The 71861-nt window shown below is 41.0% G+C and overlaps 2 protein-coding genes across 8 annotated transcripts; one reads left to right on the top strand and one right to left on the bottom strand.

Moving 5' to 3' along the window:
* Positions 1-13956: 13956 nt before the first annotated feature.
* On the top strand, positions 13957-21615 carry Gprin2 (G protein regulated inducer of neurite outgrowth 2). Of its 5 annotated transcripts, none has more exons than XM_040272665.2 (2): positions 13957-14003; positions 19936-21615. In XM_040272665.2, the coding sequence occupies exon 2, from the start codon at positions 19942-19944 to the stop codon at positions 21307-21309; it is 1368 nt and encodes a 455-aa protein (XP_040128599.2). In that variant the 5' UTR covers positions 13957-14003; positions 19936-19941; the 3' UTR covers positions 21310-21615. The 5 variants fall into 5 exon arrangements, with proteins under 5 accessions (XP_040128599.2, XP_040128600.2, XP_005333808.3 ...); XM_040272666.2 differs by lacking the exon at positions 13957-14003 and adding an exon at positions 14010-14238; XM_005333751.4 differs by lacking the exon at positions 13957-14003 and adding an exon at positions 14102-15765.
* Positions 21616-36113: 14498 nt separating this feature from the next.
* LOC120885517 (ankyrin repeat domain-containing protein 26-like) lies at positions 36114-64514 on the bottom strand. Of its 3 annotated transcripts, none has more exons than XM_040272986.2 (10): positions 63690-64514; positions 55532-55630; positions 52583-52656; positions 49145-50104; positions 47021-47173; positions 43907-44161; positions 43113-43321; positions 41543-41780; positions 38343-38388; positions 36114-37126 (listed from the first exon to the last, which is right to left on the bottom strand). In XM_040272986.2, exons 2-10 carry the CDS (start codon positions 55617-55619, stop codon positions 36999-37001), a joined length of 2151 nt encoding a protein of 716 aa, XP_040128920.2. In that variant the 5' UTR covers positions 55620-55630; positions 63690-64514; the 3' UTR covers positions 36114-36998. The 3 variants fall into 3 exon arrangements, with proteins under 3 accessions (XP_040128920.2, XP_040128926.2, XP_077894760.1); XM_040272992.2 differs by having other exon boundaries at positions 52583-52653; XM_078038634.1 differs by lacking the exon at positions 36114-37126 and adding an exon at positions 37140-37383.
* Positions 64515-71861: the final 7347 nt, after the last annotated feature.

The raw sequence follows: 71861 nt of genomic DNA, 5'->3' as shown, positions 1-71861 counted from the left end.
GTGACCCCCAACAGTCTGGTTGGGATCAACCCTAGAATTCTTGTGGGATTTATGGGCAAGAGGCTCTAGTTTTGGGTGAGAGTTGTTGAGCTTGAAGAGATGTCTGGGGCTGTTTGGAGAACAGTGTGAAGGAACCTGTGTGTGTGAGACAGTTGGTACAGAAGCACAGAACAGAAGTGGAGGCCCAGAGAGACCTGATGTGCTGTCTAAGCCCTGTGTCTTATTGTGCTCCAGTTTTCTACCCCTGGACTGTTTAAAAAGTTGTCTCTTGTGTTATCTTTAGCTAGAAAGATGTGATTTTTGCCTCTTGCAGCTTAAGAGTCTTATTGCAATAGTCCCTTTTATACATAGTTTCACTTTCTGAGGTTTCAGTTACCTAAAGTTACAGGTGATCTGAAAATATTAAATGGAAAATTCCAGAATAAGAAACATGAATTTTCACTTATGTGATGTTTTAAGTATTGTGATGAAATCTCATACCATTTGTTCATTCCCACCTGGGAGGTGAGTTATTCACTTGTTCGGTGTATCCATGCAGTATATGTTACCTTACAGTTAGTCATAGTAGCCCTTTATCAGACTGTTGGGATATTGCAGTATTTGTGTTCAAGTAACCCTTACACAGTGGCCTAATACTACAGCCTAATGCTTATGTCAGTCACCTCCCTTCATCTCATCACAAAGGCATTGCATCTTCTCACATTATCATAAGAAGAAAGGTGAGTAAAGTTAAAAAAAAAAAAGGTATTTTGAGAGAGAACATTTACATAACTTTATTATAGCATACTGTTATAATTTGTTCTATTATTAGTTATTGTTGTTTATCTCTTACTGTGCTTAATTTATAAGTTAAAATTTATAATAGGCATGTATGTGTAGGAAAAAAACAACATTTTTAGGGTTTGATATTATCTGTGGTTTTAGGTATCCAATGTGGGTCTTGGATAAGGGGGGCCTTGTATGAGGGTTAGCAAAGGCAGAGATGATGGGGATTGGGATGGAGGTGGCAAACTCTGTGATGCTCTTATCCCAATTTACTCAGGTGGAAAGTGAGAATGGCTGGGGTGAGGGGCTGCCTGATGCAGGACTGAGTGGGTTTGGCATCAGCTATGCCAGCTCCAGTCTCTCGGCTGCCAAAGCTGCCCCTGAGCATAGAGCAGAAGTTAGGGACTGAAGCAAGGCTTGTCCTTCCTGAATCATCACCTTAGATCTCACAGCTGTCTCAAGGACGTTGACCCCTGGGGGAGGTGTCTCATCAATCAGCGTTTTTTGTTTCTTAGGTGATTTATTTCTGTGTCCTCTACCAACCCTGCCTCTTCATGGCTGCTCTGTTGCTAGCACCAGACCCAGATTTTTATAGGGGCAGCAATGTGCTTATCTTCCAGGGATAGGTCCAGATGGGCCAAGCATTAAGGGACTCATTGCCATCCCCTTTTACAGAGAGGATGATCTGGCCTATGAAACATGTGAATGAATCTTCCAGGGGGCTGTCTCTGGAAAATCTAGAGAGATGGGTGGGGCAGACAGTGGAGGCTGAGAAATAAATAACTCTTGTTGGACACATACAGCTCTGGATGATAAGACCTCACATCAAGGAAACAATAATCCTTGGGACAGCTGTGTGACCAGGATTGATAATTCAGGAAATACTTTTTTTTTTGACATATTGAGATGTTAAATTGACATTTTGCCTGAGTCACTAAGAAATTAGCTTTATCGTACTTCAAAGAGTGATGAAAGACGGAGATATAGATTTTCAAAGGTGGCTGGGAGCCAGCTGGACAACTGGCCCACTGTGAGATAGGAAAGGCCAAGAGTTGGAGGAGGGAAAGGATTTGTCAGGTTCTTTTGGTGAGGGCTGGAGCTGTGATGTAGACTCCTTCCAAGGGGGCAGATGGAGTAGCTACACCCTTCCCTTTAGCTCAGAGAACACTGGCTTTAACTGAACTTCTCTGAGTACTTGCTTTCTATTTCCTGGAGTTTGGGAAGCAGGTAGACTGAACATAGGCAACTGTGGCTTCTGATGGGATGGTAGAGAGAGAACAGGGAGAGAGCAAGCTGGTGCTGCATAGAGAAGTACTGTACTTCCTTTAATAGTGGGTCAAAAGCCTGTAGATATTGGGAATCAGATAAACCATTTGGACTGGGAATGCCACTGGCCTTCATCTGGGAGATTTGTCAGGATGTGCATATTCTTCATGACCAGATATGGGCCACATGAATGAAAGAACTGGTGTGTGATTGTCTTAGTCTGTTTCATGTTGCTATAACAAAATACCTGAGATTGGGAACTTTGTCAAGAAAAGAGACTTATTTGGCTTGCAATTCTGGTTGCTAGAAGGTCTAAACAGCATGACATCCATGTTCTGGCAAGAGCTCCCTAGCTATATCACATCATGGCAGGGAAAAGGAAAGGAAACCAACTGAGGGCAGAAGGGTCAAGCCATGGGATGATCTTGCTTATAACAACCTGTTCTCTTAAGAACTAACCTAGTTACAAGAGACCTGACCCAATACCAAAAGGCAACATGAATCCATTCATGAGAGTGGGGCTCCTATGCCTAATTCTCTTCCACTAGGCTCCTCCTCTTAAAGGTCCCCCAACATCAATACTGCCTCACTGGGGACCAAGCTTCCAGTATGTGAACCTCAGCACTACAGAGCTCTTCCAAACCATAGAAATGATCATCTCACATCCTAATCAAAACATCTGGTCAGACAGTGATGGGAAGGAAGTAGAAGGTGAACTCTCTAGGGGCTGAGGAGGGAACAAGTGGCTTCTGAGTCTTTCCATTAGCTCAAGGGAACTCCCTAAGGAAATTCTGATTCTTTCCATTAGATCAAGGGAACTCCCTAAATAAACTCTAAGGGAGTTTTTTTTTTTTTTTCCTCCCTTGCATGTGTGCAGTTTGGCTGGGCTCAGCTGGTTTGAAGGAAGGTCTCTAAGAAATCTTTCAAAGTATCCATAAGAAATTTAAACGTTTCCAAGATTTAGAGAGCATAAGGTCATCTTATGAGACCACCAGGAAAGAACTTTCTATATTCCCTTCCTTCCTCTGCTCAGGCTTTGACCTCAGAAGTCTGCTATAGACACGCTGAGGAGGAGAGAGGATGCTGATCATAGCACATGCTCGGAGGACAGGGGTTGTCTGTGGCTGGCCCTAGCTGTGGAAGGTGAGATTTCATTCAAGCTCAAGTACACAGATTTGATTGTTACCTGGGTCAGGCTTTCTGACAATTGCATTGAGACTGTGAGGGTAGAACATACAAGGGGGAAAAAACCTTTGATAAACACCTCTCCCTCTCATATTTTTCTTCGTTCTTCCAAATAGATACCGAGATTAGAGACAAGACCACTTTATTAGAGTTTAGTGCTCAGACTGACTTTTTATTATAATGAGCAAATTGATTGAAAGTGATGAATCTATGGGGAAGGTTGTTATTTGGTTACTATCTGTGGCAGATTAAATTATTGGTCTCGAGTCCTCTCTTCATAGTACTGGTATTGTACATCCATACCCTGAAATTGGACTTTGTGCTTGGTCATGTGACTTGTTGGGGCTAACAGAATGTTAGCAGAGATGACTGTGACAGAGAGTGGACATGCATTGTGCTTCACTTTGCTCTCTTGTACCTTGTTCATCATCATAAGAAAAGCATGGCGGAGGAAGTGGTTGTTCCAGGCTAATGGGAGATCTGTGGAGCAGGTCCAAATCTAACCAGCAGCCTGGAGTCAATGAGTCTAGTCTATGCCAGCTGAGCCAGCCAAACTACACACATGGGAGGGAGAAATAAACTCATATGGAAGAATGCTACAGAGAGTTTATAAGCAGTGAAAGACTGCTTATAAACACTATCACTCTCTCACTGATTGCCTTAGTGAGCATGCAGCAGTGAGCTAAGCAGGGGCACAAGCCCTGGTCCCCCCACTTCCAAGTTGTGGTCCAGGGTGGATGAGCCACTTCTCCTTACTGGCTGGCTTTAGTCTTCCCTGGACCAGCCTTCATGGTTGTGTGGGTGATATCATGCTGAGACCTGAGTACTAGTAGAGGCTCTAGGACAGAGAGAGAAGACTCAGAGCGGACATCTGGGGTTGTCCCACGGTGTCCTTTATCCTTCTGCTACAGAGGAATCTCATGTCTGGGAATGTCTCTTTCTCTTCCTCCTGGGTGTGGTTGACTCCATTCTCTGTTCCTTTCAGTCTTCAATTCCTCCATCGCTCTCCGTTTGCAGTGATTGGTTCAGGGAGATGTAGGCACAGGAATGGACCAGGGCCAATGAGCTGCAATGCCACTTTTCCTGACAGAGCTGGGTCAGAGGTACATACTCTTCCTGAAGGGTGTGGATCTAATGAGGGATTCTAGAATGGCGAGAAAAGAGCCAATCAGAGGAAAGGACCAATTCATAGTAAGGGAGTGCCCAGAAGGAGAGAGACACTGGCCTGGTGACAGCTGAATCATACCATACCTGAAACTGGGACACCACTTGACTGTTAGGTAAGCAAACAATTCCCATTTGTACTTAAAGTCAGTTTGAGTATGTATCTGCCTTTTGCACTCAAAAGCTCACATGATACAATATTGCCCTGCTTTGAATCTCAATCTGCTTTGAACCTCAATAGTCCAGATGTATAACTTACTGTTCCTTCACTTGGCCTTATTTTCTGGATATATGGTTCTCTTTGGCTCATATGTGTATGTGTTGTGTGTGTGTATATATTGTTTATTTTTGGACATGGTAGAAAAAAATATATATATACATATATATTATATATACATATAAATTATATATATAATATATGAACTCCATCTGTGCCAAATGCTCCACTTACATTATTATATCCATTAATTCTTTGCATTATTTACTTAAATTGTATCCATTCATTCTTTTAAAAAATTATTAAATTATTTTTAAATTATTGAAAATTATTTTTAAAAAGATTTGAGGTATTGGGATTTGAATTCAGAACCTTGAACCTGCTAGGTAAGTGCTCAACCACTGAGCTACAACTCTGGACTCTAAAACTTATTATTCATTCTTTATCACCCATAACAAGGGAGGGTGGGGAGAAGAAGACCTCTATAGTGATATTTTTATCAGTTAGGAATTCTTTTGGATGTAACTTACAGCAATTTTACTAAATGTGGCTTAAACCACAAGGAAAATTGTTACCATACTTCATTGGCTTTCAGATGCTGTTGATTATGAAATGTACCACTATTTTGTATCATCTTTTATTCTTTTTTGTTGTTGTTGTTGTTGTTGCTGGGGATTGAACCCATGGCCTTGTGCATGTGAGGCAGGCACTCTAACAATGAGCTAAATCCCCATCCCTGCATCACCTTTTTTACATAAGAAAATAATACTGTGTAAAGGAACTGAACAGGCACTTCACAGAAAAAGAAATACAATCAGTCAACAAATATATGAAAAAATATTCAACATCTTTATCAATTAAAGAAATGCAAATTAAAACTACACTGAGATTCTATCTCACTCCAGTTAAAATGGCAATTATCAAGAATACAAGGAACAATACATGTTGGTGAGGATGTAGGGAAAAAGGTACACTCATATGTTGCAGGTGGGACTGCAAAGTGGTGCAACCACTCTGGAAAGCAGTATGGTTGCACCATACTGCTTTATAAAATTTGGAATGGAGCCACCATTTGACTCATTTATCCCACTCCTCGGTTTATACCCAAAGGACTTAAAATCAGCATACTACAATGACACAGCCACATCAGTGTTTATAGCAGTTCAATTCACAATAGCCAAGCTATGGAACCAACCTAGGTGCCCTTCAACAGATGAGTGGATAATAAAATGTGATACACACACACACACACACACACACACAGGAATATTACTCAGCCATAAAGAAGAATGAAATTATAGCATTTGCTGGTAAATAGATTAAACTGGAAATTATCATGCTAAGTGAAATAAGCCAGTTCCCAAAAAACCAAAGGCTAAATATTCTTTCTGATATGCAGATGCTAACCCACAACAAGGGAGGGTGAGGAGAGGATGACTAGCAGTACCTTGTATTAGACAAAGAGTAAAGAAGGGAAGGGAGTAGGATGGGAATAGGAAAGACAGTAGAATGAATCAGACATAACTTTCCTATCCTTATATATGAATATATAACCAGGGTAACTCCACATCATGTACAACCACAAGAATATGATTCTAATTAGAATTTATAAAGAAGAAATTGAAAAGTGATTGTATGCTGACAAACACTAACATGCTGTGGATATTATATATAGTTGTAACAAGAAAAAAAAAGAAGCTTCCAGTTGAATTTTGTTAGTGAAAAATCTACTTTAAGTACATAGAATAAATTCCATCACAAAAAGAACACTAACTATGAAGCACTTTTTTTTTTTTACTATTAAATTAGTTTTGAGAGGTACTTGATCTCTCAGATGTCAAAATGTGAAAATGAACACATTTTTAGATTTGAGGGAAATGTAATGTTACTTAAAAAATCTATTATTGGGTGACTTCATATTTGGTTTGGAAGCTCAAGAGTATCATCCAAGACAGCCTCCTTGAAAAAGTTGAAAATATGAATCTATTCAGCTAGGCAATACTAGCTAAATAGTATATACAAACAGAGATATGAAAAATCGTGGTATATATATGTGTAGCCTGGTCTAAACTGGGGTGTTGTTAAGGGGAGAGGCAAATTGAGAGAGGTTGTCATTAGTGTGCGTTTAGTCAGTACATTTGCTTTCTTCCTTTCAAGCAGTTGGTACGAAACACTCCTTGGGGTTAGGCATGGACATGTGATTTATTTGGATATGGTGAAATGGGACCATGTATCACTTTCTGATAGAAAATTTAAGAGTCAGTGCATAATTCCCCACATTATTTTTCATCAATCTGATGATCATAAAAGATACCAAGAGGCCTCATGGAAGAACAGAATCTTTTTTTCAACCTATGAGGGACATAAGGCAAAGAAGAGAGACTTTTATTTTGTTAATCTACGGATACCTTTCCGGTGTTTGCTGTTGCAGTGTAACCTTGCCTGTGCTGACATAGGTAGGCAGTTAGCAGTGTTTGCATCTGGGCTTCAAGAAAGATCATAACCAGACTAGTGAGGAAGCAAGACCTCGCCAAGACAGAATAGTCACTGACAGTGTCCAGTTCTCTCAGAGTGAAGAAAATGTCAGGAGAGGAAGCTGGGCTAGTGGCAATTCCTGGTTTCAAAGCAATGGGAATTCTGTGTCCGTAGAGGGCACTGGTTGGTTGAAAGGGCAGGTCAGAGCAAAGACAGGAGTGACCCTGTCCAGAAAGCTTCCATGGAGCCATGGATTATTTCTGAAGCTGATCTATCCTCACACATCCTACAACAAAGTCATTCTCCCCCCTACACAAGCTTCAGGTGGTCTCTGATATACTTTTCAAGACAGAACTCTGGCATCCCCCTTCCACCATGTTTAGGCAATTCCTCTCAGGGTCTTCGGATAACTGTGTTATTGAAGCCACTTCTGATAGAAATCTAACCCAAACTAGTTTGAACCAAAAGGAAATGAAATTTATCATTATCCTGAATTGAAATAAGGGACAAGACTGGCCTTGGTCTTTACTGAATTCAAGTCTTCAGTGATGGACCCTGAACATTCGCATTTTGTCATTCTCTGGGCCAACTGCAGCATTAGGCTTCATGTCAGATGGTGGCAGCAGCTCCAGTCCCCATGTCCACTTGAGGAAAAGAGTACATGTCTTTCTCAGGACCCCCAGAGCATTTCTTTGTTGTGGGTCATTCCTTGGCTCTAAGTGGGACACATGCTTATCCAGATAAATCTCCATGGCCAGGGAAATGTGATGCAGTGATTGGCTCAGGCCTCGTCACACATCCCTACGCTGAGACCCACCCAAAGCACATGGGTGGAGAGGAGAGGGAAGGATGAGTAATCTTTGGAATATAAATTGACCCGCTGGAAGAGAGACGTCAAATGCAATTGACTTAAACAAGATAGAAGTTTCTTTCTCTCTCATTTGTCTGCAGGTAAGTGGCCTGGGAGCCCAGGTTTTACCCTATTTTGTTACAGTTTCTAGGTATTGTTTTTCTGTGTAGTATGTTTCACCAACATCTCCACTGCCCAGCCAGTGGGAATGAAAAAGGGCAAAGAGGGAAGCTCACCACGTCTGGTTAAATGCATCAGCTTTTCCTGCCTCAGCCCTGCTGGTTACTGACTTGGCCAAATGTAGCTTCTGAGAGATAAGAACATTTAGTTTTTTTTTTTTTTTTTTATTTTTCGATTTGTTTTGATTTCCACATCCCTAGATGAAAAAGAAGGACTATAAACATAGGAGGAGATGAAGGCAATTCAGGGGCAATTAGAAATCTCAGTCCTATTCTGTCCTTTGGGCCAAACATTTGTGTTCTTTCTGAAGTACAGAATGTTCTCTTCTTGGAGGAGATAACCCCAAAGTTCAATCCAAGGCTTGCATCCTGCTCGATGCAAGGATATAGGATCTGAGGAGTGATAACTTTTACCATCAGGCCTGCATGTGGTTCTTCATGGTGAGCACCCTCAAACTTGCACACAGGTTATCTGCCTCATCACACCTATATAAAATTGTTAGTAAGAATAGGATAACCACATTCTTCTGGCTTGTGCAGGACTTTGTAGAGAGGGGCAAGAAGCATGCAGCAAAGACCACATTTTAAAATTTCCCCTCTTTTCCCTTAGAGCTAAAGCTGACTTTCCAATGTGTTGCAGGAATTTGTTTATCATCTATGGTAGCAAGGCATAACAGGGGTCTCCAGGTTTCCAGCCTGCCATATGTATATAATAGAATCTATTTTTAGTATTGTTACCTATGGCAATTTTTATACCTCTTCCAGGTATATAATTCTGTATTAATTAGCATATAGGCTTTCCTTCTGTGAGAGAGCCCCTCACCCCAATTAGTGTCATAAATAGGGTAGAGGTTAATTTATCTTTTATGTAAAACGTGGTTGTAAATAGTCCAGGACTGATAGAGTCCCACACTGTGTTGGGACATAGGCTCCTTCTATCTCATGCTCTTAGGGTCCTGCCCTTGGCTGAATGGTACACACTGTTTTAATATCATGACTTCATTCCAACCAGAGGAGAGGAATAGGAGCAAGGCACATTTCTTTTGAAGGCACAATCAAGAAACTGCATACATCGCTCTTGCTAACCACTCACTGGTCAGAACCTAGCCCTATGGAACTGTGGCTGAGGAGTGTGGTCAGTATTCTGGACAGTCATGTTCTTAGCTAGAGAAGTTATAATACTATAGATGGGGAAGTATATATTGAGGAACAACTAGCAGTCTCCATTTGGGGGTGATCTCTAAAGGAAATGAGGGAATGGATTGTACAGAGCTGAAACGCACTGAATGTCTACTATAAGGCCTGTCCTTTGTGTGTCCAGTCCTTTCCTTCTATTGCTGTGACCTAACTGTCCATTTACGTGTCTGTCATCATCTTTCCTGAATCCCCATCATGCTGGGATCAAGGCACCTCTGGTTCAGTCTGTTGCCAGCTCATAGTCTAGAACTGGAACTCATTAGAGACTCAGGGAATGTCTATGGAATTGAACTGAGGTGGTAATAGGTATTCCTTGATAAACTACCATTAATTCATAATCAGATCCTCTATCCAGCATCTATTATATGCCAGGGCCTGGGGAGTTAGTGTCTTTTCATCAGATAAAAAGGCATAGGCCTTTCATTCAGCGAACTCATGGCTAGAAGGATCTCCTGTGCTCCAGGGATATCTTTGTCTGAAAAACCAGTGCTGTTCAGCTCAGCCAAAACTCTCTTCCTTAGGCACTGACAACATACCGACACATTCTAGCTCTTAGTGTCTCTTCTAAGACTACCATAGATGCGGTCCCCTGCATTTGTGCTTTGGGCCAGCTCAGTGTCACTGTCCCTTAGTCTGGCAACAGCATGTTGCCATCCATTTGAGGAACATTCGTCTCCTACTCTCTAAGACCCTATTGGGACTGTTGGTAACAGTGCAGTGCCTCTAACCTCCTGGAAAGAGGGGATGTGACAGGCTGGCCATTTGAAGAGCTCTCTCCCTCTGGACCAGAATCTTCAAGGCAAGGCTAATAAGATTTAATTTGCAGAATTTTAGATCCCAAGAGGTAAAGGTGCAGATTTAGATTAGGGCTGACAATAACTTTATTTACCAAAAGGGAGAAACTGTATTCCCTTGGTACTACTCCCATCATATCTTCTTGACCCCTATTAAAAAAAGAAGCCACCTGCCTCCCCTCCTATGTAACTCATTCTGGTGGACCTTAATGCCAGCTGTGATTCCATTCCTCTATTTCCATCTACTTCTCCTCATGAGTCTCCTCAGCTGTCAAATGTACTCAATATGGCACAATGCATAGTGGATATCTGTCTTTTTCTGGATAGAAACAAAGTCTCTATCCTGAGCTATAGAGGCTTTGTAGCTGCCTGCTTCTTGGGAAGGAGGAACAATTGAGTAAGGTCTTGGTGGGTCAGTAGGTGCTCCTGGAGAGGCATTTGGGCAAAGAACTGGAATCCTCCCTTCCGTGGTGGTGATGGGATGAGACTGTGGAGTCACTTGTTCCTGTCTTGCAGAGCTGAGACTGGCTTTCCAGCATCAGCTTCCATTCTGAGTTCTCTGCAGTCTTCCAATACAGTACCTTTTGCTTAACTTATTCAAAGTTATTTTCTGCTGCTGGAAGCAAGGCAATATGCAGCTTCTTAAAAAGCAAACAAAGAGACAACAACAACAAAAACAACTAAAAACAAAATACCTCTCTTGACCCTGACCTCTTCCCAAATGACACTTTTTTTTTTCTTTTCCCCTTTATGGCCATACTTAGGAGTTGTCTAGGCATGCACCATCTCTGAGTCTTTTCTCCAATGCATCCCTCAACCCACTCCGGGGGCTTCTGCCTCCTTCAACTTACTGAAGCTGCATGTTCTAGGTGTCCTGGGTCACCACAATGCCTGGCTCATCACATTTTCTTCTGCCCTTTCTCACTGCTCTTTTTCAGTTCTTGCCACTTGGTTTCTCACAGCTGAGTTTTAAACCGTCCTCTCACTCTATTCTTCCCCTTAAGATCTCACTTACACTTGGGGCTGGGTACCCACGTGCCCATGATACTCAGACCTCCTGGGAAACTCCGGTCCTATGACTGCAATCTGCTTCTCCAAGTGGTGTCTCCAACATCCCAGTGTGCCCCCACTGAGCTCTTGAGTTCTGAGCGCGACCCATGTTTGCTTCTGTTCTGTCATGGTCAGCAAATGGATCTTGGCCCATGTGATCCTCAAGCCAGGGCCGTCTCTCTCTACTAAAGCAATCTACAAAGCCCTGTCTCTCTCAACCCCCATTCCATAATCCTAGCTTGTACCTCTAGAACCTGACAAGGAGGGGTTTGGTAAATATTTGATGAAATGTCTGATAGCAGTGAGCACACTCCACAGAACATTTCACAACCACCATTTTCACCCTGTGAGATAGGTGGGTAGGTATAATCACTATAGATGAAGAAACCAATGACCAGAGAGATGAACAATTATACTTGGGCGTGGGATAGCAAGGCCAGTAAATACATGGAGAAGTTAGCATTGAAATTCACATCTGAGTCTCCATCCTGAGCTCTCCCTGGGCTACTGCTTCAGCCAGGGGAGCTCTTTGCCAAGCCACAATGTAAGAAGGGGACCAGTGGGCCAAGGTCCAAGGCCAAGGCAATACCTGGAGACCCCAGTGGAACAGTTCACCCAACATGTCTATGATTATCCAACTAGGCTTCTTGAAGCATATTCAGTGAAGTTCTTGGAGGGCTCTGAGCTGTGAGTTCCATGTTTGATATATGGGTCTGGCACCAACTTTCAATGTAGTTACACATATCCTATCTGTTCTTGGAGCTCAGTGGACTTCTTCAAAAAGGGAATATAGAATATTACGCAGCACTAAAAAACGACAAATCATGGAATTTGCAGGGAAATGGATGGCACTAGAGCAGATTATGCTTAGTGAAGCTAGCCAATCCCTAAAAAACAAATACCAAATGTCTTCTTTGATAGAATGAGAGCTACTATGAACAGAGCAGGGAGGAAGAGCAGGAAGAAAAGATTAACATTAAACAGAGACATGAGATGGGAGGGAAAGGGAGAGAAAAGGGAAATTGCATGGAAATGAAGGGAAACCCTCATTGCTATACAAAATTACATATAAGAGGTTGTGAGGGGAATGGGAAAATAAACAAGGAGAGAAATGAATTACAGTAGATGGGGTAGAGAGAGAAGATGTGAGGGAAGGGGAGGGGGGATAGTAGGGGATAGGAACGGTAGCAGAATACAACAATTACTAATAGGGCATTATGTAAAATTGTGGATGTGTAACCGACGTGATTCTGCAATCTGCATTTGGGGTAAGATTGGGAATTCATAACCCACTTCAATCTAATGTATGAAATATGATAGGTCAAGAGCTTTGTAATGTTGTGAACAACCAATAAAAAAAAAAAAGAAAAAGGGAATATAACCATTCCTAAGTAATTTTCCCAAGATATGGAAAAAGGGGTCCTATTCCTAGGCAGGAGCAGAAGCAGGTAGTGATCCTGAAAACAAATCCCCCATTGGCCCCTTGGATAGGCTCCCCGAGGCAGGTTGTATGGGATAGGGACATGACAGCCTGGGGCTTCCACTTTGACACCCTATTGGTCAATATGCTCAAATCCCCAAGGTGGCTTTCTTCCAGAATCTGAAAGTGCTCTGAGACCCATTGGAAAGGGCTAAATGGTGCAGTCTGAGTTTGCCTGAATAGACTGAGTTTACCCTCACTGGGGGAAAGAAAAGCAGAGATGGTACGGGCTGCCATAACTTCATGGGGTGCAGACGCTCAGACAAGGGCTAGGCAAGCAAGAAGGGCTGGTGTCAACAAAGAAGACATGGTACTAGGACCCAGTTCTCTGAAACTGGGGCTCTGGATTTAGGCCACTGGAACTTCTTGAGGATGGGAAGGACTCAGGCAGGCCTAGGGTGTATAGCTCTGCCTGGGGACTATCTAGGGAAAGGCATGAGGCTCCCAGGTCACCAAGGAGACCAGGAGATCTCAGGGACTGGATCAGTGGGATGGAGAGGGAGTAAAGGAGGGTGTTTAGTTCAACGAAGAGTTTGTGGGAAAAGAATGTGGAATTGGGTGGAATCTGATCTTTTTTTCAGTCATTGTTGGGATCTGTGAGGCAGGCTGGGAGACTGAAGGCCTCAAATTGGGTTGGGCTGGTTTCAAAGGTAGGGAAAGGGATGTGGGCATGAGAATGGGTGATAGACTACTAGCCCCAAGGATGTGGCTGAGGACATAACCTTTCAGAAGGAGTCTATAAAGTTGGCGAGTCTATGAAGATGGGGGAGGGAGGCGGGCAGGGCGACTCGGGAGTAGGCTGGGATTACAGAGCTCCAATAACCAGGGTTAGATGTGGGGTCCACAAGGGCAAAGATCAGAGGATGGGACGTGGTATTTAGGGGTTGGTGAGTCCCCAATCCGTGGGTGCAGGGCCAGGAGGGCAAGAGTTAGTGGCGATAGGGTCGGGTATGGGGTAGTGCAGACCCTAGAGGAAGGGGGTCTCAAGAGCGTGTTGGGACTAGAGAATTGTGAGGGGTGGGGTCGGGATGACAAAGGATATGGGGGCGGGGCCAAGAGAAAGGGGGTCGCCACCCGGGATGTGAACCTCGGTGCCCGCGGAGGCGCGAAGGGAACCAGACTGGAGCATGCCGAGAGGGGCTGGAGGATTGTGGGGACGGTGGGGTCGGGTCAGGAAGGTGGGTGGGCAAGCCTGGAACGCAGGGGCTCGTCTTGGGGGCGGGGCTAAAAAGACAGCAGAGAGGGAACCGGGTGGGGAACAGGGGTCGGGAGGGAGGACCCGGGCTCGCGGGGGCGGTGCCAGGGGCAGTGGGGGCGGTGCCGCGGCAGGGGGCGGGGCTGAGACGCCGACGCGGGCGGCGGAGCGCGGGGGCGGGTCCAGGTGAGCCGGGCCTCCGCCCCCTGCGCCCTCTCCGGGGTCCCTGGTGCGGGGTCGCCTGGGTGGGTCCCTTCCCAGCGCTGGCCCAGCTGTCGGCTGGACCCAGGCGGACCGTGTCTGGGCCCGGGCCGATTCTGGGTCTGGTCCTGGCTCCATCTTGGGCCGCTGCGCCGGGCACCTGTGGCAGTCGCAGGAGCAGCGCTTCCGCCGGCCTGCGGGGCCCCGGGCGGGCGAGAGGGTGAGAGGCCGGTTCATCGCGTGCCCATGGGGGTTAGTTGGGGAGGGGGCGCGGATAGGCGGCGCCTCTCACTTCCTGCGCCCCAGAACCCGCTCCTCACCTCTGCGTACACTCAGACCCTCGGCATCCTGGTCCCCCCCGAGTGCTCAGCGTCCCCCAGAGCCGCAACCCTCCCCGCATCTCGCCCATCCCATTTCCTTTTCTTCGATGTCTTCTTTCCATTTTTCCTTACTCTGACCAGGACCTGGCTCCCGTCGTTTCTTCCCTCATCCATTCCTTTTCTCGTCTATCCCCATCCCCCACCCTGCCCTTTTCCACTGCTAGCAGCCGTTCCCCCTCCTTTCTTGCCCCTTCTCTTCTCCTGCCTTGCATCCCCGCCCGTTAGCCCAAGGGCCCATTTCCCTTCAGTCTCTGCCTTTGTTCTGGGAAGGTCTGTAGTCTAGTTTCGGGCTGTGTGAGGTCCTTTTCGTTAAGAACCTCTGAGAGGTTTGCTTGTGAGGGTCGGGAAAGGGAGCCCCTGCTGGGTGAGGTTGTGTGTGTGTGTGGTGTGTTCAGGCCTTTGGCCTCCAGCAGGGTAGGCTGGGCTTGGCGAGCAGAGTGCAGCAGTATGGATGCTATTTCCTGTAGGCTTGCACTGCAAATGGGCCTGTGCCTTAGTCTCTGGTGTGTCAACGGTGGGGTGTGGGCCCATGCTGGGTCACAAGTGCAGTTGAATGTGCAAGTAGGAACACGCTGGCTATGTGGCTGTTTCTAGGCTGGTGTGACTTGTCCATGAGGCTCATCCTCTGGACCCCAGTGCCTCCCCGAGGATGGACAAATCCTCCACAGGGGAGGAAGCTCTAGGGCTACTGGGGTCCTGAATCTTTCTGGTGAGCAGTATGGCCCCCCTCTCTGTGATGGGCAGGTTTTGTTCCCTGCAAACACTCCTTTTCTGGAGTGCTTACTGCTGCCTTGCCCAGTTTTGGCCCAGTGTGTTCCTTCCTGTCAGACTCTTTTCCTTGGAGGAGGTTGCCACCCCCCCCCCCCCACCTAAACAATGAGGGATTTGTGGAGTGTGTATCCTTACCTGGTGTCTTAGGGTAAGTTCCGTATTTTAACATGTTACCAGTTTTTTTCTTCTGACCTTGTGGGATTGTTTTTCCCATGTGGTCTTGCTGGACCCAGAAATCATCACCCAAATGCCTGCTATTTAACAAGAGGGGACTTTATAAGTATATTACAGTATGGCCTTGGCAGTACTCCTGGGCAAACCCCAAAGGCTTGAACTCTTCTTGTGGGATGAGAATTGGAACCTTTGACCAAGTTGACCCATCAGTCTCTTTGGCTGGACTACTCTGGAAGTTCCTGCAGAACTGGGGGCATTTACTCTAAATGATGTTGACTGTTGCCTGCATGCGAGACTGGTTGATTCTCTAGTTGCTGACAAGCAGAACCTGAGGCAGCAGCAAAGTCCATCATTGGCCACAGGATATGGGCAACAGCTATCACAACTTTGGCATCAAATGGAGCAGGAAGAAGAACATTAAGGTATTATTCAAAGAACACTAGTGTTCTTGGATACCTTTATGTGCCTGTCCTTTATCTTGTGTTAAAACATCTTCCTATGTGGTCTCTTGGGTGAAATTAGAATTTTTTTCATAGTTTTAAAGGCAGGGTATTCATGCTATTCAGGGCATGTGGCTTGCAGATACCAGACGTGTGTGTGTGTGTGTGTGTGTGTGTGTGTGTGTGTGTGTGTGTGTATTCTCTATGATTAAGATTTGAAACAACCTTGGGAAATTTAGTATAGTGATGGAGACACTGGTGATGGCCAGATTCTAGAACAGAATGAAGGTATCAAGGATGAAGCAAGCCAAAGCTGACCTCTGGGATGTCTTGATGGCTTCCTTTCCGCCTCTCAGTACTAGTGCCTGCAATACCTTGAGCTCAAGCTGCTCATGATGGAGAATAAAGAAGATTATTATTATAGTCCATATGTTACTATATTTACTTTTCACAACAATCACACAGAATAGGAGTTTACTTCCATTTTGCAGATTTGAGAAACTGAGGCTCAAGGTTAAGTATCCACCTGAGGGCACACATGCAGGAGAGGAAAGTGTGTGGAAACAGAATCTTGCACCTTTTCCACCCTTGGCTCCCTGGTCCATTGGTCCAGCCCAAAGTGCCAGCATCAGAGAGCTTGGGAACCCTCCTCTCCTTGAGGGCAACCTGAAATAACTTCCTTGGAGCCTTCCCTCCCCCAAGGCTGAAAAGGCCAGGTTGTAGAAGGATATGCCTTGGCATTCTGAATTTGCCATTTTCATTTGTAGATTATTTGACATTTTTTAACTGTTCTACGGCTCAATTTTGTTACCTGCTACTTGTAGGGTGGTGGGATAGGGAAGGGTACCAATAGATGTATATATCCCCCCGCACACACATATACTGGGGTCTCTGTAGTCACTGACCTCTCTGTGAGATGACTAGCCTGAGCACTGGACAGCTGTCTGGTAAGGCAGGTACAGTAAGATTCTTATTCCTGATGACTTTTCACTTGGTCTTGGAGCCTAAGGGTGTCTCCAGTCTTGTCCCACCCATTTTAGGGGCTCTGGCTCATTCTGGACCTATTCCCTAGGAAAGTCCAAAGCAATGGGACTCAGCTGAGGCTGTGAAGGCTGGCCTGATAGGGCCTCCTTGGGGTTCTTAAACCTGTTACTGGGTGGTTATCTTTGCCAGGGCTTTTGGTGACCAGATAGCAGGTATGCACCCCCCCTCCCCCATCCTCCTCACTCTGGGCAGCCTAAGAAGATGCTAAGAAGTGATGGGGTGGGTGGGGAGTCAGGCTTTTCTCCCACTCATTAACATTTCCCACTGGAATGTCACAAACACCACTGTGGGTGTCGGATGCTAAACTGTGTGCTGAGGCTCCAGATGATGACAGGCAGGACAGAGGTCTGGGCAGTGCTCAGAGGGGCAGAGGACCTCATGCACTCATGGGCTTAAGTCTGGCTCAACCACTCTCCAGCAGTGTGCCCTTGGGCAAATCACTGAACTTCTTTGTTGAATGAGGAAGATGACTTACCTCCTGAGGTTGCTTTGATAAATTAGACAGTGTTTATAAATGAGGTGGCACATGTCTGGTATATGACGGTGTTTGGGTAATGGGAGCTGTTACTATTTACTTGTTGTTGGCTTTATTGGTCTTGCACCTGTCCAATTTTAGAGCTCCTTGAGAGCAGCATCTGATGCAGACTTCTCTCTTGACTATTCATCCTTTTCCGGACCCTCCCAGGGACCAGTCTGGCTGGGACAGACACGGTTCACCGGGGTAGGCTATGTTCAGAGCTGCATGATCCAGTATGTTTGCAAGTTAGCCACATGTGGCCAGTTTATTATTATTATTATTTTGGTGGTGCTGGGGGCTGAACCCAGGGCCTTGTGCATTCGAGGCAAGCACTCTACCAACTGAGCTATATCCCAGCCCTCTGGGCAGTCAAATTTAAATTACTTAAGATCCAATAAAACAAGAACTTGGGCTGGGGATGTGGCTCAAGTGGTAGTGCGCTCGCCTGGCATGCGTGCGACCCGGGTTCGATCCTCGGCACCACATACAAACAAAGATGTTGTGTCCACCAAGAACTAAGAAAATAAATAAATATTAAAATTTTCTCTCTCTCTCTCTCACACACACTCTCTCTCTGTCCCCCTCTCTCTCAAAAACAAACAAACAAACAAACAAGAACTTGGTCATAGAAACTGCCTGTTAGGTGCTTAGGGGCTACATGTGCCTAGCACCTACCCTACTGAACAGCATATGGAATTGTGCAGAACTGGACTGTAAATACTATGGCTCCAGAACCATCCTTGCTGTTGCTTTCAATAGCTGCCAGCTGTCTCTTGATTATAGTTCAGCAGAATGGTTGCAATGACACAGAAACTAAGTTCTGGAGCCCTTCCTGCACTCCCTTTCAGGTAGTCTTGCTCACCTGGAGGTGAGGGTGGCTGGTTTCCTAGTAGTCCTTATCAGTCCAGGGTTGGGAGGGTAGGGCCAGGATTGCCCAAACTGCAGCTATTGCCTTCTACCCTCCCTGTTTCTCCAGCCCATCCTGCCTGGTAAGGAGTTTTTGGAGTGATCTTCCTCATTCATAACTATGGCCCAGGCTGGCTTGGTCCAGGCACCTTGACACTCTGGGCCCTGCCCAACTCTGAACCCACTGCTTTCCTCATAAACTCAGAATATAAGCCTCTCTCCTTCTGCTGTTCCTTCCATCTAGGCACCTCTCCCTTTCTCTGTGGCCCCAGCTTCCATAAGTCCTCCAGAAAGCCCTTTCTGATCATCTCCAGCTTGCCTTGGCCTAGTCCTCTCTCCGGCCCTGTCTGGGCACTCAGAGTTTTTCTCTGCAGCGTGTCCTTGTATTTGCTTATCTCTTAGTCAAGCATGCAGCAAACATCCTCTGAGTGCCAACTACATGTCAGGTCAGTGCAGGGTGCTGGTCAGATGGCAAGGAACACGTTACAGGCTTGCTCTGCCAAGTCCTGGTTGTTGAGGAGGCTGACAGTCTGCCAGACTGTACCATCGGACCTGATGATGCTCATCCAGGAGTGGAGGCAGCCCAGCTCAGTATCAGGAAAGATTCAGAAAAGGAGACAGTGAGGTGGCAGGGGGCTAGAGTGGACTCTAGGCTGCAGCTGGGTCAGTGAGTGGCTCCAGAGGGCTCTGTGTGGCTGGAGGAAGGGATGGCAGTGGTAGGAAGGGAGAGGTACAAGGAGGATAGAGGCACACGGGAAAGAGGGAGTTGAAATTTTATGGAAGACGTGTCTTATTTTTGGTGTTGGATACACAGCTTTTCTCACTGCTAGACCAAGGTCCCCAGGGCACAGCTAGAACTAAATGAATCCTGTGTTCCCTGGTTCAGATCCTGCCCAGCATGCAGCTGGGAGATGGCTTTGAAATGAATGAGCAAATACCAAGTGAGTCCCATGTGTACAGGGTTGTTAGGCAAAGCTTCTCCTTGCCACTAGCACTAGAGGGGGATACAGGGAATCATATCCCATTTACTACTGCCATGACTGAATCTCAGAGACATGATGGCTCAGCCAAGCCAGAAAGGATGGGGATGGTGTGGGGGGTGCAAGGAGAACCCAGGGTAATTCCCAGTTTGGGTTCTCTTCATTACTCTCTCATCCCACAAATCTCCTCTGAGCCCCACTCTACCAAGGAGGCCCCATACCACAGTGAGATAGATTCTGTCAGTTCCAGCAGCAGGCAGACTAGTATTCTAGTCCAGCTCTCCTGGCTGCTAAAATTCAGCCATAATTTTGTGCTGATTGACCAAGAGCTATTGTCCCAAATTCCCTGCCCCCAATGCCTTTGTCCCATACCAGGGTCCCCACAGACTTGGCCTCTTCCCCGTGTTCCTTCCACTTCCCTTTCCTCCATAATCTATCCAGTAAAAGTCACCAGATGGCAAAATAGGTGAGTGATCTCCTGAGCCCTTCTCCAGAGGTACAGATTATTATATATTTATAGTGTCATTCCTATGGGATGGACTTGATTTGAAGTGTCTGGTGTGATGTCACTGACTTGCTTATGATTCTGACCATTTAATCAGGCTGAGATTAAAGCTGTCTCCCCAGTGTGTGAGCTCAGAGCAGAGTCCAGCTAAGGTGCTGATACCCAGCTCAACTCCTTCCTTCCCCTTTTGTCTCCTGCAGGCAGCCATGAGTTCCAGCCACCCTGAGCCTGAATCCCAGGCGCTTCGGAGTCCCCGCACACAGCCACTGTCCCAGAGCTCTTCCAGCCTGCTTTGTGAAGGCCGGGGGCAGAGACCAGAGCTCCGCAAGAGTGCTAGCAGTACTGTGTGGCAGGCCCAACCTGGCAAGGCAAGCACTAGTCCCCAGGCCTTGGTGGAAGAGAGGTGCCAGACTGAGAGCACAGAGCAGGCACAGACCTCAAGCCCCCATCTACGGTCTGGTGCTGTGGGGCACTGGCGAAGCAGCACTGTGGGAAATGTGTCTACAATGGACAGTGGTGACTTGTGTCGCCTGCGGGCCCCCAGTGTGGCTGCCATGCAGAGGAGCCATTCTGATCTGGTCCGTAGCACCCAGACCCGGGGTCACAGCAGTGCTCGGAAGGCTAGCCTCAGCTGCTCAGCCCTCGGTGGCTCACCTGTCCGCAGGGCTCAGCTGCAGCCTGGCAGTATTTCTGACCAGGTTGGCCAGCCACCTACAGGCCTGGAAAGAGAACTGGCTCCAGCAGATGGAACTTCTAACTCAGCCTGGATGCTGGAGGAGAGTCAGGTGTGGGTACCACCACCAGCCCTGGGGGACACAGCTACCCACAGCAGTGGTCCCCAGGCTGGGCCCAAAGCCACAGGGCAGCCAGCTACCGCCTCCTGCCATGCTCTGCCCCCAGCAGCTCTAATCTGCAGCATGAGGGAGGCAGTGGCCAGTGGCTGCTGCCATGCCCTGCCTGCCACAGGGATCTTGGCTTTTCCCAAACTGGTGGCATCAGTGAGCGAGTCTGGGCTGCAGGCTCAGCACGGGATGAAGTTCCACTGTAAGTTGCCTGGGGGGATTCATAGGCACTCCCACTGTTGTGCCCACCTTTGGGGTCCCACAGGGTTACCCACAGAGCCTGGCTCTAGGACCAAAGATGTATGTACCATGACTTCAGCTAGTGACTTGGGCCCCATGTTGGTATCAGCCCAGGATGCTGGTGTGCAGGCAGCTCCAGCGGCAGCATGCAAGGCTGTGGCTACCAGCCCATCCCTGGAAGCCCCTGTGGCTCTGCACATGTTCCCAGAGGTAACTCTGGGGCCCAACCTGGAAGAGACATCGTCCCCTGTGCGGGATGTGCGGTGGGATGCTGAAGGCATGACATGGGAGGTATACGGAGCATCAGTAGACCCTGAAGTGCTTGGTGTGGCCATCCAGAAGCACCTGGAGATGCAGTTTGAACAGTTGCACCCAGTGCCAGCCAGTGAGGACAGCTTGTCCATTGAGGGCCGGAGGGGCCCGCTGAGGGCCGTCATGCAGTCCCTACGGCGCCCCAGCTGCTGTGGCTGCTCTGGTGCAGCCCCTGAGTGAGGAACTGCATCTCTCGGGCTAGCCTGGCTCATGGACTCAGCCCTATGCCAGGGCCAGGGACAGTGTGGGCCCTGTGCCCCCTGAACCCACTGCAGGTGGGCACATCTTTCATCTGATAAATATTGACTACCTACAGATCACAGAATGCAGCCGGGGCTTCTGGCTTCATGAAGCTGGGCTCTTTTTTAAGGGCTTGATCTCCAAGAGCCACATGTCTGCACATTCCAGGCTCTGAACTTTGGGCCGGGGTTTCTGCACTGTGTAAAAACTAGCTCCTAATTTTTCTGTAAAAATATTCAACCTTCAGTCTGCCCTTGAAAACTTTGTCATGTTTCTCTTAGGTCTGTTGCTTTACTTTAAAGCATTGCTGAGAAATATTGAATTCTTACATTAATTGGTGGGCACAGGGGTTGTCCCAAGTGACAGGGACTTCCTGGGTCTTTAGAGAAGGGAACTTTAGGGAGGGGAAGCAAAGGCCTCCTGTGTGCCATTTACTGTGCTTGGCATCTTACCTTGTTGAGCCTTCATGTCTTTATACCATTCTACAGGGGAAACAACAAGATGTTTGGCAAGGCTCTAGTTGATGTGCCCCAAGTTGGACAGCTGGGAGTGGTGGGCTAGGATTCAAAGCGAGGACTGGCTGAGCCTGGGTGTTTCACTATAGCCTGGTCCAGTTCAGTGCAATTGGATACAGGAAGGATTTATTGAACCCACATTCTGGGTCAAGTTCTGTGGATTTGTGTGAGGAATGATAGGACTCCCCTGCCATGGTATGTGGGGGCTCTGAACATTACAGAAGGGTTGATGAGGCTTTCAAGACAGCCCCCTTGCAGGTCATCATGTCAGGGATTGACCCTATGATATGGAGAAGAGGTGACCACATGCCCTTAAATATGTTGTAGAGCCTGAAATTGTTCTATTATCATCTTGTTCCTTTGTCTTAGATTTATTCCCAGCTGGTGCAGTTCTTCAAGGAGGGAGGGCAGGAATAGATAGGGGCAGGGAGGGAGACTGGCTGTGGGCCCTGTGCTGGGGCCTCCCACCTGGTAAGAAAATGCTGGAGGTGGTGGGGCTGGGGACACCTTTTGAGCCTGTTTGTCTAGTCTTGCCCATGTGACCTGACTTGGGCCAGGGGAATTGGGTCTGGGGAGGGAACACTAGGGCCTTTCACAGCTGTCTTCATCAACCTAAGGACTTCTTGAGGCTTGTGGAGGATGGAATGGATTGTGTCTATCCTGGTACTTGGTGTTGAAGATCCTAAGCTCCTAAAATAGAACCCTCAGGCCACCCTATGTGGGAGCCAAAGGGTTAGGGTGGTGTCAGGGTCACTGACCTGGCCCTGTTCCTGGGCTTCTTATATATTTAGGAACATAGGACTCAAAAGCTGGTTTACTGTCCCTTCTCTTAGGACCCAATACTCACTGAAGTGAGAAAAACTCCTGCAATGATGGCTCAGGTTTTTAAACAGGGTTGGCATTCCAACAGGCCAAAGAAACAGGCGAGGAAGGCGTGCTTTAGGTCAGAATGCCTTCTGAAGCCTTATGAAGTGGCATTCATAACTTGAAATGTGCCTTTCCATGTAAGCATGTACCTTTTCAGGTAACTCATGTTCTGGAGTGTGGCATAGGGGTACCATGCCTCCTTTGTTTCTGGTCCTGCACAGGGGTTCCAGTACCCCCTGCCCAGGGGAGGGGGAAATGGTTGTAGGGATATGAGGGAGCAGTACAGGGCCACAGTTGAGCATGGTCTTGACACAAAAGGGCTGGGAAGGTGAGTGGAGTTGGGGCAGCAAGAGGCTTGGAGGTAACTGCCCTGCATGTCCATGGTGCATGAATTATAGAGGCTCAATTGGGGTGTTCATTGGGTTAGGAGGCTGGCTAGGGCGTCCTCATTTTGAAGTTCTTGGTATGACTGAGGAAAGGGACTTTAGGGCAATAGAGAATAGGTGGGGCTACCTGTCCCCTAATATGTTGCAGTGCCTGAAATTGTACCATTATCATCTCATTCCTTTGGCTTAAGCAATGAGTGAAAGGGGTGGGTGGGGAGACCAGATTCCAATTTAGAAATATCCCTTTGGCTACCTGTAGAGGAGAGATTTGGCATCTGAGTGGCAGAACATAGGATCCCAGAGAGTGGGGACACTTAGGAGGGGCCTGTTAAGGGGGAGGAATGGGTAGGTGGGGACTATTCACACATGTGTGCAGTTGATCTGGGGAGGAGGAGGAGGAGTTCTGGAAGGCTGAGGTTCTTCCAGATTGGGAAAGAGAAGGGTGAGGCTGCTCCCTTGGACAAAGACAGACTCAGGAGGGGCAGGGGAAGGGCCCCACACTACAGAGTTTTGCTGAGAGCAGTGAAACCCGCTTCATGAAGAGACCTTCACTTCATCGTATGCAAATTACATGAATTCACCAGTAAGCAGAGGTGTGCCAATTTACAGCAAGCACCTCCGCACTACAAGATGGCAGGCCAGGCTGGGCCCTGCATGGGACAGGCCAGATAAAGCACCCACTTACCTCACTGAGACTGAGATAAAGGTTTGCAGGGTGGTGCTGGAATCTAGCCCCACCTGTATCCTGAATAGGGCCCCCAAAACACTCTTCTAGTTAAACCACATCCTTGGTCTCACCAGCTGAGCTTTGCCATTAGGTGGAGCAATTTCTGAACTTAATTAATTTATGAACTGGGCCCAGAGACCTATCCTGGCCCTTAGATTAGCCTCCTCCTGGCCAGGCCTTATGCCTATAGTGGTTCAGAGCTACAGAGCTTGACCACTGATTTCATTTACAGATCTCCACTTCCCGGTTTCTAGTTCCCTTTCAGGTCTGGCTCTGGGAAGTGCTGGATTTCATTGTCCATGTGTTTGTTTTGTTTTAAATTCAAAATAAATACAAGTTGGAAGAAGAGAGGTTTGCCAGGCCTGGCGGGATAGGGGAATTGGTATTGACTGGTTGTACTTGGTCCTTTGAAGCAAACCCCAGAGTTCTAAAGCTCCCTGCCCTGGCAGGAATCTACCTTTTGTCTTCTCCAGGGACTTCTTCCTTCTTTCCACTGGCTTTCCTTCTATGGCAGCCTGGGCCTCTGACACGGAAGCCTGGCCTCCTTGGGCTTCTCAACTCTGGGTCTGCCAGGACACAGAGATGCATCTCCCCTCTGACCTCAGGCTGTAATTGTCCTTCTAAGGAACCGCTCCAATAGGGGAGGATCTGTTCCTGTTGGGATGCAGGCTTCTGCTGGCTGAGGGGCAAGGGATATGGTCCTCTTCCACTGTGATGTCACCTCTGTGTCAGCTGGTTTAGGTCTCTGAACCCTGGATATACTAGATTATTATTTGACAGGGTTTGAAAGGGCCTTGTCCATGAAGATCCTAACATTTTAGACTTGGAGCAGGCCACCATAGCTTTGTGGTCTAAAGCTGGAGTTTGAGCCCTGGATCCACACTGATAGCCATGAGTTTTGGGGCAAGTTTTGGAGTCCCTAAACTTCCTCAGCTGTAAAACTGGGATGATAATAGTGCCTTCTTCATAGGCTTGTGAGGATTTTAAGTGGGATAACCTATGTACAACACCTGGCTCTGAGTGAGCGATCCACATGTGTACTGATGGTGTTGCATGGTGTGCCACGGCCCTAGGGAGCCCAGCTCTTCCCCTACCAGCTTGGTTCTGATCACAGTCCACATTCCATTTATTTAAAACCTATTTATTCAAAGGCACTTCTGAATAAGATTCTTCATCTTCAGCTTTTCACCCTACTTGGGGCACATACCTTCTGGCTGGAGGTCTCTGAAAATGTGGTACCCTAAGTTGTATCAAGGAGGACCACTCTTTCCCTAACTGCTAGTCTGGGGATAAGATCCCAGAAGCTCATGTCAAGATGAGGATTATGAGAAGTGGGGAGAGCATGATAGGGAAGGACAGAAGTCAAATGAAAATGTGACTTCAGGCCAAGCCAAGTCCCACATGGGAGTCGCGGGGTGCAAACTCTGTGTTAGGGCCACTCAGGGGTAGGGGGTAGCCTCTAGGCACTTCTGGCGCCCTTTGGCATGCAGGCTGGAAGGTTGCAGGAGTTCCAGGGTAGGTCTCTGGGTGAAGCTGGGGGGCTTATTCCAGAGGAAGTGTACACAGGAACTATCAAAGGGAGTCACAGGTATCTGGGGTGCACCCACTGACAGGTACCTTTATATTGCAAGCAGCTTATCACCCAACACATATATGGGGCTTGTGGCCCACAAAATGCCCAGACCTTTACTTCTGTGAGTTGCTCAGAAACAATTCTCATTTGTGTTTGTGCCAGGTGATGTTGGTTAGTTAAATGCAGAGCTTGGAATTTGCCCATGTTCAGTTCCTTCTCATTTGTTATTTTGGCCTGGCCCAGATTTGTTATCGAAAGCTATGACTAGTCTTATGCCAGTTTTCATCTAACTTGTCAGGCAGGGAAGGGCCTGTATGAGCCTGGAATAAATATGTCACTGGGTTATCCTGTAGGTCCCTGGGGCCTCACAAATCCACAAGGTCATTGTGGACAAATTTGTTCAAGGCAAATATGTTAAAATCCAGATCTTCAACATCAGTAGGCCTTCTCACCTAAAGCACAGTCCAGGGACCCTCTCCATCAAACAAGGAAGGAGGAGGGTGTGGCCTGACTCGGTCCTTAGTCTCAGCAACACTGGTTGGTGATTGCTGCTTCCCTCCCCCTGATTTGACTGTTCTAGAAGTTTGAGACCAAAAACAAGCTAAGATTTGCAGACTCTACCTATTTGTCCTTTAGGGGTTGGGAGTGGCCCCACCCTCACTCTTGGCTTCCCCAAAAGCCCCATCAAAGGCTGTTTCTAGCACATGGGGGCTTACCTGCCAGCTTCCAGGGAGGTGACCCTTAGGGTCAGAAGATTTAGGCTCCTTGCAGCTGTTCTTTAGTAACCTTCACTTTTCTCACCCTTTTTGTTGGGGTCTTTCCAAAGCTGTGTGTGTGTGTGTGTGTGTGTGTGTGTGTGTGTGTGTGTGTGTGTGTGTGTGTGTGGGGGGGTCTCCCTTCAGACTGGGAGGATATGGGGATGGTTCTGTTGCTGTGGTTACAGAGAAATAATAAACCAGGAAAAGCATCTGGAGAAAGTTGATGTTTGTTAAAAAGCCAAGCCAAACCAGAGTGGCATGAGCTGATGAGAGTGTGGGTGAACGGGTGGGGTCTGACTTTCTTGTCCCCACATGCCACCTTCGCTAATTTGAATAGTGACTCTGCAGGACTCATGCCAAATCTCTCCCCCTCTAAGCCTGTGACAACTCAGCAAAGAGGCAAATCTGGGCCTCTAAACATGAACTCTACAAATGGATACTCTAAAATTCATTTTTCCCTGCTTCATCAGGAGGGAATGTGAAAATTGGGGGAACACTGTAGTTAAGACCTGCAGTTTGGGCCAGGGAAGAGTGTTTGATTTTAGGGTACCTTTGAATTCCTTGTCCAGTCTGTTCTGGCCTGAGGCTTTTCATTGCCCAGAATATTATCTGAAAAAGACATAGGGTGTTTTCTCTGCATCCCATCAACATGGACCTTGTGATGCTGTGTCTCTGTGTGTGCAGCCAGAGACAAGTGGGGAGGCTCTGCAGGCCCTGCCCTGCTACCCTAAGATGTTCTTTCTCCCTCCAGTCCCCAGGCCCCAGTAGTCTCTTTTCCTTTTGTCTCATGTCCATCTCTCCCCCCTTCTCTCTCCACCCATCCCATTGTCCTTGCTCTTGTCTTCTCCCCCTTTATGACAAAGGTCTACTTTGCCTTAGCCTGTGCTCCAAACCTCAGTCTCTTCCCATAGTCTGGGACATTTCCCTCCAGCCATGTTGGGTTTGGGTCTCCTCATTTCTGATTTTCAGGGCCAAGGCTCCCTGAGAGGCTTCCCTTGGTTTGCTCTGCTAGATTTCCATTGCTTTTGACCAGAAAGAGAAATCAGTTGTCAGTGGTCCTGCTGAATGAATGGGAGAATTTTGTTCAGGCTGAAGAGCCACCCTAAGTTTTGGTGGTCCTTTTTGGGGGGCTGATTGGCTAGGTTGCTGGAGGGATGCCCTGAGTGTGTGGTACCCATCTTCCAGTTTTAGGCAGGCCATCTCCTCTTTCATGTGTTCAGAATCTTGCTTGGCTTATAATTGGGTTGGGTTGTGGTCTGAACCATGAGGTTGAGAGAATAATTCTATAAAAATGAATCCACTATACTAACTCCACACATTTTTTTTTTTTTTTTTTTTTTTGCCAAAAAGCAATCTGCCTGCAGCTCACCTGGCCTGTGAGGACAGGAAATATCACATTCCTCAACAAACTGAGGCAGGGGGTGAAAGGCCTAGCGATCAGTTTAGGTAATGAATGATGGGGTTTGAGAAGATGAAACCTGGTTATCAAAGAAAAGACAATGAGTTGCTAACATAACCTCCAATCACACTTTCCAGCTCAATGGGGTTGCTAACACCTCTGGGGAATCACACTTCCCAACATAAGCTATTACCCTTGAGCTGCTCCTTCCTGCCCTTAGGCACAAACTCTGAGAAGAAAGAGAGGGTGGGGTGGGTGGTATTAAAGAGCAAGACACACACTCTCTATAGGGGAACCCAGCTCTGGGTCCCACTTCTTTCCAGAGAAGTCTGTCTCTGTCCTTTCTTAAACTTGCTTTCTATGCTTGCCTCTACACTGGGGAAAAGAGGACCTGTCCCTGATCTCCAAGACCAATATCAGCTTGAGCAGAGTCCAAGCAGGAAGCCTGTGTTGGGACTGGAATTTTCTACCTGCTGATCAAGGAACTAAACTGGAGTCCTGAAGCCCAGCTGAGGGGAATAGAATTGTCTCCTGCTCCATACCTCTTCCATTTTTTCCTGCCCCCTTGGTTGTCACCTGCAGCCTTTGCCTGTTATCTTTGTTCACTTCTCATTTTTAGCAGTCAAGGGTCTGGAAAGACCATGACCAAGGGTGTGATTTTGTATGTAAGTTTCACGGCATTTGCAAGCCCTGCTGTGTCTCTTAGAAGATTCTGTTTTCTTCCCTTAGATTAGGGGAATTCAGGGAGGGAGAAAGGTCTTCTAAAGGGCTATAGATTCCAACATATGAATTCGGAAGACCCTGACCTTTGTGCTCTGCATGGCCCAAGCAACCTGTTGGGTCGAAGCCCCTTGTGTGGAGCAGAAACCAGCAGGGTGCGTGGTCACAGGCAGGCTGGACGGAATACTGCCAGAACCTTGCTGAAGGACAGCCAGGCAGGAAGTGGGATTCTGCTTTATTGAATTTTGTCATTTATCTTTTCATTAACTCTGCTTTAAAAATGTTGCATGAAGATATTATTTAATTACTAAGTCTTTTAACATGCCTTTAAATGTTGCTCCTAGCCACTCCCTGACCTCCTCTTCCAGGGCTTTGGGTCCCCTTGGTCCCCTGCGGCTATGGAATTGTGGCTGATAGCAGAAACTCCCTTTCCCACTGCCACTTCCACCCCATTTACCGGTGCCAAGCGGCGATAGAGGGGAGGTTCCCGGGCACTGCCCAGCGTGGGCTGCACAGGCCCAGAGACCCGCACCGGGGTGGGTCCCGGCCAGCGCGCCCTGCAGTGTGACCAGACGCCCTCTAGCGGGCACTTGGACGCAACCTGGAAGCCACCCACCCGGTGGGTGAGGGTTTGTGGGAGTGGCCACCCGACGCCAGGTGGGAGGGCCTCTAAGGCCTGGGGATGAGCCAGTGCTGTGGTCGTACCGTGTCCATTCCCTGCGTATTCCCTTTCCACCTCCCCTCCTGTGGACACGCTGGGCCAACCCGGCCAGCAGGCAGACGATTCTAGAGAAGAGGATAGAGACGAAGAAGGTGGAATCTGTGAAGGCCAGAGTTTGGAAGGGAAGACACATTCATTTTACTTACATCTTCGACTCCAGACACGCTGAGAGGGCTCGAGTGGGCCCCCTGCCTCATCCCACCCTAACCATGTTTGTGAAATGTAACCCTTCATTGGCTTGCCTCCATCCTTCTATTTACCCAGTCTCAATTCATGCTTGGTGGTCCTGCCCAATAGAGTCTTCTTCCTGGGTTATGGGGAGAGGGTGTGGACAGTCAGGACCCTTTCCCCTCTCCTGGAAATGTCTGGCAGAAGAGACCACAGGGAGGGGCATAGGACAGTAGGCTGAGCAGCAGGGGGTTCTGGGCTGTACTGGCCCTAAAGTTCACTGTGTTGGGACTGAGACCCAGGGGCGATGCCTTGCTAGGAGCATCTCCATCTGGTGCCCAGGCCATCTGAGAGCTGGAGGGGTGATGTAGCAAAGAGAGAAGCTGGAGAGAGAGCTTGCTCCTCACAGTCGTCAGTGACAGGACGACAGAGGAATATCTGACAATAGAAGTGGCACTGAGGGGTGTGCATGGGACTGAAATAGAATAGAACTTGCAAGAAGGGAGGTTTCTCACCTTTAGTGGGGGGGCCAGAGAGTGTGTGTCCAGATAAGCACTCTTGTCTCATTTCATGCTTTATGCTGCTCTGTAGTGCTGTCTCCCTAAGAACTCCTTCAGTGGCAAGTAACTGAATTGTGAATTTTACCTTCCACATTAAGAATTCAGGTCACTGTTTGCAGGGTTGGTGCTGTGGTTCAATGTGGACATCAAGTAGTCAAGTTCTGTCTGTGCTTCTGCTTTGCCATCTTTAGGGTATTAGTGAAGACTCTTCTCATGGTCACACAATGACTGCTGCATCTCCCGACTTAGCATTCTCATAGGGAAAAAAAACACCCCACCCTCTGCCACAAAAGGTTATGGTGCACACGTTAACAGATTGAAAACACCAGCTTTCACAGCTTGGCAATGAATAAAGACAACATTAATAATGACTGCCATATTCTGCCTCTAAACTGATGGGAGTAGTGTTTTGCATGCATTATTTTCTTTACTTCTCACAATCTGCGCCATTTCACAATGACAACCGAGGTTCAGAGTGGTCAAGTAACTCATTTTACTCTATAGTCAGGAAATGAAGGAGCTGGAACTCAAACTCCAGTCTGTGTGACTCCAGGTCTGGCTTTTTGTTTGTCTTCTCAAAAATCAAAGTGTGCATATTTGTGATAAGAGTTTAAAATAGTACTGACCTTGGCTTTTTGTTTTTAAACATTGTGCATATTCAAGATAAGAATTTCAAATAGCATGAAGTTTAAAGTGAAGATCTGGCCATCTCTCTCCTTTAAAATTCCTGCAGGCCTCCTCTGGCAGATAATTTCTATAGGTCCTTCAGCAAACTCTATTTGTAACCTGCTCAGACCACAAATATTTTTATGTAACCGAGATTCCACTTAGTTACTGTGCTGCACTTATGTTTTAAATTAATTTACCTTGCAGATAATGTTATATGTAGATTCTCTCTCTTTCTTTCTAATGGGTAGTCCTCTTCTGCTGGACTCTATATATTTTCAAAATTAATACTTTGAAAAACAGATGTAGATTAATGAAATATTGAGCAGATAGTACAGAGAATACTCATATACTTTCTCATTCTCACCCTGTTTTTTTTTATTAATAATCTTGGTATATGTGGCACATTTGCTGCAATTAATGAGCCAATATTGTTTTGATAAATCCATCATGTCTTCTATGTATTATGGTATAATACAGAATAGTTTCACCACACTAAAAATTCCCTGTGTTCCATCTCTTCATTCCTCCTGTCGTCTTCTAACTTCTTGGCAACCTCTGATCTTTTTTTTTTTTTTTTCACTCTATAGTTCTGCTTTTCCCCAGAAAGTCATATAGTTGGAATCATGGAGCATGAAGCCTTTTCAGACTGGTTTCTTTCATCTAGCAATATGGATTTAAGCTCCCTCTGTGTCTTTTCCTGTCTTGATAGCTCCTTTCTTTTTATTGAATACTATTCGATTGTATGGGTGCACCAGAGTTTATCTGTTAAGCCACTGAAGAGCATCTTGGTTCCTTCTGGATTTGGGATATTATGAATAAAGCTGCTATGAACATTTGTGTGTAGGTTTTCATATGGACTTAAGTTTAGCTCAGTTGGGTAAATCTAGGAGTACAATGCTAGATTGTATGGTAAGACTAGGTTTAATCTTGTAAGAGACTGCCAAAACTCAAAGCTCTCTCTTAAAGTAGCTGCACAATTTTACATTTCCACTAGCAATGAATGAAAGTTTCTATTTAACACATTTTGGGGCTATTAAAAAAACCATGGAAAAAGAAATATATGTATGTATATTTTCATGTATATGCATGGGGACTATCTGTAGGTTACTTTTTTCTTCAGGTGATATGTGTAAAATGTCTATGATATTAGCAAATTACTTCCGAAGATGATTGTGCCAACAATAAATGAAAGTATCTTCTTACACGCACACAAACATTTGAATATTAGAAAATTTAAATATTTTGGCTAATTTGATAAATAAAATAATGATATCTTCTTGGCTATTTTTATTTCCAATGCCTTCACTCTGAGTTATATGGTGTAGAATTTCTGATTAAGAATCCCTCCTCTGGTTACTCTCAAACTATGCAGTATGGTTTGGATCTTGAATGCTCTTCAAATGCTCAAGTGTTGAAGGCTTGTATATAGGTTTATGAAATTATTGGGAGGAAGAGGTGGAGCCTATGGGAGGAAGTTAGGTCATGGGGGCATGTATTTAAAGGGGATTATTAGAAAACTGGTCTCTCATTTTTACCTCTTTTCTTCTAAGCTGCCATGAGTTGAACAGGCTTCCTCTGTCATATGCTTCTGCCACCATGTACTACATTGCCAAAGGCCTGAAGTTATGGGATCAGGTGACTATGAACTGAAACTATGAGCCAAAATAAACCTTTCTTACTTTTAAGTTGATTATCTTAAGTTATTTGGTCACAGTAACTGAAAGCTAACTAACATGGTGGCAGAAGCATATGACAGAGGAAGCCTGTTCAACAACAGCAAAAGACACTATATTAGTCCATTTTTTAGAATATCAGAGACAGGTTTCCTCAAAAGACTAGGCATGGAACCAAAGAACCATATGACCCAGCTGTACCACTACTTGGTATTTATCCTGAAGAATTAAAGTCATCATACTATAGTGCTATGTGCATACTCATATTTATAACAGCACAATTCACAATAGCCAAACTATGGAACTGGTCTAGGTGTCCATTAACAGATGAATGGATAAAGAAAATGTGGTTTATATACACAATGGAATTTTATTTATCCATAAAAAAATGAAATTATGCCATTTGCAAGAAAATGGGTGGAACTAGAGACCATTATTTTAAGTGAAATAAGCCAAACTCAGAAGGTCAAGGATTGCACGTTTTCTTTCATGTGTGGAAGCTAGAGAGGAAAATAGAAAAGATGTGTATGTGGGGAGTTCTCATGAAAACTGAAGAGAGATCAGTAGAGTAGAATAAAGGGAATAGGAGGAGGGAGGAGGAGAAGGAAAGGGAAAATACAGGGAATGATATTGGGCCACATTTTATTTTTATATTGTGTGCAAGTATGAATATGTAACAACAAATCCCACCATTATGTGCAACTATAATATACCAATGAAAATATAAACAATAATATATGCATGCATTATTCATCTTTGTTAAATCATGTATTTCACATAAACACACACATACCTATGACTACCACCAAAAATAAAACCTAACTCTACTTCAGAGGAAATAAAACATTTTTCTATATAGTCCTGGATTAGAGAGGAATTTAGAATAATGACAATATATATTTTTCTACAAATAACATTTTACAGTAAATATAAATATGGACTGAGAGAAAATATGTTGAGGGCCATAGCAGAGTTGGGATGACACATGGCATTTTTGCCAGAAGTAATGGTTGAGAGGCAAACCATTAAGATGATGCTGGATTGATTCAACTGTATATTAGACCTTTACTGTCTGCTTTGGCCCGCTACTTTGGAGTTCTCGTGCTACTTTCGAGTTCTCGCGGTGATTCCTGGAGAGTTCGCATTGGTTGGGGAAGTGCCAGAGGAGGGATTTCTGGTTAGTGGTTCCTGGAGGAGCTACGTGGCATTCAGGAGAGTTCCCAGGGAGTGTGCTGGTGGAGTTCAGAAATAAAGTTTGTTTCTCTTGAGTGGCTCGTGATTTGTGTCCAGCCAGACTGCGGCAAAAATATATAGTCATGTATTTATTTTTAAAAAACTCAAAATGAGTAATATGTTTACTAATTAACAATGAATCAGGACAAGTACGTCAAAAATAAAGTAAAAGGGGCTGGGGTTGTAGCTCAGTGGTAGAGCATTGGCCTAGCAAGTATGAGGCACTGGGTTTGATTCTCAGCACTGCATATAAATAAATAATAAAGTCAATTGACAACTAAAAAAAAACATTTAATAAAATAAAAGAAAGGACAAATAATTTAAAAGACAACTAAAATATATGGAACTCTAAAAATTGTAGACAGGATAAATAAAATCAAACTTGAACATGCTAAACCAAAATAAGTAAGCTTGATGAAAACTAAAACTAAAAATATAAATCAGGATAAAAAAGGAGTAAAGAACATAGTGCAAAAGATTTAAGAATTATGAAATTATACTAGATATTTTTACTAGAGTATGTTTGAAGTTCAGAGAAATTACAAAAATTCTGAGTAAAAAGATTTCGAACTACAGGTTTTAACTTACTAAAAATGGAAATATAGGTTCATATTAGAAAATTAGAAGACTAAAAAGCACCAGTATAATGTATTATGACATAAAATTAACATAGAGGACATATGAATTTATGCATGAAAGTTGGGAGGCATTTACAAAATATTTGAACCCTTTGGAGTTTGGAAATCCAAGAACAATATGTATCAGTAGAAACTATCATAAAAATTAACACTAACTTCATTATACAAGCTAAATATCAAAGCATTTGCCATTATAATGGCAAGGGCAATATATGAACATCAACCATCATCTCTTTTTTAAATGGTTCAATTAGCATATATTGCTAGACATAATAGTGGGCTTCATTTTGACATCATATGCATGGAACTAAATTTCAATTCAGTCTCTAGTATTTTCTCCCCTTACCCAACTCTGTCTCCTTTACTGGTTTTAATTCTATTTATTTATTTATTTAAATTTGTGCTTTATAGATGTGGTCTATTCATACATAGCTTAATTTGGTCAATTTAATTCCACTCTTCTCTCTTTTCTCATTCTTCTGCCTCCTCCTCTAATCCCCTTCCTCTACTACACTGTTCTCCCTTTTATTTTCAAGGGATTCAAACCTATTTTTTCCTCCTTATTTTGCTCTAGTTTCTGTATATGAGAGAAAACATTCAACAAGGCCTTAACTTTTTGAGTCCTTCATTGAGGATGATGTTCTCCAGTTCTATCCATTTACCAGCAAACGCCATAATTTCATTCTTCTTGATAGCCAAGTAAAACTCCATCGCCCCTATAAACCACATTTTCCTTATCCATTTGTCTACTGACGGGTACCTGAGCTCATTCCATAACTTGGCAATTGTGAATTGTGCCACTATAAACACTGATGTTGCTGTATAACCATAGTATGATGATTTTGGTTCTTTAGGATCAATACCAGAGTGGAATAGCTGGATACTGTGGTGGTTCCATTCCTAGGATTTTGAGGAATCTCCATACTGCCTTCCAGAGTGGTTGTATTAATTTGCTATCCCACCAATGATGTACTGAGTGGATCCTTTCTCCACATCCATGCCAGCATTTATTATTATGTGTATTCTTTTTTTCCCACATTTTATTGACACTTTATAATTCTGGGATTTGTTATATATTCATACATGCACACAATATAACAATATAATTTGGCTAACATCTCTCTTATTATTTGTATTCTTGAAGATTGCCATTATAACTGGAATGAGAAGAAATCTCAATGTAGTTTGATTTGCATTTTTCTGATTGCTAGGCATGTTAAACATTTTTTCTTAAATTTATTGTCCATTGTATTTCTTCTTTTGAGAAATGTCTATTTAGTTCTTTTGCCTATTTGTTGATTGGGGTAATGTGTGTGTGTGTGTGTGTGTGTGTGTGTGTGTGTGTGTGTGTGTGTGTGAAGTTTCTGAAATTTTATATCTTCTGAATATTAATGTTGGGGAGTAGCTGACAAAGATTCTCTCTCATTCTGTAAGGTCTCACTTTCACAGTCTTTTTTTTTTTTCGAGACAGAATTTTAATATTTATTTTTTAGTTTTTGTCGGACACAACATCTTTGTTTGTATGTGGTGCCGAGGATCAAACCCAGGCCGCACGCATGCCAGGCGAGCGCGCTACCACTTGAGCCACATTCCCAGCCCACTTTCACAGTCTTAATTGAGGATAAAAATCCAACACCCATGTATGTTAAAAACACTGAAGAAACTAGGGAGAGTGGGAACTTACCTCAATATTAAAAACACAATATATGACAAACTCAAAGCCAGCATCATACTGAATGGAGAAAAACTGAAAGCATTTCCTCTAAAATCAGGAACAAAGAAAAGTATTTCCACTCTCAACATTTCTATTCAATATAGTTCTTGAAACCCTAGCCAAGGAAATCAGTCAAGAGAAGGAAATAAAGGGAATACAAATAAAAAAAGAAGTCAAATTATCTCTGTTTGCTGGTGACATATACTGTATCCAGAAGACCAAACCAAAACAAAACAAATAAAAATGAAAATAAACCTCACTAGAAGACTTCTAAAACTGGTCAACAAATTCAGCAAAGTAGCAGGATCCAAGACCAACATTCATAAATCAATAGTTTTCTATACTTGAATAATAACTTGGTTGAGAAAGAATCCAGGAAAACTATCTCATTCACAATAACATCAAAATATTTAAATACTTGGGAAAAAAATCTAATCAAGGAGGTGAAAAACTTCTACAATGAAAACTATATAATATTAAAGAAAGAAATCAAGAAGACCTTAGAAACGGAAAGACCTCCTTCTTGGATAGGCAGAATGAATATCGTCCAAATGGCCATACAACCAAAAGCATTATGCAGAGTCATTTCAATCCCCATCAAAATACCATTTATATTCTTCACAGAAGTAGAAAAAACAGTCCTAAAATTCATTTGGAATAATGAAATATATAGAATAGCCAAAGCAATTCTTAGCAAAAAGAGAGATACTAGAAGCATCACAATAGCTGATTTCAAATTATACTACAGAGCTAACATAACAAAAACAGCATAGTATTGGCATCAAATCAGGCATGAAGACCAATGGCTATTCCACTGAAGACAGAGATAAATAAACCCACATACTTATAGTCACCTAATACTTGACAAAGTTGCCAAAAATACATGTTGGAGAAAGGATAGCTTTTTAAACAAATGGTGCTGAGAAAACTGAATATCCATATGTAGAAGAATTACACTAGATCCCTATCTCTTACTCTGCACAAAAGTAAACTCCAAGTGGATCAAATACCTAGGAATTAGACCAGAAACTTTGCAATTACTGTAAGAAAATACAGAGTCAACACTCTAACCTATTGATACAGTTACCAACTTCTTTAACAAGACTCCCCCAGTTCAAGAAATAAGACCAAGAATCAATAAATGGCACAGCAGCAAATTAAAAAGCTTCTGCACATTACAATTGCAAATATTTTATGAATATTAATCATACCTATATGATACAAACATTTTCCTTCAATAAAGTATTCATATCATGCATTTAATGGGAAACAGTTATGTCAACATTTCAATAAGAAAAATATTATCTTTCAGATCATATATTTTTTCTTTAAAATCTTTGCATATTCTTGTTGTGCTTCTAAAAGTAGATCTTGGCTTGACTTATTGGATTTTGGTGTAGAAGATCTAGCAGATCCAGGTTCAAATTCTGTAGTAACTAGAAAAAAATCAATTATGGTCTTAATCTCAAAGATTTCATAGTTAATAAGCATGAGTCAGTAAAGAGAAAGTTGAGAACTTTATCAGTGTTTATGATAATGAGAAATATGTTTGTATGACTATAATAAACATTACGACGTAACAATTTGCCCGTAGTTGTACACCAAATTAACTATTATGGCTGAGTGTCAGAACTTCAGCTTTCCCCATTCTTCATTAGTTCAGCATCCATGTGCTCAGGTACTATGACAGGCACTGCAATGACAAGATGAAGATGAAGAAAAGCTACTCCTCATCAATCATATAACATAATTTGAAAAAAACAGATGAACAGGCAATTTCCATTCAGAATCCTAGATGATGTGATAGATGTAAAACAGGGCACACCTGGAACACAGAGAGGGGACTTATATCCCAGTGTTATGTTAATATTGGTTCCTTTGGTGCAGATAGCATATAAGTCGATACCTGAGGGATAAGGAGAAAATATTCCAGGAAGAGGGAAGAAGGGCATGCAAACAGCAAGAGGTGAAGAAACACCTGTGGAATTATGAGAGGTCTGTGTGACCAGATGCTAGAGCAAAGCTGAAGTTGAGAAAATTCTTCCTTAAGAGAACAATTCATTTTTCCAAAAAAAACTTGGTTTACCAACCTCAATTGACAAAAGAATTATCCATGTTGTGCATTATTTGAAGAGTAGGGTGAGTGACAAGCAACAAGGCTGAGAAATTGGACAAAAACCCACTGATGCAAATAAATTTAATTCCTTGATGAGGAATTCAGAACTTTTCCCGAGGGCAAAAGGTAAATCAATGACAGTCAATGACAGGAGATTTAAAATGCTCGACCAAGTATTACTAGATGATGGAGGTTTTGGACCATAAACCTGAAAAGACAACGATGCTGATCTTTTCCAAGAATAGTTCTGTGTGAAGGCTGACAGTATCATAGTGGTGGCAGAGTGAAGAAAGGGTCAAGCCAGAAGGCTACACAGACCTTTAGAGACTTTTAAAAGCTATGGAACATGAATGAATGAAGAATATATATATTCTTCATCAGGGTTTTTTTTCACATTTTTTATTTGATGTGTGTAAAAAAAATATTTAATGTTATTAAGTATCAACCAAACTAAAGAAGGGGATGCCATTTGCTATTTATAATTTATTTCAGAAATCAATTAATCTAAACTTAGTTTATGAGTGTTGGCAACATACCTTCTTCTAGTGCTCTAGTTAAGCCTTTGTCCACTGCCTGCTCCATCTGAAAGAAGGAATATTACATTACTTAGCTTAAACAACAAATGTTATCAGCAGAATGATATATTACTTAGAAAATGTGGTCTTCTCAGATAAGATGTACAGCTTTTCTATTTATCTCTAGCTGTGGGTTTTGTTTTAGCTCATAAAGGAAACTTGGAGCTCAGCCTTACCAAGAGGAGCACATTTGTAACTTCATCTATTCTTTTCCATTTTCAAAACAGAAGAAGGGGAGTGAATTAAACACAATAGAGCAATGTACCATGACTGTTAGCTTATCCAAAGAATTCTTTCATAGCTGGTCATTTGTAAACTGTGTTTACAGAATTCAAAGGATCCACAGAGCCCACTGCAGGTTGAGGCATAAGGAAGTCACACCTTCAGAGTGTGACTCTGAAGAACCTTTACTTGCATCATCCCTCTGTAGTCATAGAACTCTGCTTCTTTCTGTTTTATATATTATAGTTGCATGAAAAAAAAAGCTTTTAAAAAATTCGGTTCTTTAAAAATAATTTTAAAAGACACAAAAGTCACAAAGTCCCTAATTTCTCAGAGAGATTATAGCTAGGCTGGGTCACACAGCCAGTTGGCTTCACGCCTGGAAAGGCTTTAGGTCTTCCTGAACCTGGGATTCTACAGCAGATTCTCTCATATTTAGGAACCATACACAGATTTTTAAATACAGTTCAGAGAAAATGCATATGTCCAAATTTGTCTTAGAGCTCAGTAATGTCGAAGCCTAAAAGAACTCTCTAAAAGATTATTTCTAAAGCTATGACTAAAAATGAAGAAAAAATTAATATCATAACTTGTGTTGGTAGCAGTTAAGTCTATGCAACTTATAAACCACATGGTTTTTACAACAAACTTGAAGGAGAAATCTTTAGCTGAACCAAGCAAGCTGAAGTTGAGAAAATTCTTCCTTAAAAGAATTATTCATTTTTTTCCAACCTCAATTGACAAAAGAATTATCCATGTTGTGGGTTATTTGTAGCAAAATTGAAAACACAGAGGTTTCTTTTTACCATCAGCATACTTCTGGCCAAATTCTCTTCATTAATTAGGTGATAAAAGGCAGGCTTAATTTGAATGATCGTTTAAAACTGTCAGAAATGAGAGGAGAATCTTCATTTGCTTGGCCTCAAGTTTCCACGTGAGTAATTGTACCCTCTCTATCTTCATCAAAAGGAGAGGTGATTGACCTCATTGGTGAAATTAGATAGATGAAGTGCACTGAATGCACTGGCTTGGCTCTGCCTGACTCATGCAAAAAAAAATATGCTTGCTCACAGTAACATGAATTCAGATCTGCTGTTGTCTCTGCAGTGAGTGGCCTGCTTTGGGACATAAGAGAAAACATTGGTTTCTTTCACTGAGAACTGTGTGCCTGAGTCTTTTCTGTGATTAGGTATTCAGAAACCTGCTGAGCCTGCATGTCTAAAGCCACATCCTCCCATTAATTGTTATGGGTTACTAATGAAGCTAGAGTGTTGTCTCCATCCACCTGACTCCTGTTCTGAACTTAAGAGGGGAAAGAGGAGAGTCATTTGCTGCTTATTCAGCAGAGCCCCAACAAGAAAGATGACTATATAACACTAACCGAAGTGTTTTCTTCTTCCTTGACTTTAACATCTTTCTGTATATTCTATGAAACATCTCCTACTTTAAAGATGGGAAGTGTTGAAAGGAAGATTTTAGAATCAGAAGTACAGGGAAATCAATAACAGCAAAACACAATAAATGTTTGCTCATTCAACAATATTATTGACAGTTTATTGTTAAATGGTACTTGAGATTATAGATTGTAAAATAATGTATTCTTTCTTAAAGATCAATTTGACATATGCGTGTCATATATCTTCCACAGTTAATATATTTTTAGAAACTACTAATATTTTAAAATTCAAATTTGTTATCACTCTCCATTTTAAAGAACACTCAAACATTATAAGTATGCACACAAATGTAACAAAAACAATTAACTTTGCCCTTTAAGCCACTACAATTCAATATAAAATTCTAATAGGTTAATGTATGAAGGAAGCTACATTTATAAGTTTGTAAATATTATATACATGTATTTTGTCCTAAAGAACTGAGAAACAGCTGGTTGCTTGAGAGGCTGAAGAATTAAGTACAGAACCATACATATATTTAAAGGCCTTGTGAAAAAATGAATGAAAGAAAAGAAATTGAAATATTACCTGGATTTTTCAAAGAATAAAGTGTCTAGTGGGAATTTGGTTTAGTAGATAAAATGGAATAGAGACAAGAGGAATTACAGAGCATAAAACTAATATAAAAACATGTTTAACTCTGCGCCTTTGGCAAAATAAGCATAATGATTAAAAGTGATTCAAGTTCTGAGTTGCATCACTCCCTTGATGATGCAGTCTATGTTTAGTTAAGAGGTGTGACTTCTGTTGAGATACATTTTTTTTTTCATGTAAAAAGTTTCAGGAATATTGTTATGGCTTTGATGTATTTGAACAACCACATTTATAATAAGAATAGAATAGAATTTTTTTCCTAGTGTCAGTAATATACCCAAACCAATGAAGGTAAAAATTAGTCTTGGGCTGGGGGTATGGGTAGGAACGCTTGCCTAGCATGTGTAAACCTGTGGGTTTGATCCCTACACTCATGTCCCACCCCACAAATATACATAAAGCAACAGGTTTATTTAATTCATATAAAGTATTTACTTGCCATGTCCTTACACTCTCAACATCCATATGTGGTAAAGTGATGACTGTCAATATGAATTATGATTAGGGGTGGAAGACTTGGGATGGTGCAGGGAATTTTTTAAGAGTACAATGAAGCGCAGCCAAAGGAAGACCACACAGATGCGAAGTCAAGGCCTCTTAAAGTGTATCTTTAGTCACAGGCAGTAACATTCATTTTGGAAACCTATTTAAATGAAGCATTTAAGAAAAAAAAAAAAAGACCCAGTTCAGTTTCAAATGAGTATCTCTTGAAAATAAGAACTTCAGGGACTTTTAAAAAAACAGTCAAGTTTCTCTCTTCTTTCTTAACACAGATTATTGTGACTTTCACTTAACACGCATAAGTCAGATAAACGACTCAGTATTTTACCAAAGTCAAAATGAGAGTTATATCAGAAATCTGAAACCCAAAGCATAAACATAACTAACCTCAGCCAGGTAGTCCTCCGTGCTCTTCCTTGCAGGCTGTGGGTGTCGGGTGGGAACCACCACATTTTCTCTTTGACTAAGACTTCTTCTGAGTCTCTGACTTCTATCATGATTTCTAACACAAGAGAGCTCTGGGACAGGCCTTGTATAAAGAGGGCAGCGTAAAGTCTGGAGCTGGTGTTTCTCCTCCAGAAGTCTGATATTAAGTTCCTCTAACCTCTCATTTCTCCTGTGAAGACTGCAAAAGGCAAACACATACTTAGTATCCAATTTCCCCCTAAATTACTTGTATTTTTTAAATAAATAAGAGTAATGGAATTTCGCATTAAATGGAGTCTTGAAAAGACTCATTGAAAACTCATCAGAGCATATAAGGTGTATACAATTGTAGTTTTAAAATTGTTCTAAAGAAGTGTACCTATTTCTAGGGGGTTCCCGACTAAAAAAAAAAAAAAAAAATTGTAGGTGGCTGAGCAATAGTGATTAATTAGCCAGCTTCAGATTAACACTGCTGCCTTTGCAAGATTCCTGAGGCAGCCCATAGAAACGCTTGTATTTAAAGGGCACCTATGTGGGAAGATGGGTACCTTCAGTTACTGGACCACAATAGCCATTTCACTATCTTGAAGTGAATTACAACATCATGTACTCCTTAAACATATATAACTAGAAAATAAAAGTAAAGAAAAACTAAAGATAAGTTATATTCAGTAAACTAGCTTAGGGATTTAAAAAACATCCCTTAAAGGTATTTATAAGAATCTGTTGTCACCTTCTGTGCATTCTACCCTTTACCAGGAAAAATTAAGCATCAGACACTGAGAAATAATTCAGAGCAACAATCACTAGGGCAGAACAAGTTAACAGAGTTGGTGATCAAAAATAATTAAAACAGATCCCACGACCATGAGTTCATTGTTACCAAGGCATCAGAAGAGGCACCTGCCCTTTTTGTTTTTCACACTCACCCTAGCGCTGACCATGGAATTATTTTTAGCCACATTGGAAATCATACTTCCCTTTATCCCCGTGATCATCTTCCCTTGTATCTATCACAAGTATGCTTTAATGTAGAGAGGAAAAACTGTAGAGGACACTGTGTCTCCAGGCACTATCCAGGGATAGTACCAAAAACAACAACCAAAACCAGTTGATTTACCCAGTCCCAGAAAGTGTCTAGAGGGTTAGTACCAATGGTACTTGACCCTTAGGACTTAAGCTGTAATCTTTTTAAAATAAGTTAAACTTGTTAATATTTCTACTTAAAGGAATACTTACAATTTCATAACAATGTCAATGTTTGATTGGAAAGTTCCAAAACCACTGAGCTGAAACACTAATAGACCAGGTTAAGAATATGAGAAAATTAAGCAGTGGGGAAAGCCATAGAAATGCAAGAAAAGGGGAGAATATAAACTTCCTGGACAAGTTATTTACTAACATGACTTTCCAAAATTATACTGTCTGATTAGCCTTTGCATCCTACAAATCTCACAAACCTGTCTCACTGAAACTTAGGCCTAAGAGACAAATTAAGGAGCTTAAGTTATTTCCTCAAGTTTCAACTTACTTCTTTACTTCAGCCGACAGTGATTCTATAATTGTGGGTTCTCCTAGATAGAATTCTTCATATTCCTCTTCCACTATTTCACTATAATTTTGACTTTTCATTTTAGACAGCTCAGATTCCAGATCTTGAATTCTGAGTTCCATCTGACTTAATGTTGCATAATTATTCTGTTGTAACTGCTCTGAATTTTTTTGAGCCGGTGCTTGTGTCTAAAGAACAATTAAAGCATATACTTTAAAAATAATTATAACCCAATCAATTATTCTATGTTTATCTCCTTAATTTTGAGTCAATGATTCAGAGAAAACTTTGAAATATATGGAAAAAAGATGTGGTGTCTATAAGGTTAGGCAAGAGCTGTACCACGCAACTATATCCTCAGCCTTGAATCATTGTTATGTTATTCTGATCATTCAAAGCAATACAATCAATTCAGATTTTTTCAAAAAATTAAATAACATAATTTAATTCAAGAATATGGTATAATATAAAAAAAAGAATATGGTATAAGTCTATACCTCTTATTTTCTTTTCCTCCTCCTACTTTTTTATACAAACGATTCTTAAATATTATTCTCTGATGAAAATCAATATTCTGATAGGTAAATTTAGTTATAATTATGATGGAAATTGAAATATTTAAAGGGTGAATCAGATGTCATCTTCTTTTAGAAATCTACATCCCTTGAGGGATGTATAGGACACACAATGTAGTATTCAAAATATAGTTTTCAGTGAAATGAATTCCAAAGCACAGTCCAGGCAAAATAAATTAACCGAAAAAATAAAATTACTTGTTTCTGTTTTTCTTCCAAATCCTGTTTTACTCGGTTTTTGATGTCCCCTGCATGCCATGCTCCTTGTCCTTGTTCTACTCTGTTTTCTATATAACTTGAGATTTCTACTATATATTGTTCCCACTTGTTTTGATTTCTTTCTAGCTTTTCACATATATTTTGTAGACTTTGCAAAGATAATAACTGCTGTTGGAAACACTGATATTGTGCATCCAGATGTAGATACTTTGAAGATGCAGCTTCATCTTTAATCTGCATGGGAAAAAAATGGTAGGATTTAGTAATGAAGGAAATATGCTGAGAATATCTGAATACAAAGCCAATTAACAAATTATGACAAATTAATACAAAACCAATTAACAAATTATGACATCAATACAGCTGCAATAAAATATAATCGGGTTCTGAGAATGTTCCCTTGAATGACTCAGAAAGTTAGAATTATTAGGAATCACAAAACATAGTCTTTACATTCACCATCCTTGTCACAAAGTATTTACACTTGATCTTAGCTTTTTGCCTTTCTATTGATTGTTTCATAACTTTACTTCTGAAAATGACTCTGAGTCACCTCTTTTAGTAGCAAGTCTTTTACTCGTCTTCTCATCTTCATGCCCTATAATTTCAAAAAAATGTTTTAGGGTCATCACAGTGAGGTGTTTAAGCCTGTACCCATAAATTGCTCCTAAGAGAAGACTTTAAAAAGACTTTAATTGATGAATCTTATAAATATACAGTCTAATGTTACAAGCCATTTTCCAAACTGCAAATGTTTTATGTTATTTTGAATTGCATTCTAATAAATAATGATTCTTGGTAAGGAGCAATGACATCTCCTAATATAAAAGTTTAAGTGACATCATCTATATTTTTTGTAATATAAAGGACTTAATTCAATAGCATTTTCTTGTAATGTTATGATTTTCCCCATAATGCTAGGGAACATACTAAACAACAACAACAATGACAAAGGTTTGTTGGATTTTTGTAGTACTGACTTGGAAAGACTGCTTACTTTTAAGTATACTAATTATTTAGAGTGATGGTTTTAAAATATGTCAATATTCTTTGAAATTTCTCCCATGAAATTTCCTCTCCTGAATGTAAGCTGGCTTTTGTAATTGGATTCTAATGAATAGAATGTGGTAGAATGGCTATGTGACCTCTTAAGCTAGGTTACAAAATGTGATACAGCTTCTACCTGACACTAGGGAAGCTTTCCCTCAGTATTCAGCCACCATATTGTGAGGAAGCCCAAGGCCCATGGTGAATCCTCATGTAGGTGGGTCCAGTGAAAGGCCCAGTCAAAAGCCAGCTTCAACTTCCAGACAAGTGAGTGAGCAAGTCTTTCTAATCCCCAGTTTCAAGTCACCCCAGCTGATACCAATGAAGAAGAGATGAATCAGCTTTGACTGAACCGAGCTTTGACTAAACTGCAGACTGAGATAATAACATTGCTTTGAGACATCGACTTTTGTGGCAGTTTTATTGTACATCAGTAATTGGCACAGATAGCAATACTAAATAGGATTTTATGTAATTAAAAATAATATAGGATTATTTGAACCAGGGGTTAAGTGTAAGCAAAAAAGACCTAGCAAAGAAGAAAAGAAAGCCAAAAGTCTTCAAAGGGACTCTTAGTGGAAGCCTGGTGGCCCTTAATGAGACTGACAAGAAGGGCTCAGGTGCTAGTGAAGAAAATGGTATGGAAATCAGGAGGAAAGGGAGCTCTTACTATATAGCAGCTGAAAGTAAAACTGACGTGAGAGATAAGCTAAAGAAAGACCATTTAATATGAAGACCCAAGAATTACCAGGTGCAAATGTTTGCTTCCCATTGGTAGTCTCTTCACATGTCAAATTGCCAAAGAATGCTAAAATAAATGGCTTCCGGATAAGAAGAAATCCACAATTCTGCTAGGAATCATGGTCCAAAGATGAAGCCAAGATCATGACTGAAAAAACCTCTCTTAAGACTTCAGAAAGAAGTGAGGTAGTACTTCAAATTCCCTTCAGAATGTGAAGGGTACAGATGTCCTAGTATATAGCTTCACAGGTGAATACTGAAAACATTATGCTAAGTGAAAGAAGCAGTCAGAAAGGACTAGATATTGTGTGAGTCGGCTTATATGAAATGTCCATTGCAGAGAAATTATAGAGATGAAAAATGGATTGTTGATTTCCTAGGACTTTGAGGAACAAGAAGGGTGACCACTCAGGGAATCAATGTTTTTTTTTTTTTCAAGGTTATGAAAATGTTCTAAACTTGATTGTGATGATGTTTATATAACTCAATTAATATGCTGAGATACCGTTACACTTTAAATTAGTGAGCTGTATGGTATGTCCATTATATCTCAATAAAGTTGCTTTTTAAAAGATCTAATGCAAGAATCTAACTTTCTTCATTCTTCTTTTCTTAAAGTAGTAGACATGACCTTAATATTTCTGTTCTTTTATAATATGTCTAAAATAAAAGCATAATGAAGGGAATTCTTAACTTTTCCAATAATTTCAGTATTAACCTAAAGTATTTGTATATTTGGAGAAATGGCCTTTCTGTCCAAGTTATCTTGAAAACCATGAAATAATCATACACAGATTCTGTATCCATTCACAAAAATGAAGATAAGAAATAATACAATTCCATGGAACATTCCATTAAATGAATTCCTCTGATTTAATCTGTCTTGCCTCCCCATGGCAATAGACATAGGCACTAAAAAGTACTGTTTTAACAGAAATTGAGTCTCTCAACTTGTGTAAGGAGTGATGTATAGTTCTCAACTTTCCTAAGGTTAAACAGTTTAAGGAAAGATGTTTGACATTATAAGAAAAAAATGCAAGAATGAAAGTCAGAGTTTAAGATTTCTTAAAAAAAGTGCACAAGTGGGCTGGGAATGTACCTCAGTGGTGGAGTACAGACCTTGCTCATACAAGGCCCACATTCAATCACCAGTACTGCAAAAGCAAAAACAAAGAAGTAGGTGCACTAGTAAATAATTAAATTATAACAAAATTGATGCTGTGCACTGAAATCAGTATCCTAAAACACTTTATATTATTTAAACAGCTATAGATTGACTGTTGATATGTTCAAATTCATTCGTACTTGACTTATGTTCTGATTCAGTTCCTTCTTTAAATTCCGTGTCTCCTCTTCTAAACTAAGGCGACAACCTGATGAAACTTCTAGTGAAGACTCTGACATAGATCCTCCTTTCAGGGTATCAGCCTGCTCTTGTTGAAGTTGTCTCACTGCTACCTGATAAGATATTTCTGTTAATGATTTTATAAGTCACTTCATTATTCTGTATGTTAATCATATTTAACTCTTACATATACTGTGAAAAAAATTGTCACATATATCAATTGATCTTCTGAATAGATATTTTTCTTTATTTCTAAATTCTGTTAAAGACACAGGAGTTCTCTTCCCCTGTCTAATCACTATTATGTTCACAGGCAATAGATTCAGTCCCTTATCCACTCCTCCCCTGATTAAAATGCAGTGCTTGACAACCATCCTACTGAATTTTTAAACAGAAATGGGTATGCAGGTGGGATTAGTGCTGGTGAATTCTACAGAGGGGAACATTATCCCTCATTCTTCTTAGGGGCTTAAATTAACATCTGAGTTCCTCGTGTATTAAATCCTCTGCTCAAATCTTTCCAATAGATTCCTGTCTCAGAATAAAAGCAAGGCCCTAGATAATCTGGCCTCCTCCTTCCTCCTTGACCTTAGTTCCTCCCTCCTCACTCCATTCCTGTGGCACATGAATCCTGCCGCACCTCATTAGTCTCAAAATGGGGATTCAATACCCAATTAATGAACCATGGAGAGCTAAGATTATCCTTGTACTAGACAAAGTGATTTCCTTTACATGATAGCAATTGAGCCTTCAAAGGAAAAGGATGAGCAAATTATCTGTGAACATATTCAGTTAATAACAGATACAGTGGGAAGATTAAATTAACTATAGTTTTGCTATGATTCATCACATTCATCCCATTCCCATATTATGATTTGATGAAATGTAGATGCTTCTAAAAAGTTGAGGCATCATGAGAATAAAAGAATTTGAGATGGTAATTTTGAGGTTCAAGTCAAATTGTCATGAATAAAAATAAAATTAGAAAGATAAAATGCTAGTGAAGGACAGCCATTAAAAAACACAATATCTGCACTTCAGCTTAGCTGGGAAATCTGGAATAAACTCTCCAACTAGCCCACTTAATTGAATCCCGGTAGGCACATTTCCATTTATCTGCTTTATCATGTTCTGAAAGCATGTACAGGTCTCTCAGTGGGGAGAGCACATGCTAAGTCTATGCAAGGCCTTGAGTTCCATTCCCAGCAGTGTAAGAGAGGGTGACAAAGGAAACATGGTAAGATCTCAACATGTGAAGGGTGTGTGGGAATTCCTGGTCGAAAACTTTTGATTCTAGACTCACAGCATAGACATACTGTGTCTATGTCCACTCTCAGCAGAGCAATTTCATCCTCCAACCTGTTGTATATATGCAGTAGATCTTTTTACTGTTGGCAAAAAAGGAAGACCCCTACATTATATTTGGTTGGTGTTGTCTTTAAGTGTCTTATGATCTATTAGCAGTTCACGTTTTTTAAAATGTCACTTATTTGTTAATGAAACGGGATCATTTGCTTTACTTTTTGAAAATGATGATTGTATCCTCTTCGTAGGACACATTCCTATATTGCCCGTTTTCCCTGCAAACTGGTAGATCTAGAAGCTTCATTAAACTGGATTCAAATAAAAAGAGTACATTATTAATATTAGTCTACTAAGAATTTGAAATGTAACCTCTTAAAACTTCATAGAAGACACAATGCCTTTACTCAAATAAAGCTTCTCTCAGGTCCAACCTTCTCTATGTGACTCTGAGTTCCTCTTTTTTTTTTTTTTTAATTAGTACATACTTGTACTTGTTTATGAGGTGCAGTGTAATATTTCAAAACATATGCAACATATAGTGATCAGAACAGGGGAATTGGCAGACTCATCACGACAAACATAGATTATTTCTTTGTGCTGGGAATCAGGTCTAAGTCAAATTTAATGAAAGCGAGGTTAAGTTTTGGAGCTGATATAGTTAATGCATTTATAATATATGTATTTTTATATACAGCTAGATTCAACATTAGCCATAATCAAATATTACTTTGAATCTTCTCTGAAAGACAATTCATATGTTTATCTTGCTTGATCCTTACCTCCCTTTCTGCTTTCTCCTTTCCATATCTTTTTTGCAGTCTTTCTTCAAAATGGTTACAACTGTTAATTAGTTCCTTAATTCTGTTTTTCAGCATGAGATTGTATTTTTTATTCTCATCTTGAAGTACTTTTAAAATGTCATGAAATCTGTGTAGGACATCAATTACTGTCTCTTCTTTATTTTCAGTGTTGTTGTGAAGGTCATGCAATTGCTGTTGAGGCAATGTATTTTCGTTTTGTAGCTGAGATAATCGCTCCTCTGTGGACTCCTGCTTCTCAGTGTATTTATTCACTTTACTTTGTTCATTTTGATACATGTGTTCAATTTTCTTCACTTGGCACTTTGTTTCACTTAGGTCTCTTTGTACATTTTCCAAAACCAAAGTCATTTCTTTAAGAGCATCAGTTGTATGACAGAGCTCATTTTCTAGGCTACAGATTTTTGTCTTGTTCTTAGAAAGCTGTTGGGAAACCATCACACTATTAATTTTGAGGTTACATATATCAAAATCCATCTTGGCATGTGCACTAAAGTACTCATTTCTTATTTCCTGGATACTGAATTCTAGGTCTCTTCTTGGTATCTGATTTTCATAATGATGGGATGGAACAAGATCCAATCTGGTACAGTAGGGTTCAAGTTCTGTTTCCAGTCTTGCTTTGTTTTGTTTTAGATTCTCCAGTTCAAGAGATAGCATTGCAATCTCAGCTTTCAGATTATTTAACTGTTCATTACGCTGGAGTGTTATTTCTCTCTCTGTTTCCTCATTCACTTCAATTGCCCTTTGAAGGTCATCACTCTTTACTTTTACAATTTCAATATTTTCAAGGTATTTCTTTTCCATATCCTGGCTCTGACATCTTACTGTGTCTATGTCCACTCTCAGCAGAGCGATTTCATCCTCCAACCTGTTGTATAAATGCAGTAGATCTTTTCTTGTACAATCTCTAGTAGGAACCTAAGTAAAACCAAAGAGACATTTAGCCATGGACTCAATGACATATCCCATTTTCCTTTGAAATCAAAAGAATAACCTTTACATATGTACAAGGAAAGCATTGCAATAGATGGATATCCAGCTGGAGAAAAATTAGATCTAAACTTCAGAGAATGTTAAAAGCAAAAGTTCCCCCAAATTTAAAAATTTCATTGTAGAAAATAAATCTATGAGAGTAAGCAAAAAAAAAAATCATAATTTTTAAGAATCTTGGAATTAAAGACTTTCCCTGAATTCTAAACAGAACCAAGGCATAGAGTTAGTGATTAATAAATTTGATCACATTAAAAAATTTAAGACTTTTTTTTATACCTAATGTATACAGCCAACTCAAAATAAGAACCTTAACTTAACACATAGACATTTGGATAGATGGAATTTCCATAGGTTATTTTAGTTCCTCTGTCCTGAAAATATTCTACACATATTCTGCTTTTCTTACCTTTTTTAGTCAGTTATTAAAATGATATCTATTGATAACCCATAAATCTAGGAGTCATACTAAGCATTTCTACATACATCAATGATTTTTAAATCACAATTTTGAAAAGGAAGGCACAATTAAAAAGTCTAAGCAAATATCAGAATTTTCCCCAAGTCTTCTGACTCTGCTTTTAACACTCTTCCACCAAACCAGGTATTCCTGAACTATAAACACATAAATAAAAAAGAAGGCTTATGGTTTAAAACTCTAAAGGTAAATAAGGTAAAAAAAATTTAAGGCATTTCTCAAACTCCTGACATTGTTTGCTATTCAGTAACATTTGTGTTTTCTTTGCCATGTTGAATTTTGCAGATGTAAAAGTGGAAGATTATTTTGCTTGGTTTGATTCTCAGATATCTGTCTGTCCAAGAGGATGCTTTAAAAAATAACTTTACCCTTAGGTAATCAAAGGGCATGGACAAAGAAAATTTAGAAATAATTCAAATTTAATTGGTAAACCTCTTAACATATGCTCAGGGAATCATAAATCCATGGACCAGAACTAAGAAAAATAAGTAGTACTTGTAGCAAAATAGAAAGTAGAAAACAACTTTTCCAGATTGTATCTACTAAACTTAACTCATTATGTGTTAAATTTACCACAAATGAATTAAATGATTTTTGGTGGCTCCCAGACATTCTTCCAGAACCTCAAGTACCCAGAGGTGATGCATAGGGAGCTTGGTCTGGATTTCTTTTTTTTTTTTTCCTTTTTTTTGGGGGGGGGGGCACAATATCTTTATTTTATTCATTTATTTCTTTTTTGATGTGGTGCTGAGGATCAAACACAGGGCCTCCCGAGTGCTCTACTGCTGAATTAAATGGTTTTTAACATTAGAAATGCTTCCTCATGCTGGTGCCTGTCAGTAATCCCAGCGGCTCAGGAGGCTAAGATAGGAGGGTCAAGAGTTCAAAGCCAGCCTCCGCAATTTAGTGAGGCCCTAAGCAACTCAGTAAGACCCTATTCTCTAAATAAAATACAAGAAAGGGCTGGAAATGTGGCTCAGTAATTAAGGCCCTGGGTTCAATTCCTGGAACTCATGCGCATGCACACTCACACACACACACACACACACACACACACACACACGCATGCACATACACACACACACACAATTGCTTCCACACATAAAAGATATCACCCATTTCTTAAATAGAGAGCCCTTACAGTGCATTTTTTTTTTTTCTGAAGAAATCGGAGACAAGACACACTTTTAATTACTAAGAGCCAAAATCTATGTATGCCAATCAGAAAGATATTTCAAAGTTTTATTGAAATCTTATATGGTTATACAGATGCATTGAATTTCTGCAGTCCAGTTCTAATGTATTCTAATGTCCACTGAAAACAGTGAATTATGTTGACAGTATTTACCCATCTCCTTCATTGAAAGGAAATAAGTTGAAAAGTTTTTATTTACACCCTAACACCACAGATTCCATTCTGAAAGGCTGGATTCTCCTTACAGGAAGTTTGTTCTATATACCCCTATACTAGTGGATGGAAATATGAAACTAAAACTTTTGAGTTACTGGTAACAATCTCCCTTAACACATATGCAATTCAGTGGTCATTTCTGTCATAACTGTTCATAATTTCAAGTACTTATAAGACTCAAATTTGATCTTACTTTCTTCATCATTTAAGGAGGTGATACAAATGGAAATACAAACAGTATCTGGGAAAAAAATTGCCTCATTCCCAAAGATAAAGATTAGTAATAAGTCACCATGGATAAAAAACATATTTTAAGAGTCATAACCCCAGTTAAAATGTTTTAAAAATTAAGTATTAAACTATGATCTATCGATTCTGAAAGGCTATTCTGAAAGGTAATTTAATTTGGCCTGTTCTAAAGGGCTTACCTTAATTTGGCCTACTTTAATGATCCACATTATTAAAGCAAGGAAAACAAGATGAAACCGGAAACTCCAATGTGTACATGCTTACATACCTGTGGCTGGCTGTCTTCAGTGTCATCAAAACTCGTTTCCTCTTCCTCTGATGTTTCTTCTAAGCTTAGTGCTGCTGACAAATGTATATATTTACTTAAACTACTTAAAACAGAAAAATGCCATGATCAAAACAGAAATAAAAAGCACATACTACTAATAATGGAAATTTACTTATTTATATTTTATGATATAAGCTTATTTTTATTTATTTACATTTGATGATTTAAGCTTATTCTTTAGCTGAAATTTTATTTTACTTAATACATTTTATGATTTCATTTAATTATTTGTGTATATGTGGAGTTAACATGGGGCCTTGTGCAGGCTCTCAACCAGTGAGATCATCCCCAGGCTTCTTTATTTTTATTTTGAGACACTCGCTTTCTCTTAAGTGCCCATCCTGGCCTGAAACCTGCCATCCTCCTGCCTCAGCCTCCCCAGTAACTGAGATTACAGGTACGCTCCATTGTACCCAGAAAACATTTACTTCTTTAAGAAATCATTATATTTATCCCAAATTTCAACAAACCAGTTAGAAAGACTCTAGATGTCACCAAATCCATGCATACAAACATCTCAAGGATTCATTTACAAATGCAAGCACTCAATATAAATGAATGAATTCTCAGAAACAAAATTTAAAAGTACCACAGGAACCTGAAAATTCACACTGTATGCTATTCTCTATCTCACAATAGGAACTTCTGAACAACGGCTGTTCATTACTACTGGTTTCCAAAATGACCGATACCTTCTTACATGATCTATAAACACTGCTCCTTATATCTGAGATGTTTTTTGTCCACCATTGTTGACAAATTCTTTCCTGATTTAATAAACTCAGTCTACTATGTGACATCTTCCTTGATTATGGCTATCATTCTTGTTCCTGAGGTTAAACCGGTATTTCTTTCTTTGGGGCTACCTTGCCTTTTTGTCAGGTTTTCTACTTTACTTTTATCACTTGCACAGTAAGTCACTTCTTTACATGTCAATCCCTTTTGCACCTGGACTGGAAGAGACAATATCTTAAGTCACTTTGTGTAAACAGTCCTTATTTGACTCCCTAATTGTTTACTGAGTTCCTAGTAAGTACTAGTGTAAACATGAGGTGTGGGGCTGATGGCTTCTCCAGAGGTCACCCCTGAGCTGAGACAAACAAGGAGCTCAGCCAGCCAGAGGGCAGGAAAAAATAAGAGCTTGAGGCAGCAGCAAGAGAGGAAGACAACTATTAAATAGGGTATGTGTTTGTCTAAAAATATAAGGATTGGTGAGGAATGGGCTAGAGGAAAAGGGCTAAATCTGCATTATATTATGAAAGCTTTATAGGTAAGCTAAAGATGCTTGGATATTAATGTTTAAAAGAGTGGTTCATGGTCATATTTATACTGGATATAGATCAATGCTGTGGGCAGGATGAATATTCATGAGGCACATGTAGATCATGTAAGAAATGTAAGAAAATTTATACTTAGAAGGCAAGCAGTACAAAATAAAGATGCAGGAATGAACCAAAAAAATTTAGGATAGAACTATTTCAGTGATAAAGATTTTTTTTTTTAATGAATAAATGTACAAACGTTGGGTCCCTAGCAAACAAGTCTCTGCTCATGACTATATAAAAGTATCAAATGAGACGGGAGATGAACTAGTGGCCTGGCTCTGTAGCTTTTTGTTTCACATCGTCCTAAGTTGAGGGCATTCATTTAGGTGTTTTATTTGGAGTGTCCTGATTCTTGGATCTACCAGCTCATCAAGGGTAAGAGAAGGCTGGTGGTGAAGCTCAGTGGTAGAGCATCTGCTTAGCATGCAAAAGGCCCTGGCTCCAATCCTCTCCACCAAAAAGGAAAGGAAAAGAAAAAGAGCAAACAATTCAGTGGTATAGGTAAGGAACTTTAGATTTACAACTCTTAGTTACTACCCAGGGAAAAAATTGATTTTCTTCTACCAAACATAATATTAAATTCTACATGTAAGGGAAAAATAAAATGTATATGTTATTATAATGTATGATTTCCTACTACGGAACTGAGCCCATGAGAGATTAGGACAATGAATTAACTGGTACATAAAGCAGAATACATGCTTGATAAAATTAGTCACATAGACTGGGTGTCATAGTAGAAATAAAATTGATATAATTATAAGAGATAAGCTCTCTTTAGGTTTCCCAGACAGGCTTCAAACACTTGGGCTCAAGAAAAACTTTGGCCTCAGTTTCCTGAGAAGCTGGGACTACAGGCATTTATCAGATTCCCAATAAGCATTTTTAAAATTGTAAAAATCTTAAGTGTCTTGTAATTCACCTCTATTAATTCCTAATATGTATAGAGATTCCAATGAGGGGGACTTTAAAAGTCAAAATATTACCTTTTGAGATAAAGGTAATATTTTTATGTCTGTAAAAATTACACACCAATGTGTTAAAACCAACTACATATTCATGCAGAGTTAAAATACAGAGGAATCCTCATGCTTAGATTTGACCAATTACTTTAACTTTGGACTTTATCTTCCTGGTGGGAACAGTAACATGGCATAAAAATGCTAAAGAAAAAAAACACCAAGAATATAGGTTTAATAAAACATTCAGTTAAGATTCCAAAAGTGAGATTATGCTTCTAATGATCATAAGTAAGAAAGTATGTATATATCAATGTAAACATGCTGACTAATGGAGATAAAAGTGACCTCTATCAGAGGAGTAAATTATGATCAAGAGGATAAATATCAAAGCTAATGGTAGAATGTAACAGCACACATCTTCAATGTGACATGCCAGAATCATTTATGACATTATTTTATAAGAATGATTCCTATTCTTCAGCTTGTATAATAAGCATAAAGTTGTGATTATACATTTCCCATTAAAGAAAGTTTTCTGAACCGATGAGCTTAGACATATACTTTTAGAATAACAATTCATAAAATTTTCTTATTTTCCATACCTTCGTTGGATATTTCATTGTCTGTATTTATTTCATCTTGTGGTTCATCCATGTTCAAGTGTCTTGATCCATTCATGTGAGAAGACATAGGAACCTCATCTAAGAAATAACGTGCAGTAAGCTTAAAATGTTGGGAAAAGGTAATTAAAATGGAAAAAGTAAACTGAAATATAAAATTTAGATATCAGTAACACTTTATATTTCAAAATCAGCGTAACATGTATTAATAACAATTTTGGTATTCCAGCAATGAACTCTATAATGTGTCTTGTTTTCAGTATGGGCCTCATGTGCTATGCTTTTTAATCTTTATCAAAATGTTAGCTATCTAAGACTGAGGATGTAGCTGAGTGGTAGAGTGCATTCCTACCATGCCCAAGGCCTTGAGTTCTATCCTTAGCAACACTGGTGGGGGGAAGAAAAACAGTGGTGGTGGTATTTTCTACCTTAAAAAACAGGCAATGCTTTTTTTCTTTTTTAAAAAAAAATTGTTCTTTTTAGATATACATAACAGTAGAGTATACTTTTGACATGTTATACATACATAAGTATAACTTATTCTAATTAAGATCCCATTCTTGTGGTTTTACATGATGTGGAGTTTCACTGGTCATGTATTCATATATGAAGATAGAAAAGTGATGTCTGACTCATTCCATTGTCTTTCCCATCCCATCTCCCTTCCCTTCATTCCCCTTTGTTTAATCCAATGAACTTCTATACCCCTGTCCCTTATTGTGTGCTAGCATCTACACAAGTCCTTTTTCTTTTTCTTTTTCTGTTAGTATGCGCAGAGTCTCTGGTCTAATGCTTAGGTCCTTGATCCACTTAAACAGCATGAGAGATAGGGGTTCAATTTCATTTTACTACATTTGGATTTACAGTTGTCACTGCACCATTGGTAGAAGAGGCTATCTTTTCTCAATGTATGTTTTTGGCACCTCTGTCTAGTATGAGATAACTATTTATGTGGGTTTGTCTCTGTGTCTTCTATTCTGTTTCACTGGTCTTGTGTCAATACCATCTGTTTTTGTTACTATAGTTCTGTAGTATAATTTAAGATCTGGTATTGTCACTTTTCTTACTGGGTATTGCTTTGGCTATTCTGGGTCTCTATTTTTCCAAATAAATTTCATGACTGCTTTTACTCTTCCTATGAGGAATATCATTGGAATTTTAATAGGAATTGCATTAAATCTGTATAGTGCTTTTGGTAATATCTAAGAACATGGGAATTCTTTCCACCTTCTAAGGTCTTCTTCAATTTCCTTCTTTAGTTTTCTGTAGTCTTCAATGTAGAGGCTTTTCACTTTTGTTAAGATTGATTTTCAATTATTTTACTTCTTTTTGAGGCTATAGTGAATGGGATAGTTTTTCTGATTTCTATTTCAGCTGATTAATCATGGTGTATAGGAACAAAATTTATTTACTACATTGGTGTCAATTTTATATACCAACTTTGCTTAATTCATTTATGAGTTCTGGAAGCTTTCTGGTAGAGTTTTTTTTTTGGAGGGGTCTTCTAAATACAGAATCATGTCTTGGACTAATACAGATAGTTTGAGCTCTTCCTTTCCTATTTGAGTCCTTTAATTTCTTTATTTTTGTCTAATTGCTCTGGCTAGGGTGTCAAGGACTATGTTAAATAGAAGTGGTAAAAGAAGGCATCCTTGTCTTGTTCCAGTTTTTAGGAGGAATGTTTTCAATTTTTCTCCATTTAGTATGATGTTGGCCTTGGATTTAACATATATAGCTTTTACAATGTTCCTACTAACCCTAGTTTTTGTAGTGTTTTGAGCATAAATGGATGCTGAACTTTGTCAAATGCTTTTTCTACACCTATTGAGATGATAGTGTGATTCTTCTATTTAAGTATATTGATGTGATGAATTACATTTATTGATTTCCATATGTTGAATCAACCTTGAATCCATGGGTGAACACCACTTGATCATGGTGCACTACCTTTTTATTATGGTTTTGTATGTGGTTTGCCAGTATTTTATGAAGAATTTTTGCACATATGTTCATCAGGGATGTTGGTCTGAAGTTTTCTTTCCTTGATGTATCTTTGTCTGGTTTTGGTGTCAGGGTAACACTAGCTTCATAAAATGAGTTTGGAAGGGTTCCCTCCTTTTCTATTCCATGGAATAATTTGAGGAATATTGGTGTAAGTTCTTCTTTGAAGGTCTGGTAGAAAGACCTTCGAAGGTCTGGTCCTGGGCTTTTCTTTGTTGGTAGGCTTTTGATGGCATCTTCAATTTCATTGCTGAAACTGATCATTTAAATTTTCTGTGTCCTCCTGATTCAATTTGGATAGCTCATGCTCTGGAATTTGCCAATGTCTTCATGATTTTCTATTTTATTGGAGTAGTTTCTACTTTCAAAGTAGTTTCTGATTATCATCTATAGTTCAGTAGTGTCTTTGTTGATATTTCTTTTTTCATCATGAATTTTAGTAATTTGAATTTTCTCTTCCTTTTTCTTTGTTAGTTGGCTAAGAGTTCATCAATTTTATTTATTTTTTCAAAGAACCAACTTTTTTTTTTTTTTGGTTGCAAGAAGCTCTTTATTCATTCACCTTTTTTTTTTTTTTGGTTTTGTTTTAATTGGTTACACATGACAGTACAATGATCTTGACATATCATACATTTGAATCAGATGGGATATAATTTCTCATTTTTCTGAGTATACAGGCTGCAGAATTACATTGGTCATGCAGTCACGTATATACCCACAGCAATAATAATGTCTATTTTATTCTACTGTCCTTCCATTCCAACTTTTTGTTTGGTTGATTTTTTTGAAATTTTTTTGGATTCAATTTCATTGATTTTTGGCTCTGATTTTAATTAATTCTGTCTTCTTTGGTGTTGATTTGTTCTTCTTTTTTGAGGGCTTTGAGATGTAAAGTCAAGTCATTTATTTGGCGACTTTCTATCCTTTTAATTAATCAACTCAATGCAATGAACTTTTCTCTTAGAACCGCCTTCAGAGAGTCCCAGAGATTTTGATATGTTGTGTTGCTATTAGATTGCACCAGTACCAGGCACAGACTGGCTAAATGACAGAATCCCAGCAATCTAAAGAGAAACAGTTTCTGCTATTGGCCAAATAAACAGTCTGAACAAAGGCACTGGAGAAGAGGGGTGCTACAGATTCTAACCTATAGATGTGTCTAGCCAGGGAGCCATCTTCCCTAGGGGCTCCTTTGTCTAGGTTTTCTTCATGGAAATATGAAACCCTTATATTTTTTAAAACTCTAAGACCCATACTATGGTTTATTTATCAGATATCCCTCAAAAGCTTCTGTTAATGCAGGAATATTTAGAGGTAACATGATCAGATTATGAGAGTTATAACCTCCTAATTGAATGGCTGGATGGTGACTGTAGGCAGGTGGGATGTAGCTGGAAGACTTGGATCACTGGGGGGGGGGTGCCCTAGAAATGTTAATCCCCTTGAGGTCCCTTTCCCACCTCTCTGCTTCCTGATCTTGTCATGAACTGAGAGCTTTCCTCCTCTGGGCCCTTCCCTCATGATGTTCTTGGGCCAAGAACAATGGAGTTGGCCATCTATGGTCTTAGACCTCCAAAACCATGAGCCCCAAATAAATGTTTTCTCCTCTAAGTTTAATTTTGTTCATGGCGGTGCTGACTCAAACAACTCAACAGCCACTTCACTGGGCCAGCAGGTACCCATTTCAAAAGGCAGGCTGGGACAAGGAGAGAAACTGAGACCCAGATCTGCTGACAACTCGGGGTGGCTGGACTCAGGGTCAGGAGGTCAACCTAAGGGAGAGAAGCCCAGTGTGATTCTACTGAAGTGTGGCAGTTTGAACTCTGTGACAATCAGTGCCACGGTTGCATATTGTAGAAACCCCGATCCCTGCAGTTCCTCAGAGGAGAGCAGAACTCCCAGGTCTGAATACCCCATCATGATCAGAGGCACTCAGAGGATATGTTGTCACCTCCACCACAGAAGTGGTTCCAGAATCCCTGTGGATTTGCAAAGAGCAATGAGAGGGAGCCACCTTAAGAAAGCCTGCTTTTTGAGGGCTACTTCTGTAGATCAGAAGCTCCTTCATGCTTTATATCCCAAGACATAGCAGCCACCTCTCCTTACTGAGTGGATGGACATCTACCCTGCAGGTCAGTCTTGAGCCCAGGAGAAAGACTGTGACACAGATTTGTAAAACTACTTGTCAGCAGGAGGAGGTATTCAGGTTGACCAGTCTGTAGGCTGGAGGGAAGTGGGGGAACTGCCCACTTAAAATTGATGGTATGAAATTAGTGACAGGGAGTGTGACCATCTTTGTGTGGTTTCTTAAGGGAGAAGTGTCTGGGAGCACTGGGACAAGGTCTGGTGGAAAGCTTGGTGCCTGCTGTTCCCCCTCCCAAGGAAAGCTCCTTCAGGCAGGCAATCTCTGCCATCCATGCTCAGAGGCTCTGGGAGAATTTACTTGGGGACTTGAAATTTTACATACCACTGAGCTCAATGACAGAGTCTTTAGAATTGGTGTTTGCAGGGATCCAGCCATAGGTTGCATAGTCCAGAGAGTTTGATTGGCAGCTCTTACTATAGTCATTATCAAATTTCCAGGTACAAAGAAATAAGTATTGAATTTTAATTTACCTCTGAAGATGAAAATATTCCTTAGCACTCCCTGGAGGTCAAGGAGGAGAAGACTCAGCCTATAGTCTCTACACCCAGGGTTGCCCTAATTGGGCTAGAGATGAGAAGGAACAAACAGCACTGTGGTAGTTCCCCAGAAAATCCCAACACTTGTGAATTCTAGAACTAGAATTACCAGAAAAAAGTGCTTACAGATTAATGACATCAGCAAGGACATCTTAACTTTTTGTTGTTGGTCTTACTTTTCTAAAAGTTGTTCTGTGTGATTTTCCTGATAATTTGTTTTTTCATCTTTCTATCTTACTTGATACTGTCTTTTCATTATTTTATTTTTTTTCCATCTTTTCTTCTTCCTCATTTTTATTGCCATCCTTTCTTCTTTTCTTTGTTTTCATTTCTTCTTGTCTTTCTCCTTCCCACCCCTTTTTCATTCATTTTCTTTTTCTTGGTTATTTTTTATTGATTTTGTAGTTACTAGTGCTTAATTTTTCTGTCCATGCTACATTATTACTCACCACTTCTTCTCATTGGTTAGTGGAGTTACAGAGATCATTTTCAATAAGTTGTTTGCTATACAAAGTCAACATTTGGTACACTACTAGTAAAGTTGTTACTTTTAAAGTGGTGTGGGACATATACATATATGACTCCATTCCATACTGGAATAATAATTTTCCAGGAGGGGAGGATATATATATGAATGATGGTGTTTATATACACCATGTGTCCTCTAGGATGTGAGGACAAAAATGATAGATGTCACCCACTGTTCTCTGTTCAGAAAGTCCTCCTCCTAAACATTTCCTTTGGCTGGCTCTTTCCCTTCCTTGTTAGCTTAAATGTCACACTAAGGAAGATCTTTATTAACTCCAGAATTTCCCTTCTATTCCTATTCCATCTGATCTACAAATTCCTTAAAATTAAAAAAAGGTGATGACTATATTTTTTTGGTTCTTCATTAAAATCTACTTTAAGTATTTCAGAAGTATCTAGTTTATATCATATTTAATAATAGAGTTTCTGCTCTTAACTACACTATTTCTGTTGTGTATTTATAACATCTTTTATATTTTTTAACTTACTAGTTGTTCCTTCCCCAAACAATATTTCTTTTTTTTTTCATAGATCAATAGAAATATCTTTATTTTTGTTAAGTGTGGTCTGATTCAATTTTAGGCATGATCTATTGGCACTTTATTAGTGATGCTTGCTTAGCATTTATTGTCTGTAAAAGCAAAATGTAAAAAAAAAAAAAGTTTGGGTTTTTCTGGTTAAAATTATTTCTGGGTTAAAAGAGGTCCACTTGTTAATTTACTATGAAAGAATGATGAAAAGAATGATGCTGTAACAAGAACCTAGAGATAGACCCCTCCTCCTAGCTGGCTGGAAATTTGGAAGAAGCATTTGATAGCTAAAATGCGGTGACTGGAAACCACTATGGTACTGAGTCCTCATTCATCTTGGGCATCATCCAAGGCTGCTATGCCAGTTTTTGGTGTCTGAAAAACAGACATATTATTTTCCATATTTTATCCAGTTTCCCACATGTATATACTGGAAAGAAGATCAGGTCTGGAAATACTCCATTTTGATTGAATGCCAGGAAAGCCAAGTTTCTATAGTTCTCTAGCATCACATCTCTATATAATTTTTTCTGAGCAGGCTGAAGGCATTCCCACTCTTCTTCAGTAAAATCAATGGCTATATCTCTAAATGTTAACCGTTCCTCTAAAAGCTCTAAGAGAAGATTTTATTTTTTGTATTTTCTCACATCCAATGGCTTCTGGCATTCCTGTGTTTGTAACCATAAATGCTTCTCTTCTGTTTATGAAGCATTTCCCTGGCTTTCAGGGTTCTCAGGGTTCTCCCTGTGATTTGTTTTCAGCTTCTGCATAACACAGAAACCTGGGCTCCAGATCCAGAATAGAAATTCTACAAAAAGATTCCCCAAACAATATTTCATATGAATTTTAAGAAGAAACGTACAAAATGTTACCTTTTACTACTTCTGTTTTTAATATATATCAGGCACTTCAGAACATTAAGACTAGATGTTTCAAAAAAGTACTCAGCATTGTCAACTACATATATAGTAATGAGGAATAAAATGCACACATAAAACAATGGTTATAATGAGAGAAACAAATTCTACAGTATGGCCCAGAACCATCTCTCTTCCTTCTCATAGTCTTCTGCTCCATGTCCTCTAGCCTACTAGACAGACATGGAGGAGTGTCGCTTCTAGAGGTGGTTTAACAACTCTTATTTCAAAAAGCCACTTCTAGAAGACATTGCTGAATTTTTTTTAAACAAATGGGCATTTACAGACATGCTATTTTCTAGCTCTACTTTGTAATACCTTGGCAGCCTCTTTACATCTAAAATGTCCAGATGCAGCAAAATGTTTTCTTCTAAAAAGCTGGGGGTAAAATTGAGACTAGATTTTTCATATTATACACACATCTTCCACGGATGACCCGTAACTCTTCCCAAAGGGTGGTGGGCACTTACAACTGGCCAAATGCGGTGTGCTCCTCTACCGTCTCTGTTTGGTAGAACCCAAACCTACTGCCCGTTGACAGCTAACCGTCCCACCGTGCTTGTCCAGGGCTTTGCTACCTTCCAGGACCGTTATGACTTTGTCGTCATGGTGAGGACTCCGTGAGGTCTAATCAAACCGCCACCTGCACGGAGCTGTCACCCAGGTCCCGGATCTGCGAGGCTTGGATGTCTAACTCGGGGCCGAGCTTTCTATTGTCCGTCCGCATTTTTGGGCCCTCGAAACCCCTAACGGCCACCGCAGGGTATGGAGGCCACTATTCTCACCACGCAAAGGCGCCCTATCCTTCCTCAGAGGTGGCTTCACCTGGGCCTAACAGGGTTGGGCTGGGAGACCTAGTAGCCTGCAATGAACAGGCTGGGACAGGTGCTGAAGCCATCGGGTCATCCAGATGATGGACAGGGAGATGTTTACCTGTCTATCAATGCCTGGGCCCGGCCAGTGGACAGCGGCTGCAGTGGCTCCAGATGTCTGTAGAAATACAACCCGTCAGGCCCTCCCTCTTCAGAATCCCATAGGACATCTGGACCTTTAGTATAGTAATGGCCACTTCATACTATTTAGGGGCTCTTATGAGAATCTCTAGTCACAATCAAAAGATTGGGAACTTGAGTGAAAGCCAGGTCTTCCTGACTGTTCCCAGCAACTAGCCAAGGCTCCTGCCTGGGGGCAGGAGGTACCCGCTCTGATCTCCAGGCTCTCTTCAAGCGCTTCCCACTCTTCCCAGGTTCAACTACAGCTCTCGGGGGTCCTTAGCTGCACTGAGCATGCCAACCAACAACGTAAACGCCCCAGGATGGGGACTGACTGTGCCACAAACCCCTGACTCTTCCCCACCTCGGCCTCCCACCATCCCAACCTCCGCTCCAGCGCAGGCCAAGCTACTTATTCAATGGAGCCTTCCCCCAGGCGTTCCCCAGCAAAACTTCCCTTATTCTCAATCCCCCGGGGGCTTTTCGTTACCTGGTCTCTGGATGGAAATGACTCATGTGTTCAAAGACGCTTCTGCGGAAAGACAAAAGCGGTTTGAGTATAACTCTTCGGGGGCGCTGGGGGCGGGTCCTGGCAGAGGACACACCCGGTGGCCCATGAGAATTCGAGGTGGGGTCAGCGTGGCAGTCGCTTCTCCTCGGGTGGCTAACTCGCTCTTCCAGGAGGTGGAGAGGCCCTTTCTCTTGGCGAATTGCTCCATAGCATGCTCAGAATCTGGATTCTCTTGCCTCTGGGGATCCCTCAGGGTGGGGCTGGGAGGGATGAAGAGGACCAGGACGCGCGCTGTGGGGCAGGAGCGGGACGCCCTCGCTGGCTGGGCAGCCTGCAGAGGACCAGCGCGGGGGAATTGGGGAGCGGCCTGCCAGCTGCGGTGGGCATTGGACAGAGGCTCCCGGGGGCTGCTAGGACTTTCCCTCCAGCCAGGGTGCTCAGGAAACCCGGGAACTCGCTTTTCGTGGGGCTTGTTAAAAAGTGTAGATCCAGGGCAGGCGGGCAGCCCCAGTGATTTTGGAGGATAACTGCGCGCGATGAAGAAGTGGGCGTGGGGAGCCGCCAGCAATCGAGATAGGGTGCTGGGAGGCTTCCCGGTCGCTGGAGGAGGACCTGGAAAGGGCGGGGAGGGCATCTTCTGGACCTGCCAAACTAATGCTCGGCTTTGAGTGGATCGGGGGTGTGTGCACTGCGAGGCTGTTATTTTTTGTGAAAGTCATCTTCAACCGAATGCACCCCTGGAGGTTTGTTTATCTCCTCTTATCCAACACAGAGGAAACAACTATGTTGCTTCCTTCTGAAAATTCGTCTCCTTAAGACTGTGAGTAAAATAAAAGAGAATAAAATCATGGCATTTGCAGGTAAATGGATAGCGATGTAATGCTAAGTGAAGTTAGCCAATCCCCCTAAAATAAATGCCGAATGTTTTGTCTGATATAAGGAGGCTGACTCATAGTGGGGTAGGAAGGGGAAGCATGGGAGGAATACATGAATTCTAGATAGTGCAGAGGGGTGGGAGGGAAAGGGAGGGGGCAGGGGATTAGCAAGGATGGTGGAATGTGATAGACATCATTATCCAAAGTACATGTATGAAGATACGAATTGGTGTGAACATGCTTTATATACAACCAGAGATATGAAAAATTGTGCTGTGTATGTGTAATAAGAATTGTAATGTATTCCGATGTTATTTTTTAAAAAATCAATTAAAAAAAAAAGACTAAGTGACCGCCTTAGTGGGTTTTTGGCTTTGTTTTTCTGCTTTCGTTTTCTTCTCTTACCCTATCTTAGCTTGCACTCTCACCATAGTTCCTGAATGCCCGGGCAGGAGGAAGCCTTGGTCTCTGGTGGAGCTCTATTGGGTGGTATGTGCTTCCACCCCTCACCAACCCAGGGGATAGTACCTACCCAGAAGCATGGGCAACTTCTTTTGGAGGGTCCCTTGCTCAGAAATACCAACTTGATGATTGTTAATCAAAGTGGCTTGGTCCCAAGAGATTCATTTGAGTTCTGAGAATCAATGGATTATTTTATTGGGCCCCCAATGAAGTCCTGGGCACAATGATAGGAATGTTTACAAATAGGATCCCAAGTCAGACCTTCACAGCAGTCCTATAGTGAGGAAGAAAGACAACCTCATCTCTGCTTACAGAAGGTGAAATGGGGGTCAGAGAGCTTGAGAAATCCAACCTAGATCACACAGCAGGGCTGGGCTTGAACTCATATCTAATTCCAAGGATTGGGCAATTTGTTGATTGCAACTCATTTCCTAGAATACATTAACAGTATAAAGGGAAAGTTTGTGATGTCTAGAACCACTTCATCATCAGAAAAAAAAAAATCCTGGTCCTTTCAGAAATAACGTGTAATATTTGGGCTCTTTTAGAAATTTCCTTCGAGAAAATTTAAGATTGAAATGGAGAAACTGTTTATACTACCTCAAAGCACATTCTTACTAAGCATTTCCTTGTGCAATGTGGGCTGCTTCCACAATCTTCCAGTTCTTAGCAGTATTAGCAAAGTGTAACAAAACTGTCAAGGCCTGGGAGCTATGCTTGTTTAATTTATGTGCAATTGTATCTATACCAGAGAATGCATGTCCAAAGCACCAAGAAAGGGGCTTTTCCAAAAGAATGTGCACACAAGCCTATAGCAGTGATGCATGTGTGTAATCCCAGTGGCTCGGGAGGCCAGAGGATGGTGAGTTCAAAGCTAACCTCAGCAAAAGCAAGGCACTAAGCAACTCAGTGAGACCCTGTCTCTAAATAAAAGACAAAATAGGGCTGGGGATGTGGTTCAGTGGTTGAGTGCCCCTGAGGTCAATCCTGGGTCACTCCCCTCAAAAAAAAAAAAAAGTGCACACAAACATGCATATGCATGCATACAATTATCTCTTTACATATACATATTGTAATATCTGTAATATTAAAATCAAACATGGCTTATGTTTATTTATGATATACTTATTTAATTTAGGACATTAAGGTTTGTTGAATAATGTTATAAAGGCAGATGAGTAGAGTTTAAAAATCAGACAACCCTATCACCTAAATCATTGTTTACATTTTGTCATACAGCTTTCATTTTTCCCCCTTTCTAACAGGACTTTTAAAATTTACTTACACAGAACATAACCTTGTGCCCACTGCTTGCCCAACATCACGCATGTGTTCTTCAAGTAGTTTCTGCACTGTTGTGTCTCCTGGCATTTCTACAGAAAACTCTTGCCTTCCCCCTTGGTAGTGCTTCCTTAGTAGCAGCAATGAAGTGGGGGCAGAGTGCTAATTACATAGAGCACAGAAGCAAATTTGATTTAATTGTTAATGACCTGGGAGAAGATTTGGGGATGTGGGTGGGCTGTTTTAGTTTCTCCTTTCCTCTCTGCTCCTCCCTCTCCCTGCTCTCTTTGAGTTGGTTTTTCTCTTCTATGGCTTCTGAGTGTTTTTCTCCTTGATAGATTATAATAAATAAGTTTGAAATTGCAGCACATACACTAATTTTTGGAGGAGACACTGTCAAACTTACTAAATTTTTTTTTTTGTCTTTTGAGACATATTGCAGATATTCTTTTGGTTTATTTGCTCGGTTGTGTGTGTATTAGTGGTGCATGATCCAAAGAGTTTTGAGGTAAATAAAGAACAACTTGTTAATTTATTATTTAATCATTTTCCTTAAACCAACACAAGAAACATGGAATGGGATGAAATAACTCTATTTTTATTTTTGAGTGGGTATTACTTTTTATTCTAAAGGGCTTAGAAAGATTTATAAATTCAAGAAAAACGATAGAATGTAAATCAAAATGCTAACATTAATTAGGATGGAAAAACACAAGTTTCTAAATGATGGCATGACTGGAAGGCAAAAATTGATATTTAGAAACCATCAGAGGCCCCACTAGTAAGTAGTTAGTTAGACAAATGCAAAGTCTTCTATTGTCCAAGACTGAGAAACAATCATGACCCTTAGAGGCAAATAAGAACTTAATCTGGAAAAGAAATTATTTCTTGCACTGAGTTTGGATGGGGGGAGAGGAGGTGAGACAGAAGCAAAGAGAAACCACGGATTGGATATTGTATCTGAGTGAGTCTCTTTGGGATAGTGGTCAATTAATTTACTTCTAAATAGTTTTAGAGTGGAAGTGTCAATTTTTCAAAAGAATCTCTCTGAAGGGTATAGGAATCTTCAGGGAAAATTACTCTAGCACAATTGTCAGTTGGAGAGAATTACCATTTTTTGATAAGCAGAAACTTTAATAAGGAACTCTACCCCTCCCCCAAAAGCCCCCATTTAACTAGTGCTTTTGGTGAATTATCTTGGGTTCCAAAAGTTCCTGACTGAGCATGTATTTTATAATAGGTACTAAGAATTATAGCATCTTGAATTTTAGGATAGCGAATCCATTTCTTCCTTCTTTTGAAGTAGGTAAATATAGAAAAATGACCAGATGAAATGAAACAAAAAGTAAATATTACACAAATACAGTCACTCATCACCCTCGATAGAAGCATTTTTATTTATTAATAAATAAAAGCTTTTTCTACACATACACACACACACAAATATAATTACATGTTCAATCAATACTATAGTCTGTCTTGTCACTTCACGTGTAAACAAACTTTTATGTTTCTATGTAAGTTTTCATATAATTTTTATTTGATATGTTATGGAGAGTTCATTTATTAAATGAGCAGACTGCCATTGGACATTCTAGCCTGATCTGGAGAGACTAAACTGCTCCTACAAAAGTGGCAGCTGCATGGCGTATCGCAAGCCCATGTCTACTATTGAGGGTGATAAGGTAGGTTCTTACTTTGTCCCCACACTGCAGAATGTTCTGAAACTCCCCTTGGGTTCTTTGGCCACAAATGGCAGCTTATACCTAGCAAAGGGAAAATCATCATTAGGTTTTAGGAATTGCTCTTCTTTTTCTCTGCAGGTTCTCAGACAAACCCTTCTGCCTACTGATACTTTATTTTCACAAACATCTGAGAAAGTTTGTATTAAATGTGAATTTTAATTTGTATTGATGTAGATGTACAGTGAACTGAAAATGGTATTAAACTGAAGCAGGTACGTAGAGCTACCTAAAGAGCTTCCATTGACAAAGGATCCTTTCCCCTTTTTGTTTGGAAATGTACAATATATTTTAAAACATTTAATTAAAGTAATGTTTTCTGTATTTTTAGTTATCTTTTTTTGCTGGAGGTTTGCCTTTTGTTTTATTTTCCTTTTCTGCAACTACTGCTGAATGTAACCTGTTTATGAATCTTCAAAGCACTCTTTTATTATTTTGGAGGTACTTCCTTTTTAAAGCCTTTTTAGTAGTTAAATAATTTTTCCATAGGTTGTTAGTGCCAAGAATAACTTTTTCAAATATCACATGATTATTTGTTAGACAAGGTCACATTCAGACACCAAAAAGTGTGGATAGGAAAGTACAAATATCAAGAGGTAGATTTTATTGATAAGAAAGCTAATATTTCATTCTAGCTATTTGGTGACTGGATTCTCTCTGTCTCCCATATCTCTCTCTGTTTCTCTCACCCCTTCCTCTAAAACACTTAAAATATATTCTTCTGTTTTTCATATTGGCAAAAACATGACTGGAACACAGAAGTCTCATAGCAAAATAGTTTTTATGGTAACCCCCAATTTAGCTTAAACTATATAATGATGTCAAGTATAGTAAGTATAATAGTAATGATATTTAAGAAAAGAATGACTTTAATTCAGTAGTTACCATCTCAAATAATTAAAGTTGGCTTCAGGGATCTGACACAGGTGGAAGATGTCCTTTCTTCCCTCCCTCCTTCAAGTCTACATAGTAAAGAATAGTTTTCCTCTCCTAGCATTGACTTCTCTTCCATCTCTTTAAAAATAATTAATAATATATTTAATTTAACTCACTATTCCCAAAGTATGAACATTTCAATATGTGATCAGTATAAAAACTATTAGTGAGATAGTTTACATTCTTTCCCCCCAGCCCACTATACTAAGTCTTCAAAAATCTAATTTGTGTTTTATTTATACTTAAAGCACATCTTAACTTGGACCACCCACACTTCACAGGTCCAATAGCCACATGTGGCTAATGGCTACCATATTTAAGAGCTCTAGTTTATATATATTTTAGAGCAGTTCTAGAATAGCCTTACTCTATAACTAGCTTAGCCCTAAAGGTCTGGCACTTCCTGGGTCTGTTTCATGGGGGGTTTTCATTCTTTTGCAACTTTAACACTTCCCATTCCTGTGTTAGCTCTTGGGAATTGTTCTGCTTATAGCCCTCAGTAATTCTTCCCCCTGTAATTGTTTTCTTCCAGGGTCTTAAGAGTCTTACTGCCTCATGTCCACATAGTATTTAGTAAGAGTCTCCAGAGAACTAATGTATAGATCTGGAGCGATTTTTCTTTCTTTTTTACTAGTATGTTTTATTTGTTCTTATATTTTTTAAAATTTATTTTTATCAATACATTATAGTTACGTATTATATTGGGATTTGTTATGCCATATTCATACATTAGTGCATTTTAACCATAGAGAAAAATGGGTTTCATTGTGGCATATTTATACAGGCAAATAACATTACCTTGATCATTCCTCCCATTTCCCTCTTATTCTCCCCTCCCACTTCTCCCCCACCCCCTTACTTACCTCTAATCATCTCCCTGCTACTTTCATCTTTTTCTCCTCCCTCCATTCCACATTTCAGGGAAAACATGAGAAACTTTCCCCTCTGAGTCTGGCTTTTTTCATTTAGCATAATAATCTCCAGTTTTATTTTCTTACAAATGACATGATTTCATTCTTTATGGCTGAATAATACCTGGAGCTGTTTTCTGCATAGTGCCCTTCCTTCTAGTACTCTGCATTGCAAAGTTCAGCAGCTACAACCTCCTCTGCTCTCATCTCTGTCCTTCATCTTAGCAAGGTGACTGTGCTTTGCTTAGGGCCCCACCTGGACTACCATCTAAAAAGTGCCTTCAGATACAAAGTCTGAGTGATCATAGGCTCTCCTCATTCATTTCTCTTCTCTAAGGATCAAAGTTGGTGCTGCCTTGTCCAGCTTTCTATCTGTAGATAGCAGGAGGGCAAGATAGTACTGGTTATTCTTCACAGCTATTAGATGAACTCCCATTTGCAAGGCAAAATTGACTTTAAGAACATCTCGTACCCACTCTAATGAGTTCCAACCAAGAACTTTGGGTTCTTTTAGGAGGAGGAGGAAGTTTGAGTTCAGTGGTATGACTCTTCTCTTGGCTCCACCCAGGAGTCCCAAGCATGATAGCTTCCATATCAATAATCACATCTGTGTTCCTGAATTGAAGTGGCTCCTTGGTTCAAGTCACCCCTATTCTGGTGAACCTGGTCTAATTTGTGGTGGGCATCCTGAGTATGAGCCGCAGAAAAAAGGGTATTTGCAGAAGGAGGTCACAGCTCACATTATGGCCTTGCATACTCAAACTTATTGATCTTCTTCATTGGCATGCCCATAGAATCTGCCCATCTCTGATTTGATCAGACATTTTGTAGGTTTTGAATCGTCGGTTTCTGCAAAATGTCTAGATAATACACAAGATGAAGGTAATTTTTTCCTCAGCACTACAAAAAAAAATTGTTTCCATGTTAATTCCTAGATGATAATTTGTCTGGATTTAAAGTTTTACACTAGGCTTCTAGAAATGTAGCTAGAAGAGCACTTGCTTAGCATGCTCCAACCAAGACCCTGGGTTCAATTTCCAGACAAAAAAAGAAAAATAGAAAAGAAATAATGGTGGAGTTTTTCTCTTTCTTCTTTCTTTTCTTTTTCTTTCTTTCTTTCTTTTTTTTTCTTTTCTTTTCTTTTTTTTTTTTTTTTGAGATAGAGTCTCACTAAATTGCAGAGACTGGTCTCAAGTTCAGGATCCTCCTGCCTGAGCCTTCTGAGCAGCTGGGATTTCATGTGTATACCACCAAGCCTGGCTTGAAGTTCTTTTAAGAATTTCTTTGCTTGCTTAATTGTAGCTGCAGTGATTGTATGGCTTTCCTTATGTGACTTCTTTCATTTACTTTTAACTTGGTTTGTAGATTGAATTGAATGACAGATTGTTTTTCTCTTTCTCTGCACTGGTTTTTCTCCCTGGCTAGTAGTTTTGTGAGTTCTTATACTAGATCTTCTAGAGTCTCCAGCTCTGAACCAGGATTAATGGATCTTGGGGCTCATGCCCCTTGGTGATATCAGGGCTATAGCAGATTCACTCCTGCATTTGGGGGCAGTTTGGCTCAGTTACTTACCATGGGGTTGAACCTCGGTCTTCTGAGCTCCTCAGGACACACTTTATAGATGTCATAGTTCCATCCAGCATTTTGTAGTAGCTTTGTTTTAGCTGACATTTTTTTTGGGGGGGGGTATGAGGGGTGGAACCCAGGGATCCACCTCTACTAAGTAGTGTTTTCACTGAGCTACACCCAGCACAGGTGCAGATATTGAGAAGGAAGCCTCGTTTCTGTTTTCGGCCTCAGGTGGGACACATCTGTTTTCCACTAAACTTAAGATCAGGCTCGCTTTGCTCTCAGGTATTGACCCAGTGAGACTATGGCTTGTGCCCAAGTCATCACCTCTCCCATCCTTATAGTGAGAAAGGATTTATCCCATTAAAAAAAATA

The sequence above is a fragment of the Ictidomys tridecemlineatus genome, chromosome 1 (assembly GCF_052094955.1).
Source record: "Ictidomys tridecemlineatus isolate mIctTri1 chromosome 1, mIctTri1.hap1, whole genome shotgun sequence".
Taxonomy (NCBI): Eukaryota; Metazoa; Chordata; class Mammalia; order Rodentia; family Sciuridae; genus Ictidomys; species Ictidomys tridecemlineatus.
Note: the sequence above shows the minus strand (reverse complement) of the source record. Positions and strands in the feature narration are given on the sequence as shown.

Bases quoted from the DNA above. Each gene is read 5' to 3' on its own strand.
- Gprin2 (XM_005333751.4), top strand. From the start codon at position 15,709: ATGGGCAACAGCTATCACAACTTTGGCATCAAATGGAGCAGGAAGAAG. The intron at 15,766-19,935 runs GTATTATTCAAA...TGTCTCCTGCAG, and splicing joins GCAGGAAGAAGAACATTAAG to GCAGCCATGAGTTCCAGCCA.
- LOC120885517 (XM_040272986.2), bottom strand. From the start codon at position 55,619: ATGTCTTCTCACATGAATGGATCAAGACACTTGAACATGGATGAACCA. The intron at 44,162-47,020 runs GTACGAATGAAT...TTTCCCATGCAG, and splicing joins TGAATCAGAACATAAGTCAA to ATTAAAGATGAAGCTGCATC. The intron at 38,389-41,542 runs GTTAGTTATGTT...TCCTTCTTTCAG, and splicing joins CGGAGGACTACCTGGCTGAG to ATGGAGCAGGCAGTGGACAA.